At 37.9% G+C, this 56,442-nt stretch overlaps 2 protein-coding genes across 12 annotated transcripts; both read left to right on the forward strand.

Moving 5' to 3' along the window:
• The first annotated feature begins 1,744 nt into the window (after positions 1-1,744).
• Positions 1,745-33,217, forward strand: LOC113064116 (histone-lysine N-methyltransferase EHMT1-like). 11 transcript variants are annotated; one of them, XM_026234691.1, is made up of 27 exons: positions 1,745-1,802; positions 18,148-18,235; positions 18,702-19,195; positions 19,364-19,526; positions 20,205-20,368; positions 20,595-20,753; positions 20,959-21,027; positions 21,174-21,291; positions 21,397-21,534; positions 22,085-22,230; positions 22,720-22,863; positions 23,041-23,267; positions 23,390-23,581; positions 23,707-23,789; positions 23,869-23,975; positions 24,176-24,298; positions 24,424-24,525; positions 25,300-25,404; positions 25,569-25,723; positions 26,260-26,427; positions 26,542-26,686; positions 26,837-26,914; positions 27,414-27,529; positions 29,216-29,302; positions 29,480-29,558; positions 30,435-30,610; positions 30,764-33,217. In XM_026234691.1, exons 1-27 carry the CDS (start codon positions 1,782-1,784, stop codon positions 30,945-30,947), a joined length of 3,831 nt encoding a protein of 1,276 aa, XP_026090476.1. In that variant the 5' UTR covers positions 1,745-1,781; the 3' UTR covers positions 30,948-33,217. The 11 variants fall into 11 exon arrangements, with proteins under 11 accessions (XP_026090476.1, XP_026090478.1, XP_026090479.1 ...); XM_026234693.1 differs by having other exon boundaries at positions 20,232-20,368; XM_026234694.1 differs by having other exon boundaries at positions 20,235-20,368.
• A 2,713-nt stretch (positions 33,218-35,930) lies between these two features.
• Positions 35,931-46,090, forward strand: LOC113063646 (voltage-dependent P/Q-type calcium channel subunit alpha-1A-like). Its single transcript, XM_026233985.1, has 5 exons — positions 35,931-36,665; positions 39,957-40,062; positions 42,702-42,841; positions 45,199-45,314; positions 46,035-46,090. The coding sequence occupies exons 1-5, from the start codon at positions 36,403-36,405 to the stop codon at positions 46,088-46,090; spliced, it is 681 nt and encodes a 226-aa protein (XP_026089770.1). The 5' UTR covers positions 35,931-36,402.
• The last annotated feature ends 10,352 nt before the right edge of the window (positions 46,091-56,442 follow it).

Genomic DNA, 56,442 nt, shown 5'->3' on the forward strand with positions numbered 1-56,442 from the left:
GGCTTGAGGGTGAATTATCAGCAAATTTTCCTTTTTGGGTGAACTTTTCCTTTAGTATATGTTGATGAGTAATTAAAAAAAAAAAAAAAACTTGTCATTTTAAATGATAAACAATGACAAAAATCACAGTCCTATTTGATCTATTTTAATCCTAATTTGTTGCATCACATTATGTAGATGTAGTCCTAAATACATTGACCAAAATAAACCTAATTTAGAAAAGCAATTGATTGTCTGGTTTTGAATGATACTCACTCATACACCGTTTTCTGGATGGCAACACGAGGAAATTGGAGGTAAAAGATCAAGGTGTCAGCACTGCCTGCTGCTTCTTTCCAGTTGCCATAGAAACTGATCCCAATCCATCATTATCACAGTGCCACATGAGGACATGGACAATGGTGTGTAGTCAGCACGGATGGTAGACTCTGAAAGCCAGAGAATGATGACGAAACCAGAAATAAATGTGCATGGAGAATATTAAATGCGTGGTCAACTGCTAAGTAAATCTTGTGGGCTTGTTGGCTGCTGTCAGATTTTAAGAAGTTTTCAGCTCGGCCAGGTTGGGAGACATCTTACACTCGACTGGTTTTGAAAATGGTAGGCTGTTTAAAAATAAGACCCAGTACAATATATACATATACCTATTTCCTTCCTTATGAATAACAAGCAAAGGTTAGCACTGTCGGATTTAGGAACTCATTGATCGCTTGAATTGAATCTTTTCAATAAATCATTTCATCTATGTGGCAAAACTGGTGTGAACAATTCGTTTACGATTAGACTGAATCGGTCCAACTAACTGACCCTGAGGAACCTTCTGTTTCGGAAATGTCAGTTTCGCAATGAATCGAGAATATATGTGTGAAGTGATATTTGAAGTGAACAGAGGGCCTCTTTAAGCCTGTTCACTTAATGCGGTTTCTCTGATCGGTTAGTTATCTGGTTTGTTAAAACTGTCCATTTACACTTAGCCACATACATGTGTCACTCCAAAACGGATATAAATTCGATCTTAAATTCCCGCGCTTTTTGAAAATGTAACTAAGTTCACGTCAACGAAAGCAACAGATAGGCTATGCGCTACATTTGATTGCTAAGTTAAAGAACAGAGACAACAATAAGAGAGGGAGCGGCATTTAAATGATTGTGTGTTGAGCGTCTGCGACTTATTAATTTCAGTGGTCCCGTGGGGCCCCCCTCGGTTCCGCATTGCGTGGTGCCTAAACATGCTACTGTTCAGAATAACTGGCTTTGGCTATAACATAGCCTATAACACGCTCTAACACGTTTATTTATTTATTTATTTTTACATTTCGAGAGGAGTCAAATTTACAGCCTATTTCAACACAACCTGTCCAGTTTCGTCTGGTTTGGGTGACGTCCCACACCACCTGAAGTGGTTTGAGTGATCGTATTCGAAAGCTTTTCGGAGTGCATTCTGGTATTTTCACGACTGGATAGCTAGTTTACAAAAACATGTTAATGTTTAAAACTTAATATTATTTTTAGGTGATACTGGATTTCTGAATCTCTTAACTGAATTCTGACCAACGCAAATCGAATGAGGACCACTCCAAAATACCTAAAAGCTTGCTGCTGCACGTAGATGGCGTACAACAACAAAAAAAGACTATTAAGTATTTGAACCGGTTCCCTGAAATCGTTTGAAAGAACCGATTCTCAGAAATCAGTTGGACTTCACTACATAGTCCACACAGCTGAAAGAAAGTGGATCAGTGACGTAAGCATAATGGGGGCGGGGCCTCGGGTGAGGAGCCATGGCTTCAATGAAAACTGAGGTAAGAGCATAACAACGATTCTACGTTGTACCGATGTTTATCTGTGTAGTCGTGCGGGTTTGGTCAGTTTGACTCAACGACTGGTTGACAGACCGTTTAAGGTATACTGAGCGGCTGGTTGAAGGTTTGAGCGGCTATCCCGTACAGGTTTCCTGACGGGTCTTTCAAAGAGCCCGCCTGACGGTCTGTTACAATGTGAAAACACAGTGCTTTTCTGCGAGTAAATGCTGGTGAAGCTTTTTTGTCAAGGGAAATATTGGGGCGGCCTCCCCTTTTGCGGAGCGGCTGCTGTTGCCTGAAAACCTGAATACAGTTCGCCTTGTGTGCTTTGTACACGGCAAGGTGGTTGTTGTTATGCTGGTTCCAGGGCACTATCCGGCTTCAGATGCTCGGTGTTGATGTTTTAAATACAGCGGCAGTGCATATTGTTATATTATCGTACCTCATGCACAAACGCTTCCCTTCTTACCTTAGCCAGGCACCCAGCGGCCTTTCCCTTGTGTTTAAAAATATTTGAGTAAAATCATTAACTTAGTTTGTAGCGTGTTTCATGCAGGAAGCTGCAGCTAAGAGCTACTTGGTGCTAAAGCACTTGTCAGCAATAGTGTTGTGTGGTTAAAATGAATTTTACGCTTGTTTCGTGTAAAAGTGTTTTAGATACGTGTTTGCTGTTTGGAGAGTTATGTCCCTAGACAAAATTTTGAATTTCTATAATAATCTTAAAGATCCTGACCCAAAGGTTTTTTTTTTTCAATCATTGAAACTCCACAAACAATTCTGCAACGTTATACGTTCCTTTAGGATTTTGTGACGGGGCCACTGTTAAATCATATTCATAAGAAAAAGGTACCTAGGAATGTTTTAGTCTTGTTTGCATTACTCGGGTATTTAGTATATTGGATAAAACTGAATGCATTGCAGGTTTATTACTCACAGCAATTTCATTATTAACATATAAACATTTATAAAACAATAGCAATATAGATATATTACTGACAGCCATGTCTGTTCACTATATGGAGTTGTATCTATGGGGAAATCAAACACACTACCATGTTTATCCATTGGAGAGAACTTGCACTTGTTCCCCGACAGGTGGAGCCCTGTGATTGGGTCGTTTCAGCAGTTTCAAGTGTCTCTTGTATGAGAAACAAAAACAGCATGGTCTTTAATCCAAGCATTTGTTGGAGGAATGTTTCATAGGAGACATCATACATAAGGGACAATTGATGGTCTCTCCTTAGAGTGTTCTTGCATTTGATGTTTTTAATTAAGAGAACAAAAATCACTTTGAGGTTGTTGTAATGTTCTGTGATTGTTTTTTTTAATGTATTGTGTACAGACATATTGTGTACAGTCATAGACTTATGCCCAAAGAAATGGAGAGACAAACATTTTATTTTCAATAAGATTGAATATATAAATCATATTAACCTGAAAAATATGTGCTTTAAATGTCTTAACATAAAACTATTACAAAAAAACTTATTTTTTTCTTGCACGAATACAGTTCAGTTGAGTTTTCTTTTGCATCTTCTTGTGCTTGTACAGACACATAAACACACATTATTGTATGTCAAATACCCAAAACTAAAACTGAGAGTAGGTGGCAGTAAATGTCATTCATTCATTCACTGATTCATTCAGGAATGAATGGGCCATTGAATCATTGGTTCACCCCATTCATTTAAAATGTGAATCCATTCTGAAATTGTGTGTTGCTTGAAGACGCACAACAGTAATAATAGGTAATATTTGTGTTGGCAAAACTGATCAAAAACAGACAATATTATGTCTAAAATATAACACACTATTAAGTTATTATTTATTGATCTGTTGTGTAAAATATTACATGTGCAGTTGTGCTATTTGGGTCAAAAACTGCATTTATGTGACACTGCACTCATTGCTTGTGTGATATTGCTTAACTATATCATATGATATAAATGAGACAAAAATGCATAGTGGCACTTCATATAAGTTGATATTCTAAGTTGATAACCTGCTGTTTCAAACATTAAAGCTGCAGTAGGTAACTTTTGTAAAAATATATTTTTTACATATTTGTTAAACCTGTCATTATGTCCTGACAGTAGAATATGAGAATATGAAAAAATCAAGCTCCTCTGGCTCCTCCCAGTGGTCCTATTGTCATTTGCAGAAATTCATCCACTCCCGATAAGAAACAACCAATCAGAGCTGCGGTCCGTAACTTTGTTTGTGTTCAAAATGTAGAAAAATGTATATAATAAGTGAGTACACCATGAATCCATTTTCCAAACCGTGTTTTTAGCTTGTCCTGAATCACTAGGGTACACCTATAATAGTGTTTATATTCTGACTATTTTAGATTGCTTCGGGGATACAGTGGCGGAGTAACCCAGTACCTTTGTGATTCTTCATTGACATAAACAGAGAGAAGTAGTTCCGGCTACGATGTTCTTCCGGAAGACGCAAGCAGTTCTGTTTATTAACCGCTAGAGCGTCAAAAGTTACCTACCGCAGCTTTAAGTAAAAAAAATAATAATCCAGATTACAGATAGTCCTGTTTATGACTCCCTGTTAAACATTTATGATTGAATCTCCATTAGGGGCCGTTTACATATCGCGTCTTTTGCGTGCTCATGTTCGTTATTTCGAATGTAGGCATACATTGCATGATATTTGATATCCGTTCGAATTTGATTTTTCTCAAAAATTACAGCCCTATCATGCAGTGAGTAAATGCAGTTAGTTAGTTGTCCACATTACAGACATTACAGTGCTTCACTTGCATTGACTGTTATTCTGCATGAAAGAATGAAAAGACCGAGCTGAAGGTGGAGTCATTCGACCAATCAGATGAAAGCAGCATTTCAGCGCTGCCCACAAGTGCGAATTAAATATTGAAGCCATAAACCGAGATGATCAGAACGTACACAGGCCAACTGTCTTGTCCATGTCCTCTCACTTGAATCCTCTTCTTGAGATTTGAGTCTCTTGACCTTCTGCAAGCCCCGCCTTGTTCACGCAGTGATTGACTTGGGGGGAGGGGGCTGAGACGTGATCGGCTCAGAATGCATTTTCAATGTGCACATTGAATTTTGCTACATTCATTGCGGGACATTGAATGAAAATGCAATCGTAAGTGTCTTGACTGTGAGTGTTAATGCATTTAAGAAAAATAGCATTTAAATGATCATTTTGCCACAGTTTTTGCTTGAACATGTTAGACATATCTAATCATTTCTGTAATACATTTTCATTTCTTTTTTGCCAATTATAAAGCGTTAAAATTAGTATTCATTTTACATATTAAAACTGGTGTATTAAATGGAAAATGAGAATTATGTAATTTAATTTTCATTTTCATTTTGCACCAAATGTTGAAAAAAAATTGTGTTGGAAAATGTAAATGTAAATACAGAAATGCATTGTCATTTTACATATTGCATTGTCATTTTGCATATTACATCCCAAATTGAATATTGCTACCCATATGCTTCCATACAAATCAGCCATCCTTCCAAATTAGCAACCTGGAGGCATTTCGAAATCTTAATGGAAGGAACAGAATTATATTTACATTGTTGAATCTAAGTTTACAGAAATTGATCTTCCTTCTGCTGCAGCTGTCCGCACAGCATTCAAACAACAAGTCATGTTCAGTTATGACATGTTAAAGCTCTCTCGCGCAGTGTGACTTATGTTGCTTCAAGTTCACCATTCTGCACCCTGGTTGTGCACAAGTGTTTTGTGCCACTCTGTCTGAAGCGTTTCACATTATAAAAGTTTTACACACAGAAAGATTATTAGAAGCTTTTATTTTCTTTTGTTTTCTAACTTATTTTCATCATTTCATGTTTGAATTGTATAATTTTTTTAAGATTTTATTTTCAAGGTTTTGTTTTTGCTGCTTAATTATACAGTTACATAGTTAAATTTCATAGCTTATATATTTTTATTCAAATGTAGTTTTTCTCCGTAATGAGGAAGTTAGTATTTTGTAGACTGTTTAACAAAGGGTTTGAAAAAAAGTTCCGCAAACACATTATTGATATTTTGTATTAGTGTAGAGAAAAAAATAACACTGGTACTGGATCGGTATTGGTTGATTCTTAGAATTTGGAATACTCTATGTAATCTTACACTGCAAAATAATAACTCAAAAAAGATTAAAAGATAACGTCATAATTATTTATTGAATCCTTAAATTAGTCGCAATTATATAATGAAAGCTATAAAAAAATATCTGACAATCATGAAAATTGGCATAATCATCATAATTGCCAAAGCTGATGGAGTTCTTGCTTTTATTTTTGGCAGAAACTCGCAGGAAGACCTGCAAAAAGTGTTTATTTTTGTTGACAACAGTAGATTTATAAATGATTCTGATTACGAATTTGCCCGTATCACATTGTCTTGATTATCGTGCAGTTAAAGGATTCGTTCAGCCAAAAATAAAAATTATGTAATTAATGACTTAGCCACATGTTGTTCCAAACCTGTAAGACATCCGTTCATCTTCGAAACACAGTTTAAGATATTTTAGATTTAGTCCGGGAGCTCTCAGTCCCTCCATTGAAGCTGTGTGTACAGTCTACTGTCCATGTCCAGAAAGGTAATAAAAACATAATCAAATAAGTCCATGTGACATCAGAGGTTCAGTTAGAATTTGTTGAAGCATCCAAAATACATTTTAGTCCAAAAATAACAAAAACAACGTCTTTATTCAGCATTGTCTTCTCTTCCGGGTCTGTTGTGAGCGAGTTCACAGCACTGCAGTGTAGTGATATCTGGTTCGCGAACGAATCACTCAATTTAACCGTTTCTTCTTGAACCAGTTCACCAAATCAAATAGTTTGAAACGGTTCGTGTCTCCAATAAGCATTAATTCACAAATTACTTGAGCTGTTAACTTTTTTAATGTGGCTGACACTCCCTCTGAGTTAAAATAAACCAATATCCGGGAGTAATTAATTGACTCAAACAGTACACTGACTGAACTGCTGTGAAGAGAGAACTGAAGATGAACGCCGAGCCGAGCTAGATAACAAACATAAGATTGACTCGTTCTCGAGTCAAGAACCGGTTGCATCAGTTTTATAAAGTCGTTGTTTTTGTTATTTTTGGACCAAAATGTATTTTCGATGCTTCAACAAATTCTAACTGACCCTCTGATGTCACATGGGCTACTTTGATGATATTTTTCTTACCTTTCTGGACATGGACAGTATACCGTACATACATTTTCAATGGGGGGACAGAAAGCTCTCGGACTAAATCTAAAATATCTTAAACTTTGTTCCGAAGATGAACGGAGGTCTTACGGGTTTGGAATGACATGAGGGTGCGTCATTAATTACATAATTTTCTTTTTTTGGGTGAATTAACCCTTTAAGATTGTTGTGCCACAAGGTGGTGGAAAAGGGACTATCTTTGAGTGAGTCTTTAAACCGATCATTCAACTACACGTTCAAAAATGCTGATTTATTCAAAGAGAGACATAATGAAACAAGCTGTTGAAATCGTTTTGAACTTTGAGCTCCACTTTAGAAAGCTCAGCTGACCAGGTTTGTGTCGATGTTAAGACTTGGACATGACAACCTATTTTCACAAATATATGATTCGGCCTGGAGGACAGCGCAAGTAATCGCATGCGCTTGGTCGATCTCTCTCTGTTTAGGCTTAAGTGCAAATTTCAAGAGCCTCAGTACAAATCAGAATGGTACACATTGTTATCATTACTGACTTGATTAATATTCAGTCCACATGCATGAAGTGTAAAACAAGAAGGGCATAACCCTTACAAAACAAAAAACACACAAAAATCGTATCGTGGTTGCTACGGAAGTTCTAAGTGGCCATGCATTATAATTTTTTTCCTTATTGTTTTCTCATTATAACGACTTAATTTTCTCGTTATCTCGACATAACGAAAGTTGTTTTCTCGTTATAACGACTTAATTTTCTCTAAGATGTTAATTACAAAAACAAAACGTTTGGTGTACTGTCTCTGGAAAAATCAACAGCGATTGATCTGCCTTTATTTTTGTATTGTAGATGTTATTACCTATAGGCAAAGCAAAATTTGAGTCCTGTCAAATTTGAGTTCTAATGAGAAAACTACTTTTTTTATGTCGAGATAACGAGAAAACAAGAAGGAAAAAAATAATAATGCATGGCCGCTTAGAACTTCCGTAGGTTGCTGCAGTTCTTGCATTCCTCTTAGGTTTCCTCAACAATAGCACAATATTGCAGTTATCGTGACAGTCCTAAGTGTAAACGCAGCCGCTGATCAGGTAACATTCTGAACAGAAGTGCATTTACACTCGTCTTTTCAATGTGTATGTGAACATCTGGATAAAGGTTGTTTGGTACAATTTATTAGGTCTTTTCGGTTATTTGTCCGAACACCGAAATTCAGGCTGAATAATTTCGGTTGCCGAACATTCGGTGCATTCCAAGATCAAACAACGAAGTAAACATGCTACGTTCAATATAAAAAAATAAAAAATAAATGTCTGAAACCGTTATGTGGAGGAAACATTTGCGCTTATTATGGTTATTCTGTTTATTTTATTTTTCACATTGAATTGTGTCCTTTTTCTGTTCCTTAATGAAAAAAAGGGAGACCCAAAAACACAAATATCTGATCATCGTCCATATCGCTGTTTACAATACACATGCTTTACCAAGGCAATGACTGACGCATTCATACATTCCAAAGAACTCCATTGTTATCAGCACTACAGTAGAAAATTAAACCGTATATGTGTTGACTGACCCAGATCGTCACGGAATGGAATGGTTAAGCAAAGAAAAGCGTTCAACCGGATAGTGGAAAAGCGGCTTATGAGTGATGCATACCTCTGTAGCAGACTAAACTGCGCCGCTAATTCATGCAAAACAAGCAGATATTAAGATTTTATAGCTCTACTCAAGCTACATGCTTTGGGGAGATGTTCTCAACCTAATTTTCCCTGCTTGAAACCATATAGCTAGCTTAACTCACTGATTATTTTTTAGTAGTGGTTTTCATATACAAATGATCATAATTAATGATTTCCCGATACTGTGCATTTGAAAGATTTCTCATTCACTCATGTTGACATTCAAATTTCAAGGCAGCTGCATATTTTTTACACTTATTATTTTTTTTTTTAAATCATTGTTTCAGTTATAGCTAAAGGATGCGTTTTGCTTAAATCCAAACCAGATGGCTTGGAATTGCTCTTTTGTTTTTTATATTGTAGGAAACAGTTTGATGCTTAATAATTCATGTTTAACAGTGTTAAACACACCAAAGAGCTCATTGAATGTAGCTAGAGCCCATTCCATAAAATGGCTGCAGTGTTGTTTTTTTCTGCTCTTCCTTCTTCGTGAAGAACAGTAGAGCTCCATCTGAGCATGCTCAGTGTGGGCCATGTCAGAGCTTTTTACAGAGAGCTGGTCATGTGACCTGTGCTCAGGGACGGTGCATGTGTGGGAAGATAGCTAGTCATTTGGAGAGTGTGAATTTGTTTCCTCCTCCCACATGAATGAAGACCACTGCTTAAGGCAGGTACAGCTATGTTGCTGGAGGGTTTGACCTCTGATGAAGCAGGATTATTTCCAACTCCCTTTTTGCTTCTGTGGTCAAAGGAACAAGTATTTTTGCTCCCAAGTAGCTGCTCCAAACTGGTTTTTGCTGTACGTTTTTTGAAAGAAATGGACTTGGTACTCAAACAATCCACTGTTTTGCAGCATGGAAATGAGTTTTGCTACTGATTTTGGATATCATATGATTCATCTGTTCTCTTTCTGATGAACTGATTAAGTTCATGTTCCAGGATCTGAAGTGTGGGCCTGCTCAAAGTTGGACAGGATCTTGTAGCCATCTCGGATCTGCAAGAGTTGGTCCTGCGCTCATCCCAAATCTGACCTCTGAACACTTTCCTTGGAAAGATTTTTCAGGGGTAGCTCTACCCCCGAAGATATATTTAATTAACCTGCCGTGGTTCTTTATCAACTTTGATGAACCACAAATTTTCTAAATCTATTTAGAGGAAAAAGGTTAGAGTTATTTCAAAATTCATTCAAGTTGTCAACTTAGAAAGCCCATCAAAGCCTCTCAAAAAAAATCCAACACAAGTTCCTGTCGAGTCTTAGATGAGAAATTTATTGGCATTATTAGATGGATCACTACAGTGTTTTTGCATTTGTCTTCAGTGGCAGAAAAGGAGAACTTGCAAATGGGATAAACTTGAGTAGCCAAGCAAATCGAGCCAATTATGCGGGCAATCCTTGCTGACATCGGCCACCTATAATGAGCAGTGCAAAACAGACCGGCTGCTCCTCTTGCTGGCAATGAGCTTGGTTTCGTTGGCTGATCCTGTTGTAGATTCCTTTGAGGTGAATACTAGGATCCCTCTGCATTTGTAAGAAGCTTGTTTGCATGACTGGAGACATCTGGATTTATATTCTCGAAACACAACTCTGGGTGTTTGTGTTTATTTGCTATATTGCTATTTCTTTTGTGATTACAGGGTGGTAAAAAACAAGCTGTAGAATCAGGTGAAAGAACAGCCATCCAAATGGGTAGTGAATAGCCACACCGTCACTCTCTTTTTCTATTTGTTTGTAACTCTCCCTCCTTCCCTCTCATTGTTTTCCTTAACTATGCTGTAGAAAATCAGGAAACCATCTTAACCATTTCCCAGCTGGTGGATGTGAGAATACCGTATCAGTCTTTGAAAAAAGATCTTGAAGGCCATCACTATGATAATCATGGCTTCTGGGAAATCATTATCTCCGACTGTCTGTGTCAGTGGAATGAGGTGACTACAAAAGGGCGAATAAATGGTGAAACTCCTAGCTATGCAAGGTTCAGTTGTGAAACTTTGTTTAGTTGTGGTGTCAGTAGTGCAGTTTTTTTGGCAGAATGACAATCAAGAGACTGTTCTGCCTCTGCCAAGGTTGTAAGACTAGGCCTTGACATGTGGTGTGAAATGATTCTTGCGAAATCAAAAGGAACTTTGTGCTTAAGATCTATTTCATTGCTACAAGAGTGTAGCTATTCTGCAGGGCATTCGTAGTGATAATTTTAAATGTATTCATAACCCTATATTGCATCTGTGTAGAAGAAATGCGTTTGGACTGTGGAAGAATTTAGAGCAGTGGAACAGCTATGTATACCCAAAGTAATCTACAGGTTCCAGAGCAAAGTTATATGAACTGATTTGCTTCCAGCTTTGTATTGCTCTGATAAATTGATATAAAGGCAAGATTTGTCATGAAGATGAGGCTCCGAAGATCTGTTGTTTTTTACAGTTTGGAAGAGTAAAACACTACATGAATCCTGGCAATACTGAAGGACATTTACATACACTACCGTTCAGATAAAAAATTATAATAATAATGATGCAAGGATGCTTTAAATTGATAAAAAGTGACAGTACAGACATTTACATTGTTCCCAAAAAAAAGACTGTAAATTAAAAATAAATAAATTAACCAAAAAGGATGTAACATAGGTGTACAATCATTTTTTAAATTGGATATTTACTACATTTTCATTAGAAACAGCACAATGAAATAAATAATAATAATTAAAATTTTCTCTTGAGCTAGTCTAAATATTCAGTTAAAATATACCAGATTGTACTGTTGGAACTGTATCTGTGAAATATGCTTTTCCTCCAGTATCTTTTAATGGAGTCAATTTACGTTCATTGGCTCCAGTGCAGGTTCCTTGTTTAATGTAAATGATTTCAGTTTTGGAGACAGAGAAACTGAAACTGATCCGAGAAGACTATATCAAATCTTCATTGATTTTCATCAGCCTCTGCTAGCATTTACTCGACCACCAACCCATATAAAGCAGCATGTTGATTTCTGCATCCGATTTAAAATACAAATGTACCAAACAGCTTGTTTTCAGACTGCTTTGATTTGACTACTAACATTAAGAAATGTTTTTGCCACTGGTTTCTCTGGACATCTCTGCCCTACTAAGGGACTCAGAAGAGATAAAGACCTCTTGAGAGACGACAGCAGATAAAGAATAACACCGTCTTGCTCCTGATTCCTGTGCTAGCCAGCAGAGCTTCATGTTTCTATGGCTTCACTATACATTTCCTGCTCCTTTCTAGCAATGAAATGGCTGCCTGAATTCGTTGTTGCCCTGCTCTCAGGAGAGAGAAAAAAACGGAAATTTGAACTGACTGGGCATGCTCAGTGTGAGCTTTAGCTAGCTTAACCGACAGAGGGAGCCTCTGGGTCACATGATCAACAAGCCGGTTGAATGCTTGCATGCGGGAGGAGAAAGAAAAGAGAAGCAGTCAGCTCGAAGCTCTTTCTCCCTCAGTGGAGGCCATCGTTGTGAAAGCAGGTATGAAACCAATGGAGGAACCTTCAGTTACTCAGTGCTTGGGTTCTTCATCACGCCGGTTCTGAATGTGCATCATTTGAGACTCGTCATCTTGTTTCCTTGTGTTTTGTCATCACTTACTCATCTCATCTCATCTCATCTCATCACTTTCAGTCCATTGATGTTCAGAGGAGAGGAACGCTCTGAGAAATGACTGGAATATGGCATCCAGTCTTCCTCTTAAGCTTTCAGCCAGTGCTGTAGTCAACGGCCCTCTCAGCTGAAACAGTAGCATGCAGTGTCAAAATCCGTTTGAGCTTGAAACCATCAACAGTGGCTTTTCCCTCCTTCACAGAGGTCTGAGTCAATGTTTGAAGTCTTGAGGAAAAAATCCTGGGGATTAATAGCGTTTGTGGTCAGATGGTTGCTGCTTCTGTTGGCACAAAACTACAGAGAAATATAAAGCAAGGGAAGATGAGTGGTTTCTGAATTCTGGGCAGCAAGCAAGTGGTGGTTGACTTGCATCTCATTTTGGATCATCTCTTTTGACATCCTGGACCTTTTAGTTTGTATTTGCTCATTCTGCCTGTTTTGGTGTCTTCATTGATCTGGATCCAGAGAATTTTAGATGCCTTTAAACAGTGGAGACCTAGCAAGCATCCCAAAATGTTTTGCGCGCTGGCTTTTAGAATTCTTTAATAGTCACAATGAAATCTAAATATTTGGTTCTTAATCTCTCTTTTTTTTTATGGAATTTCGCAGTTATCATAAATGATTCTTCTGTGCATGTTATTTATTTTTTAAATTCCTGTTCCTTTGTAATCTTTAATCAAAAATAGTCTTCATAACGATATCTCTTCTTCAATTACGTATTGCACTGGTTCAATGTTATTAACATTCCAAACAATATTAGACAAAAACAATTCTCATTCGAGAAGCTGTTTCACTTGGATATACATCACAAAAAGACGATCACAGTTTCTGCTTCTTGTCGACTTTGATTAGCATTTGAAACTGTAGACATTGTACCACTATATACTTTTCAATTTTTATTATGTTACATTGTCAAACTTCACACACATTTTTTATGAAACTAGTGCAGTACTGTTTTGAAAATAAATATTTTATATTGCTTTTTTTTTTTTAGCAGTCAGATCAAATGGCTGATGTTTGATGTTCTCTGATGTTCTTTTGGTTGATTCGTCACACTGGAAAAGGCAGGTCGTCAATTGTAGAGGCAATGCATTGTGGGATACATTATTTTTCATTGTTTGCTCTGTTGTATTTGCACGTTGCCATAAATTGTTGGTAACTTTATGTCATGCATAATTTTCATGGTATGCATACCATATACTGTAGAAATGGTAAGTAGTGTTGTAGTATGCTCTTCCAAACATAGAAATATTATTCAGGAAGAAAAAAAAATGTGCAGGCCTGGGCCTGTTGTGAGAACCTAGGCTGCCAGTAGGAGGAGACTGCAGTAAATCTGAAAACTTTCTTTTTGTATGTTTCCTAAGAGAACTATTTGAAACCGTCCAGTTGCAGAGAGGCTTTAACAAGAAACAGGTTGTGTGACTAGACTGATGACACAGTTTAGTGGTTGGTCTTTGCTGTAGAACTAAAGAGTGAGGCCTGTTGTTGTTTCCCAACCTTCTCCAAATGTGAATTGACCAAACAGACATAATGTCATGTTGAGTTTCATTTTACATATTTTGTAATGTGTGATGAAATCCTTTTGTGGTTTTGTGGGGCAAACTCATTTGTTGCATTTGAATGCATTGGTGTCCTGTGTCTTGGCTTGTATTTTGGTATCTTCATTGATTGCCATTCATGCGTGAGTCACAGCCACCGCTGACACTGTACGGTCACTTTGGCTCTGGTATTTGGCTGCACGCATATTAAACTGAAATGAAGGTGTGATTCATTTTAAGCACTCTCATTATTTCATACGTCCTCATTAAGAAATTGTGCTCTCGGCTTTCGGTGTGTGTTGAAACTATTAGGAAGCAAGGGTCAACAAAATCCTCATGGGTTTGCTCTTTGATCTCTGTAACTGAATGGTATGATACAAACCCGGGTCACCATTCACCTCTGAATCCACAGCTCAGGTTAATGAAGTCAACTCTTAAAAAATCCCACCGGGTGGCTGTTTAAATCTTAGCAGAGAAGCTGATCGTATGCATGTGGAATGGAAGAACCTGTTTATTGGTGGAGAGCTGAAAAGTAATGCTGCAATTACAAAGATATTGCGATTCTCCATTGACAATTATATGAAATGGGTGATATCCAGATAATTACTGAGAATGTATTTTTACGAACCCCGGTGTAGTCTTATATGTGCATGTATACTTTTTTAGAAGCATAAAATGGAGTTATTTGATATAAAATCAGTTTTTACTCATATATTATATCTCGATTTTTGTATTTAAACTCTAAATGTGTTGCTCGCCACACATAGCTGTCAGTCTGATATCCCCAATCCACCCAAATCTCAGTCCAGCACCCCATATCCAGTGGAAAACATTCCCTGTCTGGCTCGTCGTATCAGTAAACACTGTGGCTACAAAATGGTGGAAAGGAGCAGAAGGCCCTTCCCTCCTCTTTCCTCTACTGAGCATGTTCCCTCTTTGGCCTGTAGGGGGAGGTCCAGGGAAACAACTGGATAATCGCAGTCAAATGCTTTTCTCTCAATGAGAGGAATGTTGGAGCTGATATCTGGGATCCATTTCAGCTGGTCTGCTTGGAACATGTTTTGGCGGCGAAAAGATCACTGGAGTTAATATTCAAGGTGATGGTTTACAGTATAATGATATCATAAAAGGGCTTGACATGATTTGGGGAGATTCTGTGAATGGAAAATGATGGGAAATGCAGCTCTTTTTGGTTGCTGATCATTTTTAATGCGGCTGTGCCAAGTTGTTCTTCCTGTGAAACTGTGAATGGTACTGAAAACCGCCACGCATGCTAGAAATGCCAAGAGTGTGGGATATACTAGCTGTGGTTAGGTCAGAGCATCTGTGACGTTTGGGCAACATGGTGATGGTGCAGATTCTCTTGAAATCAGCTGTAGATTTGCATTTGTTCATATCCTTGCATGTAGGCCTCTGAAATACCAGTTTAGACTGGTTTTAGTTTCGGTTGTTGAAGGGAACTTGGTGTGCTGATAAATTCCCTTTAACATCTGAAGCTAGTGCACACTCTTTGTGTTTGGGTCTGAATGCATTTCTCCCCGTTGTCCAACAAAATGAAGTGCAATGTCTCACAAAGGGAGATTGAGTGAGAGGTCGTATTAATCAATCTATTCAAAAGCAGTTTTCCATGAGTGAACTTTTACTCTCTAACAGCTAAGAATAACTGGCTAATTAAATTTAAAAGAAAATAAGAAAAAAACGAGATTATCTAGATAACGGTTAGTCTGCTGTTATTAGTTGACAATTGAGACCAACTAGACAACACTGTGTCAGTCTATATATTATGGATTCTTAAACTGTTAGATATTTGAAATATTTATATTTCCTGAGACTATTTTTCTCATGTGCCAAGAATGTCTCTTCAGCTTTTCTCTCTTTGCTTTAAGAATGTTTTTCTAAGATAAGTAAAATTATGTCCTGAACTAATTTAGGAAATTTAAACCAGTGATCCAAACCAGGCTTTAGTGGGCACCTGAAGGATTTAGATTTTGCTGTATTAAATTTATTCAACAAACATTATGACTTCAAACAGAAACATTTATGACTTTCAATTGATTTAAATAATATGATAAATCTTCTTTTTTGTTTGCGTCATTAATTAATGCATTGTTACTTATTAAAGCAACAGAATTAAGTAGGATGGTATTTCATAGACAGACCAGACAGAAGCAGATTTCTTTACTCATCTTCTCATTAATGTTTTTACTAATGACTGTGTTTCGCTTGTATAATTTGAGCTTTGATGCTAATTACATGCAAAGACTGCAAATGACTTGTTAATCTGGATTCCGTTCATGAATAAATTTGCTGTTACTGGGGATGGAGGGGTGCTTGAGCCTTACTGATGGGGCAGTTGAGGCACAGAAGACAAAAATGGTTGGGAAACACAGCTCGAGTTCAAGGATTTGTGTTAGAATTGTTGCTTAAAAGGGTGCTCTCCAAACAAGAGACGTTTTGTAATAACCAAGGTATGTCTTCATCAGAGATGCAGCTGAATGCTGGTAAGACACAAGGATGCCGACGTGGCAGACCTCGGAGTTTAACCACAATCTGTTGGGCTGGTTTGATAAGGTGTGATGGGGTCTTTGTATTGTCAGTGGAGCAGATCTTGCCTGGTTTTGGCAGGGAAAGCGGGGACTCTTATTATGAAGTGGCTCCCCTGGTGGCAAGAGAGAGGAACAGAAAGCCACACAACCTCCTTTGTTGCAAGAGCAGCTCCATAGAGCGGCAGACATTTTCTGGCTGTGCAACGGAAGGCAGCCGGCGTGTCTGCCAATCAGATGAGGTCTGGGGATCGAGGCTGGGGTGGGGGAGGGGACAAACGGTGGGAGAAAGCTCGGATTTGCTTGTAATTACTGCACCCTGTGACCTACCTCTTCCTTTTTGAGCCTGGCTGCAGAGATTCACTCCAGTAGTTGGAAGCTGGTATGTGAGTGAGACTGGATGCACTTCAGTTGCATGGCTCGAGGACATCTGTCTTTGCTTCCAGACAAAAAAAAATCAACAAGTCTATCTCATCACCTCTACCTTGCTGTTTGTTTCCTGTTCAGGGTTTATTGTAAACTTGCTTCTTCAGTGACAAGCGAATTGGGTGAAGCTGAAATCCTTGATGCAGGTGATCACCTGATGTTGTACCAGGTTTCTCCTGGCTGCTTGGGATGTGGTAGTAAGTTGAGTAGTAGCTCAAAGGATTACACGTGATCTCAGATGTCTTCCTAGGCCAAAGAAAGCTTGATCTGTTCTGTCCGACTGTATGGGAGTCTTGTACAGGGACATTGTCTTTAGGAACGAGACCTCTTTCTAGAGTTGTGTTTTCTTGTGATTTTGTTAGATCTCAAGGATGTGACACATCTGATGTTGGCAGTTTGGTCTCTCGATGCACCTTTAGAGAGGACTTTCCATGAAATCTCAGCACTTTCCCAAATTTGGCTTTGAATGTACTTACTGAAACAGGGATTTTTTTTTTTTTTTTTTGGTGGCTTGTTTTGTTTCACTTACCGTAGCAAGAGGGAGTGGAACATGGACATTATCAAGCTATGGATCAAGCGGTCACTTCCGGTGGACCCGGTAGCCAAGAACGAAAGGGACCAATTCAACCAGAACATGTAAAATGAGAGAGAGAGAGAGAGAGAGAGAGAGAATGGTGCAATTATGGAGCAAGAGCATACTGGGCCTCAGTGTCCACTCTCTTTCTGTTAATTATTTTATGTTGTTGTTATAAACGTCAAGATATTATTGGGACTGGTCACGACGTGACTTTTAAAAAAAAAAAAAATATTGTTTTTTTATTATTGGATATATTTTTTTAGGTATAATGAACCTAGGATTTGGTTGAAACCAGTCATGGCTTAATGCATTGGGAGATATTGAATCTCTTGAAAATATTAGCTTGACTCAGGAGTGATTGACAGCTCAAAGCCCTTGTTGTTCAGATGTTGTTTAGACTGAACCTTTGGGATAAGCCTCTCATATTCCCAAGGGAGGTCTCCATGTTTTTCTTTTTTTCTGTTTTGTTGGCAGTGGCCATGATGATTATATGCTATTTTTAGAAACAGGGGGTCATTTAATTTCGAACCAAATTCTAATTTGATCCGCTTTCATTCTCATTATCGCTCGAATTGTTTAAGACAGGTTATTCCTCCCATCAGCCTGGCTTGGACATTGTAAAGTTTCATCAGTTGGCTTCATGCATTCTCTCCCCTCTCTTTAGGAGGCAATTTATTAATTACTGCTTTGATACTCCTAGTTTGCACGTACACATTTTTAACCATGGTATTACATATATTATGGAAACCCAGTAATTCAACTGTGTGCTTGTTTTCAGCCCTCCAGTTTGGCCAATGGGAATTCAGGCAAGAGGGAAAGCATGAAGTCCGAGGGGACAAAAGAGTCTCACACTGAGCAAGAGGAGGGTAAATACTGAATTTTTTTTGATATATGAGCATTAATGATATATTGTTGAAAGCAACATTTTGACTCGTTTCAGTCTCAATAGCTATGTCTTAAAACATTTTGACTCTTTTTTAAATGTTTTATTTATATATATATATATATATATATATATATATATATATATATATATATATATATATATATATATATAAAAAGTTGTTTATTGGAAAACCATCACATTTATTTATTTATTTTTATTTAATACATTTTTTATTTAATTAATTAATTTATTTGTATTGTATTTTAACAAAATATTAGTTTCTGGTCTCTGGAATTGTTTACTTCCATTGTGAGTCTCTTACTTTTATTTTAAGCACAAATATTTGTGCTTTATTTTTAACAATATGATGTGCCAAATTGTTTTGAATCTGGAACAACCCCTTAACTCTTAAGACTTAATAATTTTTTCTGTTCTGTTTCTTATAGGAGGAGATGAAGATCACTTGAACGGGCAAGCCGACCCTCTCAGAGAGACCACTGAGCTGAATGGGACTTTTGAAAATATGGACACAAAGAGAACTGAACAGAACCAGTCTGCACAAGGGTCCCCAGCCCGATCCTCAACCATGGAGAATGGACTGTCAGAGACCAAGCCGCCCCACGGCTCTACAGTGGGCAGTAATGGATATATTCTAAGCAAACAGCAGGAAGACACAGTGTCAGCCCCACACAGGACTAACTGGTCTCCCATTGGGGGTTCCACATTGGGGCATGGGACTAAAAGCTCGCCAACTTCAGCTTCAACATTGCGATCCCCAGATCAGGGTTCTTCAAACAGTGCTGCAAGCCCAGGGCCGAGCCCATCAGAGAGACAACCGGAAACAGAGACTAAAAACGGCATAGTATTGAATACATCGCCACCAACAATACATCGCGCACGCAAAACTATGTCAAGGCCGGCCTCAAACCAGACACTAAAGGTAATGAAGATTTACCAGAATGAAAAATTCTACATCAGCCGCACTAGTCATGACTGCAGTGCATTCAGCACTGAACATCCCACAATGTTGTTTCGGTCTGTTTTTTCTTTTTTGTCTCATGATTCATGGTCATGCATACATATAATAGCATCTCTGTTCCTCCTTCAGCTTTTGAATAGGGAAAATAAGGAGCCAGTCATGGTGAAAGATGACAGTCTGGGTAAACCGGAGGCAGTGCAGCCTCCGCCATCTCCAATCCAGAATCAGCTACCTCAAAGCCAAACTGACACCTCATCTGTACTGAACACCACACCAGCAAAGCCACAAACAGGTTATACACCGTATTGCCTTTCTTTGTTTCCAACAAACCTTGTCACTCTAAAGCTTTTTGGATGTGGTATTGCATTTAAATTTTATGTACATGTATCTATGTAAAAAGTTCAGTATATCGGTATATTGATGGAACAATATAATTTTATGAAGTTTTTTTTTTTTTTTTTATACTGGCCATTGTTGGGTATTCCATTGTGCTAATTTCCCAGTTTTTTTTAGATCGCTTAATGTTATGTTTTAATACCAAATAATTGAGTAATATTTATAATATTATAATATATAATATTTAAAAATATATAATATTTTTTAAATATTTTAAAAAAATAATTGTATTAAAATTAAATAAAGTATTGCATTTTAAATGCATTTTATATGCATCAGATTACAAATTAAAATTGACAAAATATACAGCTTACCTCAGCTACTTAGTGAAAACAGAGGACAAATAGAAATTTAGTAGTTAGTTAAGAAGTTTTGATTGCACCAAATTGCCAGCAACATGTTCATCAATTATATTTGACTTAACATCGAACATGGTTCAAGTTCAAATTGAAATTCAGATAATCTAACCTACATTTTACAGTTCTTCATGGAAATGATCAGATTGCTTTTTACAAAGAAACAAGTGCTTAAAAACAAGCCTATATACCAGAATTCTCTCTTTATGCATTGACAGTTGAACCCAGACCTGTCTCTCCCTCAGTAGCAGCCGTGTCAAGGAAGAAGAAAAGAAAGATGGGAATGTATAGTCTTGTGCCCAAGAAGAAAAATAAAGTTTTGAAACAACGCACAGTTCTGGAGATGTTTCAGCGTATGTCCCAGTCTCCACCCAACCCCCAGGTCAGAGATCGGACCAACAGATTCAATCCTAAAGAGCGAAAAACTATCATCTATACTGTGTTGTTAAAAGTATTCTTTGAGTAGTTGCTTTGATTGTTAGACTGAGACTTGACCATTGGTATTCTTATCTTAATAATTGGTTGAAATTTTCTGTACTTCTTAAAGCCAAGACATGTGACCTCTGACATCTAATGCCTAGTCTTTTTATTCCTTGGCTTCGCTGCAGTCAAAGGAAACAGTGCATGTGAATGGCGAGAGAATAGAGAATGAGTCTGATGAAGAAGAGTCAGAGGAGGGAGAAGACACCGAGGAGGATGAGGAGCTGGTCAGAGTGGATGGAGCTAAATCCTCTCAGGAGGGACCGAAGATAGATTCAGTCTCTCAGGTGGGAATTTCAACAACAAAGCTCATGAGCCAATGGAAAAATGTTCTCGTCCATTCTTTTTTTTTTTTTTTTTCTCATCTTGTTGGTTGTTTCCTGGATTTTTTGTCCAAATGGCTTGTTCACAGATTCCGTGATCAAGTTGAGTAGCATCTAATCTTTACATTCCTCTGAAAGGATGTTTATTTGTTAATTTTTCATACAAAAGCCTCTTGAAGAAGAACAGGAGTCTGAGGAGTCACCAGAGGGTGAAGAGGAAGGGGATGAATCAGACTTGGTGAGATCGCAAACATTCTATCAGAAGACACAGCATAACCAAGAGTTATTTGCACACAATGCTTTGAGACCAGTTTCACAGGATCTGATTTGAGGTTTTCAGATCGTTTCAGTTTGCGGTATGTAAGTTCCTTCTGTCCTCCTCAGAGTTCAGAGTCCAGTCTGAAAAAGAAATGGAAAAAGAAAGTCAAGGGGGACCATGCCTGGCTCCGACCATCAAGGAAGCGCAAGAGGAAATTGAAAGCGAAAACAGAAGGACTATCAGGTACAGTAAATGTTAAAATGCCTGTTTTTCTGGAATATCTGCTGTAGGGCAACACCTCAGCTGTCGATGACTTTAATTTACAAATCTGTCCCATCATAACTCCAGGAATGGAGTCCCAGTCTCAATCTGAGAGCCAGAGCTCCCCATCAGCCCTTTCTGAGAACAGGAAAGAGTATAAAGAAGTCCCATTAGACTCCCTCAACCTAGCAGCACAGGAAGCCTTACTGACATCTCAGAGTACAGGTGAAATGAAATCCTGAATTATTAGTATTATTATAAACATTCTGGGGTATTTAACTTGGCATAGCAGTAATTGATCTTATAGATGAAAATGATGGTTTGCTTTGCAATGAGAAGTCTTTCTTGTTTAATACTATAGAAATATGTATTCTCTTCAAGTTGCAATCTGTTAAATTAACTTAAGGTTCAAAGTAGAAATTGACTGCTTCGTCTAGTTGCAAATACGTTTTTTATGTTTTAAGCTTTACCATCTGAGTGGTTTCGATCTCAGTGTCTTGAAAGGCACGTTTGTGTAAATTTGTGTTGTAAGGCCTTTGTGGTGGCCTCCATCTTGGAAAAAATGAGTCATCAAGACTCAACTGATACGGTGCCCCCTGGTGGTCATGTATCTATTGAAGTGTAATCCTAAGCTGTTTGAACTATCTATACAATATTTTCCATTGATATACATCTGATTATCAAGTAACATTCACTCCTTGCCCTCTGTGTTTGCAAAATGATGGTCTTTAAGCTCTTTCAGAATTGTTAGAGCCTTACAGTTGGTCTTTCTTAGCTGTTTCAGGGTCAGTGGAGAGCACCGACACCGACATGGTGCAGGAACTGCCCCTTTGCAGCTGTCGAATGGAGATGCCCAAGAGCCGAGAGATTCTCACACTTGCGGACAGGAAGTGTATGGCCACGGAGAGCATTGATGGCCAGGTGGGATGGTTACCCTTGTGAATATGTAGAACAATGCTGGTGACAGTGTTTGCATTTTCAGGAGTACATTATCTCACTATATATAATGGGTACTCAACTCTGGCCCTTGATGTCTTTGAGTTCTCGAGGTCCACAAGCTCTGGCTCTCACTTTTTGATCCAACTCACCTGCGTTTCTAATAATCCTGAAGATTTTTATTCGCTTGTTCAAGTGTGTTTGATGTGCTTTGAGCTAAACTCTGCAGAAAACTGGACCTTAAAGGCCAGAGTTAAGAACACCTGCTATGTACCATCTGAATATGGGTACCAGTTTTGGTGAATAATTCGGTTCAGTACAGAGGGTCCTAGGATTCATCTAACTGCTGAATACTTGGCATCTTCTTTTTCTGTATTGTCATGTTTCATGTTACAATACACGTTTTTCTTACTCTTTTTAAAAGACGAGGTTCTGAACTTTATTCTAACTGGTTCCCTGTTGTTCTGGGGGTAGCTGAGCCGTTGTCAGAGTGCAGTGCTGAAGCACGAGATGATGAGGCCTTCAAACTCTGTCCAACTGCTGGTATTGTGTGAGGACCATCGTACGGGGATGGTCAAACATCAGTGCTGCCCAGGCTGTGGCTTCTTTTGCAGAGCCGTGAGTCTTTGGCTTTACCCAAGAGAACGTTTTTAGGTCTTTGATTGGGTTTCAGCATGACAAGCCAATGGCCAAGAAATTCATGACTGAGTGCATGTGTCTGAAAAGCTCCAGAGATTTTACTTCAGCCACATTTGAGCAAAACACTCAAAGGTATTTCATGTGGCCATCGTGTAGGGCGTCTTCATGGAGTGTCAGCCAGAGGTGAACATCTCCCACCGGTTTCATCGAGCCTGTGCCTCGGTGCTCAACGGTCAGAGCTTTTGTCCACACTGTGGAGAGGAAGTCAGCAAGGCGAAAGAGGTCACCATTGCCAAGGCCGATACGACATCTACTGTGCCTCTCACCCACGGCTCCTGCAAACCCAGCACTTCAGAGGGCAAAGCAGACACCACCACTGGAGGGTATGTGCAAGCTGTTAAATATTATGTACCTAGCTAGGACTTTGTGGATCAGCATCCTTGTAGGATTTTTGGTGTTTGTTTCTCAAACTTTTGGGTTACAATTGATTTGTTGGTCAATAAAGGTCCACTCGGCACGCTATTCTTGGAGAGGGCAAGGCCGATAGCACCTTACACAAACCACCACAGACACAGGACACATCTGTGTCACCTTTGGGCTTCAGAACCGGACCTGTAGTTGGATCTGGAACCGGACCTCCACCAGGACTGCCTAAGGAAACTCTGGAAAGTGTCCTGCTGGCTCTAGATGCAGAGAAGTAAGAAAACCATCTATTATAGCTTTCGATTATGGCCACATTATCCATATTAACATGGGGTTCAGTCATTATAAAGTCTTGTACAACTTGCACTGACTCATTCCCATCATTTCTTCTACTCCAAGACCCAAGAAGCTTCGGTTTCACCCAAAACAGCTGTACATTTCTGCCAAACAAGGGGAGCTGCAGAAGGTCCTATTGATGTTGGGTAAGAGAGATGCATAAAGTTATATTTCTCATTCACGGTATGTCTGCTCCGTGCTGGAAACCTCCTTTGTCATTCTCAGTGGATGGGATAGACCCTAACTTTAAAATGGAGAGCCAAAACAAACGCACACCGCTCCATGTAGCAGCTGAAGCAGGTCATCAGGAAGTCTGCCATATGCTGGTGCAGGTGAGGGCAAATGCTACTGAGCTAGTATTAGCTGACTCCAAGATTAATCATTAATTCACACCCATAGACCCCACCTGTATGTCGCTTTCTTTTTTCCCCTGTAGTAGTTCTCAGATTTCAATTGCATATACAGTTATGACTTATCAAGAAATGGCGCACTAGGTTTGACCTCAATGACTTTGGCATTGTAACTTTTTCAGGCTGGTGCAAACCTTGACATGTGTGATGAGGACCAGCGGACTCCCCTGATGGAGGCCTGTGAGAACAATCATCTTGACACAGTGCGCTATCTTCTGAGGGCAGGAGCCATCGTCTCTCACAAGGTCAGCTGCCACGAGCAAGAGGGTTGATAAGCCAGTCAGTTTAGCATAACATTCAATCAAATGCTTTTTGAGAACCATTCACTCTGTTTGAAGCCTGATCACACCCTGTTTTCTTTTCTTTTCAGGATGTTGAAGGTTCAACATGTCTCCATCTTGCTGCTAAGACTGGACATTTTGGCATTGTACAACATTTGCTGTCTACAGGCCTTGTAGATATAAACTGCCAGGTTTTGGAACTTCTGTTACATTTAACATTTGTAAAAAATATTTTGAGAATGCGAGATGGTATTTTGGGGGATTTCCACCATTTGAGTCAATAGACTCTGCCAAACATATCTCAGGAATTTCACAACTGCACCAATAGTCCTCCATCCAACTGAAAACTACTCCTACTGATTCTTGTTGTGTGTTTCTCAAAGATTACAAGGCACCTTAATGATGCACTCTCAATTTCTGTTAATTAGTTTTTTAGTCATTTAAAAAAACAAAACAAAAAAAATCTGAAATTCATCTAAAAATTACAGAGTAGAAAATATTTTATTGCTTTGGACATTTTTTCTTTGGCTTTTAAGAACCATAACAAAAAAACTTTCCACTTATCCATTTAAAAATTTTAACTTAACTTTGAAGTATTATTTATTTATTTATTTATTTTTGTGATTTAAAGTATATATCAGTCGTTCTCAACTAGAGGGCCTCAAGATGACATAAAATGATATGTATTTAAATTTACTTTTTTTTTTAATTATTATTTAAAAGTGTGGTTTCTAGACCCATGTAAAATAATAAAACCTTAAAAAGCCATGGGCATTTTTGTAATGAATATACATTGTCCTTGTTATTTCAAACTTCAAAGTATTTCATTACATAATAATTGTGAGGAAAAACAATCTTGTAAAAATCCTGATATTCCTCACAATTAATGGTGCTTTCAGTATTGTTGTGGACAGTGGGAGCCATGGGGGTCAAAAATATAGATGTAGATGCATTTCTTGTTCCAGGATGATGGAGGTTGGACAGCCATGATTTGGGCCACGGAGTACAAACATGTAGACCAAGTAAAACTGTTGCTCTCCAAAGGGGCTGACATCAACATCCGAGACAAGGTCTGTGTGCTTTGTTTTGTATGTGGAAACTACAGTAAAATCTGCAGTTTCACAGTATTTTGTAGTTGACTGTCATATTTTCAATTATTGCATAGGTTCAGATGACAAAGACGGTTTAAACTGCACTGTATTTGATCTGTTGCAATTGCAAACTTTGATTCTAGGAGGAAAATATCTGTCTACACTGGGCGGCATTCTCTGGCTGTGTGGAGATAGCTGAGATCCTGCTGGATGCAAAGTGTGATCTGAACGCCGTCAACATCCACGGAGACTCGCCGATGCACATAGCGTCACGGGAGAGCCGGCTCGACTGTGTGAAGTGAGTAAACCTCAGTTAGGTTTTATCGATCCCAGGCTGATTGATTGGGAAACTTCCTTTCAGTCTTACAGGTCTGTAATGAGGTAGGCTTATTTACAACTTAGAGACGTCTGAGCCGTCCTCCTTGAAGATAACTGTACTGCAGGATTACACCCATATCCGATGTACTGCAGTCTAATCAGGTGCTTGTGTAGATCCCAATCAGCTTAAAGCTGCATTTTTTTTATTGGAGACTGGATCAATGTCATATAGATTTATTGAAGCTGGACACTAGCAATAAAGGCGTGCTCTCATCGTTTCCTGGACAAATTTGATTATTGATCAGTTGGCAGGCAGTTACAGTGATTGGTTGGAGTCCTGAATGTAATATTGCCACAGGAGAAGATGGATTACACATGTGATTTTTCATCCTTAGAATTGGTTTGTTTGAAACCCATGAATTAAAACACTAAGAATGAAAAATGTGAACATTTTTGGAAAATGGTATTTACTTTTAGTAAAAACTTTTAAAAATATCTCTTATGTGCCACCTGTAGCTTGTTTCTGTCACGAGGTGCTGACATAAGTCTTAAGAACAAAGAGGGAGAGACGCCCATGGAGTGCTCCAGCCAGAACTCGAAGGTTTGGACCACCCTTCAAGCCAGCAAAAAGCAGAAAGAAGCTAACAGCAACCAGACTGACCCTGTAGAGAAGCTTCTCAACAGGTAGATCTACTTATTTCATATCTCATTGTCCTTCAGCTCACAGTATTGCCATGTTTATCTAAACCAGAATTAAGACCTAAATTAGCTTTTAAATGACCGTGTAATTGTGTTTAGGGACATCGCCAGAGGCTACGAGAAAGTCCCCATCTCATGTGTGAATGCGGTGGATAGCGAACCCTGTCCTGACAACTACAAATACGTCCCTGATAGCTGTGTGACGTCACCAATGAACATTGACAAAAATATCACCCACTTGCAAGTAAACAAGCTAACTCCTGTTTTTATTGTGCTCAATGATTATAAGAAAAACAATTAATCAACTCAAATTTGAGTTGGCTGGTTAGCTAAGACAGAACATTGAGTGATAAATCTCAGGAAAAAGATGTATAATTGTTATTTCACTCTGCAGTACTGCGTCTGTAAAGACGATTGCTCCTCAGCTAGCTGCATGTGTGGACAACTCAGCCTGCGCTGCTGGTATGATAAAGTAAGTCCATTTCTAAGCTCTCTTCATGTTATATCTGTAAATTAGGAATATTTGGAAAATTTTGAAGCACAGTTACATGAATTACTAGGTCTACTAGCGCTTACTAGTCGTTACATGAATTACTAGCGCTTACTAGCAGTTACATGAATTACTAGCGCTTACTAGCAGTTACATGAATTACTAGCGCTTACTAGCTGTTAATGTAATTTGACTTGGAAAACATCTCCACCTAGAGGTGGAACTAGCTAAGTACAAGACGATGCAAAATGGTCTAGTCAAAAGTATCAGTGGTGCTAAATCAAATATCACTGATTCTAATGCCCATGCTTAAAAATGTTTGTTAATTGTACTTAAAGTATTAAACTAGCTTAGGTAATATTGATATCTTTATCATTCTATGTAATCTAGCATCATGGTGGTGAGTTTCGAATTGCCAAGCACCATGTTGTAATGTGCATTTTTGTACGAGAGTTCAAATGTTTTTTGTTTGTGGCGTCAGGAGAGCCGTCTACTGCCTGAGTTCTGCAATGAGGAGCCACCTCTTATATTTGAGTGCAACCATGCCTGCTCATGCTGGAGAACATGCAAAAACCGTGTGGTACAGAACGGACTGAGGTACCTCACATCCATGCTGATTTATGTCAGTAAAATAACTGTTGCTGATCTCATGATTTTCATTCTTGTGTAATTAATAGCAAGAAAAGATTGTCATCCCAAAACGTTTTGTGATATATATATATGTTTTTTTGTTTGTTTATAATTTTCTACTCCTATTTTTGTGTACAATTGCGGCCCGCTATACAAACCCGATTCATTTTGAAATGTCATGCCAAATATTGGCTCATTTTGGATTTCATGAGAGCTACACATTCCAAAAAAGTTGGGACAGTTAGTAGTAAGAGGCCGGAAAAGTTAAATGTACATATAAGGAACAGTTGGAGGACAATTTTCAACTTATTAGGTCAATTGGCAACATGATTGGGTATAAAAAGAGCCTCTCAGAGTGGCAGTGTCTCTCAGAAGTCAAGATGGGGAGAGGATCACCAATTCCCCCAGTGCTGCGGCGAAAAAATAGTGGAGCAATATCAGAAAGGAGTTTCTCAGAGAAAAACTTTTTCAGAGGAAAAACGTATCATCATCTACAGTACATAACATCATCCAAAGATTCAGAGAATCTGGAACAATCTCTGTGCATAAGGGTCAAGGCTGAAAACCATACTGGATGCCCGTGATCTTCGGGTCCATAGAAGGCACTGCATAACATACAGGAATGATACTGTAATGGAAATCACAACATTGGCTCAGGATTACTTCCAGAAAACATTGTCGGTGAACACAATCCACCGTGCCATTCGTCGTTGCCAGCTAAAACTCTATAGGTCAAAAAAGAAGCCATATCTAAACATGATCCAGAAGCGCAGGCGTTTTCTCTGGGCCAAGGCTCATTTAAAATTGACTGTGGCAAAATGGAAAACTGTTCTGTGGTCAGACAAATCAATGCTGAAAGGTATATCCAAATTCTAGAACAACATGTGCACCCATCCAGACGTCGTCTATTTCAGGGAAGACCTTGCATTTTCCAATATGACAATGCCAGACCACACACTGCATCAATTACAACATCATGGTGTAGGAGGAGGATCCGGGTACTGAAATGGCCAGCCTGCAGTCCAGATCTTTCACCCATCGAAAACATTTGGAGCATCATAAAGATAAAGATGCGACAAAGAAGACTTAAGACAGTTGAGCGACTAGAACCCTGTATTAGGCAAGAATGGGACAACATTCCTATTGCTAAACTTGAGCAACATGTCTCCTCGGTCCCCTGACGTTTGCAGGAATCTCCTCTTCTTTTATAAAAAGAAGAGAGGATGCCACACAGTGGTAAACATGGCCTTGTCTCAACTTTTTTTGAGATGTGTTGATGCAATGAAATTTCAAATCAACTTATTTTTCCCTTAAAAGTATACATTTTCTAGTTTTAAACATTTGATATGTCATCTGTGTTGTATTCTGAATAAAATATTACAATTTGAAACTTCCACATCATTGCATTCTGTTTTTATTCACAATTTGTACAGTGTCCCAACGTTTTTGGAATCGGGTTTATAAATCTATGAACTCTAGTTTGAAAACTTTTTATATAGAGAACAGGATGATTTATATATTGGCTATATCTGTTATATGTGTCATTCAGTATAATGCTGAAGTTTATTATTTATTTTACAAAAAAACTCACTTAGTTGATATATTGTAGTATATGATGTGGATTGAGTGGTTTTCTCTTAAATTGTTTCTTAGGATAAGACTGCAGTTGTTCAGGACGCAGATGATGGGATGGGGTGTCAAGACGTTACAGGATATCCCGCAAGGAACATTTGTTTGCGAGTGAGTTTCTTATTTAGAACCCTTTTGAGCTTTATGATGTTTCTAAAGTTGACTGAGGCCTGTGTCATATCTTCCTGACTGTGTGTGACTGTGCAGATGTTTGTTTAGGTGTGTCAGTGTGGATACGATTGTGTGCTAAGTGTGTTTGTACCCTAATGTTTCATTTCCTTCCAACAGATATGTTGGTGAGATCATCTCTGATGCCGAAGCAGATGTCAGAGAGAATGACTCCTATCTTTTCAGTCTGGACAGCAAGGTATTGCCACCCTAAGATGACTTCCCTTCAAAATCACATTACCTCTCCTGTCTGCTCCTGGCAATAGTGGATTATCTGCATGCCTGCAAGAACATTTTGCATATATCGTTAAGATTACCTCTGTCAGCACAGAAGAATAATTTATTCTTTATTTATTTGACTGTATCATGATATTTTAGTACTTGTATTTTAGGCCTTCAGTAGTCTTGCATAGACAGATGTTGGATTGATGGCATAAAATCTGGGCTGTACTACAGCTTATTCTGGCCGAGAACCATCAATTTAAAAGGAAGAGTCTAACCAGCATGCAAGCAAGCAACCACAATGGGGAAAAACTGAACTACTGAAATCAGTTATGATAAGAAATTAATCAAATATATACTTTTAAAAAGTATTCTAAAATTAATAAATGAAAGGTGATTAATACTTTAAATAAATAATTAATTAAAGCCCATTATAAAGGACGCATTAAATTGATCAGAAGGAACAGTGAATGTTTATACATTGTCAAAATCAATTTTAGTAATGGCTCTTGAAAATTCAGCTTTACTATTGCAGGAATAAATTGCATTTTAAAATACAGTATATTGAAACAGAAAACAGTTACATTTGAGATTGTAATATTTCACAACATTATGTTTGTTTTTTTCCATTCAAAAAAAATCATACATATTCTACTGGTGTGTGTGTGAGTGAATATATATATATATATCTGTGTGTGTGTGTGCGTGTGCGTGCGTGTGCGTGCGTGCGTGCGTGTGTGTGTGTGTGATTATGTGTAAAATACTTAAAAAGAACAAGGAATAATGAAAGCTCATCCTTATTGCTCTTTTCAGTCTGACCTTCTCAATGTATTTTCTTTCACTGCTGTTGCAGGTGGGTGATATGTACTGCGTTGATGCGCGTTTCTATGGCAACATCAGCCGCTTCATAAACCATCACTGTGAGCCGAATCTGTTTCCCTGTCGAGTGTTCACCTCTCACCAGGACCTCAGATTTCCTCACATCGCGTTCTTCGCCTGCAAGAACATCAGTGCCGGAGACGAACTTGGGTCTGATTTGCATCATTGTCCGTTTACTTGCTAATACTCAATTTAGGTTGACTCATCATGTTAGTTTCCTCATCGTGCAATTCATGAATGCATTTGTCGGCGCTCATTTATTTTTACCGGAATATAAAATTGGAATTTCTCTCCCCGTCTCAGGTTTGATTACGGTGATCACTTCTGGGATGTAAAAGGGAAGCTGTTCAGATGCCAGTGTGGCTCGTCCAAATGCAAGCACTCAGCCACTGCCGTCGCCCAGAGACAGGCAGACAGTACGCCGGGAGACCAGCAGCCCAGCGCCCTGCCCGATACCAGCTCGTCCACCCCATCCAGCCCCAGCTAAGCCCTCTGACAACCATCTTTCCCACATAAGACATCCGGTTCTCCTACTTTTACGGTCACCTCCCATCACCAGCACGGGCACTTCTGCTATCTCTAATCAGCTCCGGTTACCAACCCGGGCCACTTGATGCCACACCCACAGTGCCACATTTATCTCCGGTGGTCTGAAAGCCTTGATTGGTTAAAACGGTTTAGGGGTTTGAAGTCTTGAAGGTGCACAGTTAGAGTTTTTTTCAGGGTGTTCACTACGCACATTTTGTAGAGGTTTTTTATCGTCACCCTGCCCCTTTGGGCCGTGATACATCATGAAAAGAGCTCAAAGTGGATTCCTGTTTTTTTTTTCTCTTGAGAATGATCCTGTCTGAGCCAGTTTTTGGACTTTGCAACCGGTTTCCGTTGAGTACTACCTTATTCTTGTCGCACAGTGTTCTCCTGCCCGACTCGAACTCCTGCGTCATTCGCATACACGCATCTTGTCCTCTTTTATGAACTTATTCTTCAAGGTTTTACTTCAGCTGTCAAGGTCAGCGAAAACTGAACTATCGATTCCCAAATGAGTTTCAAATAATGTTCGTTTAACACTTCATGCATCTGTTTGGTTTACTTTTCTTCAGAATTTAGTTTTTGTACATTCACAGAATATGCAGATTATTATGTAAAGGTATTCAAAGACCAACCTTTTTTTCCCAGTATCCTTTTCTGAGTCCTTCAGTGGGCTGTATTAACTTGAGATGAACTATTGGCTAGCGATCATTGGACTTAAGCGCCCATCTGTGATTGGTTCACAGACGCAGGACGTCATGTCAGTGCTACCAAAGTCATGAAAAGGCCTCTGAATTTCCTCCCGGTAAAAAGTCCAGGTCTTGAGTATAAATGCGTTTTAATGGCGAATCGCCACTGGAAATGCAAATTAATCCTGGACGAGTCTAAAAACGAGCCCTATGGGTTATTTCCTGCATGTTACAGGCCTGGTTAGACACGGCTGTTGTAATAAATACTACTTGCACCTCCCATCAATGCAAATGCAAACTGTAAAATATTTCTGTGCATACTTTCGGTCACAATGATGGAACCTATTAGCATGCTTTTGAGACACGTGCTTTAGGAATAGGACTGGAACGTTTCCCTCTGGTGGAATGAAATGCGGTCGGGTGTAGGAAAACGCAAATGGTGCTGAAAAAAGGTTTTTGTTATTTTTTTTTTTATTACTAAGTGAATACAAGTTGTAAAATATGGTTTTCTTTTTCATTTGTATTTTTTAATTGGCATCACTTTGTTTTTTTCTAACTGTAATTTGACATAGTTAGCCTGTATCAATTTTGTTCCATAAGTTCACGTTGATGGTGAAACTATGACAGTCTTTTTAAATGTTGATAGTGTAGTCATGTCCTTCGTGCAAATCAAGACATACAGTAGAGTTTCAAAACACTGCAAAATGAGGAGGAACAAAGAAAACTGTAACACATTTCTGGACCGTGAACCATGATGCACAACCGTTCTGGTTGTGTTTTTCTTTTTCAATAAATTTACTACTCATAAAAGAGAAACATCTCTGTCACTGTCATGCAAGGGTAACATCAAGTATGATGAGAACTAGTTTTTAATATCTGCTGTTCATCTCATAACTCTCTTTGAAGAAGCAGATAATTCATGTTTTTGTCTTTGGAGTAACACTTTTTAAACCCATGTGGCCACAAATGTGATGCAAAACAGGAAGCCTTTTGATTATTTATTTATAAATTCTTTGATTATTCTCTTCCTGATTACTTGAGATTTGAGTTGTAATTGATTCAAAGAAATGTGAGCTGATAATTACGCCGCTTTGACTTTTGATAAAGGCTTTTTACTAATGAGACAGGAAACCTCCTTTCCGCATTCCACAGTTGCAGACTTTTAAGACCTGTTCACTATTACAGCGGTCAGTACAATTATGAAGATCACGCTTCGTGGATAGACTGTTACGGCTGAGAAGCTGGATTGTGAAAATTCATAGAGCTGCACAAGGTTAACAATTAAGCAGAGCCATGAAGAGGTCAACACCGCATTACTCTGACTGGAAGGAGAGAAAATCAGCTGTCATCTATGGTAGGATGTTCACTGGGTTTGTCTTTCGAGGTTGCCGTGTCATTAAGTGGGTTGTGGATTGTTACTCATCTGTATCATAGTGAACTCTTTAGTTTATTTTAATAATAGATAATGATGTAAATGACTTGCTTTAGTGACATTTAGTGGCATTTAGGTTTAGTGACATTAAATGATGAGCTGAGACTGAATGTCTTTTTCTGGGTGAATTTCACAAAAACATGTCCAGGTTATGTACAAGGGAAGCTTGTTTCTGCCACGTGTTTAAAAAAAAAAAATTAATAAGGTAATTGCGGCCGTTTTATCTCACAATTCAGTGTTTGCATCCAACAAATCTGAGTTTACACCTTAAAATTTCAAATTTATAGTCTGAATTTTAAGATATAAATTCTTAAATTATGAGGGAAAAGTCTGAATTGTAAAAAGTCTTAATTGAATAATTCACAGTTGTACTAGTTTTTGTCCTGTGGCGAAACAGGCTTCCATAAATTTTGCATTGTGATATTTACTTATGACAATAATAAGGAATTCGGTTTTTTTAATCATTACCTTTTTTCATTCCAAATATTATCAGTGTTAATAATAATAATATTTTTTTCAATGTCTAAAGAATTACTGTAATACAATAAAGTTTGTATTTAAATCAATATAAGTACAAACTACATTAATATATCTCAGTTTATACTTTTTCTTGATATTTATTTTCATTACGGGAATAAAAACTTTTTTTTTTGGCTTTGTAGTAATAAGAATTGAAGGGAATTTAATTATTTTGTAGTAGTTTTATTATATTTATTTGTTTGTTTAATTTTAATTCTGAAAAAAATACTTATACAGTTGGCTCTAAATATAGATTTTGTAATACTTATTACTTTATATAGGATAAAGATTACAGCAAGTCCTTTATAGTTGGCCCTATACCAAGCATGCCTTTGTCTCATTACCTGTAATGTGTGTGATTTCTTTGAGTAAGTCTGTTTATCATCTCTCATCTTATTAAAAAAATAAAGCTGCCCGATTGGCCACGCTTAGAACATGGCGGATGTTGACTCTGGGCACAGAGTTCAGTTCCTGGGCTCATTCTTCTGAGCCACCTGACAATCAGAGGAACAAAAAAGAAGCTTTTACAGAACTATCCAGCAAAGGCAGTCTGTATGAGGAGAGCCAAAATGCCAGAGATGACCGGAACAATGCAGAATGTAGCAAATATGCCACTGTGGTAGAGCTGGAGAGGCCCAGAGACCTGAGGAACATGGATATCATCAGCGCCCATGAAATGTGTCAAGAGCAGGTAGCAGCACGGGAGGAGAGGTGAGCAGCAGGGGATCATTTGAAATGGACCACAAAACCAGTCTTAAGTGTCAATTTTTCGAAATTGAGATTTATACATCATCTGAAAGCTGAATAAATAAGCTTTACGTTGTTGTATGGTTTATTAGGATTGGACAACATTTGGCAGAGATCTGAAAATCTGGAATCTGTGCAAAATACTTACAAAATAAATAAATAAATAAATTGCCTTTAAATTTGTCCAAATGAATTCTTAGCCATGCATACAACTAATCAAAAATTAAGTTTTGATATATTTATGGTATGAAAATGTATAAAATATCTTCATGGATCATGATCTTTACTTAATATACTTATAATTTTTGGCATCAAAGAAAAATCTGTAATTTTGACCCATACAATGTTTTTATTTATTTATTTATTTGTTTGTTTTGGCTATTTCTACAAATATACCCCAGTGACTTAAGAGTGGTTTTGTGTCCCAGGGTCACATATATGAACTGTACAGTGGCCTCAAAAAGTATTTGCACTTATTCATGCAGTATATGGAATGTATGAACTGAATTGTGCAAATAAAATTTCAAACCTTATCTAATCAGAACTGTAAAAATATATATAATTTAGTGCTTTATATAATCTAATATATTTTATTGATGCTCAATAATTAAGTTATTATTATCAATGTTTAAAAAAAATGTTTTTTTTTTGTGGGAACAGTGATATATATTTTTTTTTTCAATGAATAGTAATCATCTCAACAGGAAAATATTCTTGGGAGAAAATGCAGAAAATGCAAAATACAGAGATCCAAGAACTGTCCTAAGATTGAAAGCTTATTTCCCTTGTATCTTCCATCTGGGTGTGTGTGTGTGTGTGTGTGTCTTGAATCCTTTCCACTGCAATCCCCTAGGGTGTTGTAGGATGGGGCTCTGGTATGCCACACATCCAGAGATTAGCTCAACAGCCTGGAGTCTCATGAGATTTTGTGCCTCTGGGTCTGGACTGGCTGCATGCAGACAGACAGTTCTTCACACTTACCAATTCTAATGCCTTGAGCTTCACATCTGGACATGCTGAATACTTTTCTTTCTTTCAGTTGTCAGTGTGGAGTCAAACCACAAGCCACTACATTTAGATAACTAAATTTGTTTGTTCAATCATCAAATTTGTGCAAATATATTATGAAAATGTGTATGGCCGAGAACAGTATGCATTAAAAAAACCAAACAAAGGCACACAATGCAGCTTGATAATTTACTGACAAAAGCAGGGAACCAACAATTCGCTTTTGCTTTTGTGTAAAGGTGCCACTGATTTTGGCCATCAATTTCCTAACCTATAATGAACAATTAAAAAATATTTTAAGATTCAAATTTTGTAATTTATTGACAACGAAAAGAGCTTTTGCTTGGCCCTTTTACTTCATTTTCAGCAAATGGACACTAAGCAAACAATAAGGCAAACCGTTATTAATATCATTAATTGATGATCAATTAAGACATCCTCCCACTCACGCGCTCTCCAGCAGGTGGTCCTGCCTATAGGGCCGTTTGCGTCACGTGTGAGAGCCTCGCGCAGCGTCCACTCATTTGGCACCATTCGTACCGTGCGCGTCTCCAAGTACAACTGTTGTGTGGAAGCGGAAAGCAAATCATTGCTGAAGAGAAAAAAACGTTTGTGCGTGCTTATGGAATACATGAATTCGCGCTTTTGATTTCACCAGCTCGTTTTTTCCGTCTTCGTGAAGCGTAAGGGATGGTGCACATTTTGGTTCCGTGACCTGTCAGCTGGATCAGGTTGTGTTGGATGGATGTGGCACGAATTGGAAGGTTACACATTTTCCATTGTCTGAAATGCACTCAACGGGAATGACATTTCTATGACAAATTTCTCTTTTGTGCGTTTTTCTGAGCAATGGAGTGAGGCGAGGGCGCACGGAGAGCTGGTTAAAAGGGACTTTATATTTTTAATTCACTTCACATAGACTGATGGAAACTCTACGTGGTAACATATGTCTGTACTGTAATGTGCACTCTTCATCTAATATTTAATGCCAGTTTGGATTTTACCTGTTGGATATCTGCATGTCTAGGATGGCTCGCTTTGGAGACGATCTGTCCACCCGCTATGGAGGTCCAGCGTGCGCCGGGAGAGGGGGAGCCCGGGCAGGAGGTCCCTCGGGCGGTCAAAGAATGTACAAACAGTCGATGGCTCAAAGAGCCAGGACAATGGCTTTATATAATCCTAAACAAACCAAACAGAACTGCTTCTCTGTCAACCGCTCTTTGTTCATCTTCAGTGAGGACAATATCATCAGGAAATACGCCAAAAGAATAACCGAGTGGCCATATCCTTAATATTCCAAAAAAAAAAAAAAAAAAATCTTCATGGCATCTCCACTTCTACATTTTATATCGTTCTTGTTTAGAAAGCATGTAAATACACGCTTTTGATCTGGCAATGTCAAACGGACTGTTGCGTGCTGAAATGGTGATTGACACTGACATGTCTTTTGTTTTCACGTGTTCACGCACTTTTTTTTTCATTTGACAGCTGGTGGCCGTGTCAGGGTGTTGGCTGAGCAGCCTTTTTATTTTCTGGTTCAAACGTAGGAAAGTCAAGCGCTCAAAAAACCCTGGGCTAAGGTTTTTTTCTTCTTCTTAAACCCCGGTTACAGACTATACCATCGAGTATTTAGCGTTTCAAAAGGGATTTGGCCCCACCAAATACATAGTGTGAAATAAGCGGCATAAGAACGTTACAGTTAATTGATTGGCAACAGACAACCAATCATAAACTGGCATAGCGCTTCCTCATTGAATAGTCATTTATTCAGCTTAGTCACAGAAACTTTCACGCGCTGTTTATTTCTAAGATGTTAAAACGTCGAACAGTGAAGATTCAAAACGGTTTCTGCGGTTGCAGCTTTACACAGACACGCAGTTGCATGTCGCGTATTGTATTTTTCCAGTGATATTGGCCTTATAAATGTGAAAATCATAACGGCTGCGGGGTTTAACGTGCAGTGTGAAATGTATAACTCAGGATAAAGTATGAAAAGGGTGAAACATTGGACAAAAAAGCTCAGGATTACATTTACCAAGTGAGAAAACAGTCTCATGACTATGGTGTTAAACCTAGATTTAGTTGTAAACTAAGTAAAGCTAATGTGTGGCAATAATGGCAATGTTAAATAGTTGCCTACTACTACTACTACTACTACTACTGTTGATACTAATAATTCAATAAAATAATATAGTTCATTAGCATAAGTAAGTTGTTAACAAGGTTGCTAGTAGTTAATACACAATAAATATGGGTAACCTATGTATATCATTGTTTACCATCAAAGTTTAAAATCATTTACATTTTATAATTCAAAATGTTTCTTCCAGAAGAAATGTATAAACCCAGAGAGTTTTTAATTCATAATTTAATTTTATTATTATTGTTATTATTTTGCATATTGTTTGTGAAAAGCTGTAGAGCTCTCCAGGGTCCTGAAATCTCACCGTTGATGTTCCAGTCTCCAACATTTACTAGAATTTTAAAGCACTGTGCAATCAGATACCCTGCCTTTATTTCTGATAAATACGTCCAATTTGTCGTACAGTCCATTTAAAATGCATCTTTATGGAATTCAGGCATTCATAGCATTAGGTTTCTATAGCGTGTAGAGATCCCTCAAGGGGTGACAAGAATGTAATTGAAGAGGCCATTGGACATTTCCTTTTTAATTCTTTGCCTTAATGAATAGCGATTCCCGTTAAGACCTATAGCCGCAGGGAACGGGCATGGAATATAAATTGGAAAAATGGATCCTGTCCAAAGAATGGAATATTATGGCCGACCACCCATAAAGATGTTAGCAGCCCTTTAGTGTTTCCTTTAAAAAGGATGAAAAAGATTTTTATAATGACAAGTTTGTTGGGCTTACACAAACATCTCACAAACACAATAAGGTTGCACAAATGGCTGTGCTGAGGGAGAAACCGTCATTCCAACTTAATGGGAAATCGTGATCTCTGCACTGAAATGTTCCAAAGCATTTCTCACTTTTATGCCCAGACCTCTGCATGTCATTTCCAGCATGGAAGGAGGTTATGTATTCATTCAGGATTACTGCTAGTGGGTTTGACAAAGGTCGTCTGGGAATGCCAAGGACACAAAGTTGGATGTCAGTAGCTTGATTAAGCTTGGAGGTATGTGAGTTGAACTCTGTTGGGGTTGTTCTGTCCTCATCTTCTTCTGATTTAGTGATTGAGTGTTTACGTGACACAATCCTTTTGTCATTGGTGGGCAGTGTGGGGGAAATTCACAAGTAGTTATTCCCGAGGAATGCTTTAAGTGTGATAGTTCACCGTTATGTCATTCTAAATCTGTATAATTTAAGGTTGGAATATACAACTTCAGCACAGATTTTGCCCTGATTTGAAGTCTGGATGTGTCGAGACTAGTTGCCGAAAGACAGAGCTAGTCTGTAGATTTTGTTTAGACGGCAGAGTTGTAAGATTTTGCAGAAAATCAGGTAGTTTATGATGGACACAAACCACAATTTTATAGCTTCAGAATTTGATTTTATGCTGAGGATATTTTGAGCTGATTTTAGAGTAAATAAGCTGTGTCCGAAATTGCATACTGTCTAGTACGACTGTATTTAATTTTAAACTTACTTGGTATCTGTTAAAAAAGTATTAAAAAAGTATAGTATTATGGTCACAGGACCTACCAGCACCAGTTGTGTCACTTTACAAATTCTCTCCCATCGCCTCAAGTGTCCTTTGAATGTGCACTATACAGTATTATTAATCTGGGTACTTTTTCACCAACTATAAATTCTGTGAGTTTGGAATTTCTACTGTTTACGTGTACTGTTTTTCACCTGCTATATAATATGAAAGCAGACATGTTTGGACACATTGATTATTGTTTTGAATTGTTGCTCATCTCCTAGCACTGTTTGTAAATGAGTTTTTCAGACAATTTGAAAGTCTGGTAGTGTGCAATCCTCATTTAGTTTATGATGCCCAGTCTTTCTCTGTAACCTTTTATAAAGTTGGCAAATATATTATGCATAGTGTTTTAAAATCCGCTCAGATTCTAAAAGTCATGTATGGTATTTCTCCCTTTAATTTCTTCTGTGGAACACAAAAGAAGATATTTGGAAAGTCAATGAACAATATAAAACCCCATAGAGTGCTGCACCCGTGAGGTCAAACCAGAAATACAAATTTGCCATGGGTTGTTTTTGAAATTTTTGAAAGTTTTATTTTTATAATGGGGTTTTTCAGTTTATGAGCAAAAAGGTCTGATATATAAATTCAAAATAATTAGATTTTACTCACAAATACTCATAAATTGAAAAAAATGCTTTACAGAAACCTATATGAAGTTATTCTGCATTTTGACATTGACAAACAAAGGCAAATCTTTTTCTTTTTTTTTCTTTTTTTTTGGTTCTCTATGCCCTTTAAGCCAGTATTTTAAAGCATGTGTATCAGCACATTTCCTGTTGAATTTACATCACGCTATAGATACAGTTTCTTGTTCACTTTATTTTGCATAGTCTTACTCTTTGGAATGTTTTTGAATTTGTTATGTTTGTTGTTATTCTGGAATTCTTCCTTGACTCATCCACTCCATTTGAGTACCTTATCCTCACTACCATCATTGCCAACTGCATCGTACTGGCCCTCGAACAGCATCTCCCTGCCATGGACAAGACCCCCATGTCTGAACGCCTGGTGAGCATGCAAATTTTCTGTTTTTCAGTCATTCACTCTTAATTATTAAGGTTTCACATGTCTGTCACATATCAGACTATAATTTTTTTACTCAGTATGACTGCATCCATATCTCTTAAGAGAGAGAAACAGCAATGACAATGCATTCTGCGAAAAGCAGAGCTAGTGAGAGATAACTGTGTATTTGGCTTGCTTTTCTTTCCACCCACACACCCGACATCTCCTCTGGAGTATATTGATTGATCATTTTAGCGGTCTTGCACTGGTTGGCGTGGGTGATCAGTGAGCCTGTGGTAGCGGAGGCTGTTATCCCACTCTCAGAGCTCCCATCCAGGGCCGCTAAGAACCACCCAAGCACTCCACACAGGAGCCATGTCTCGGTCTCATTAAAACCCTGCCTGCTGGGAACCATTGATGAATGTGTGCATAACGCATGATCCAACCTTAACCCATGCAGAGCAAGCTTTGATCAACTGCCTTGCTCTATTTCCCCCGCTCACAACGGCAGTTGTGCCTGTTGAGTCAGAAGGATATAAGGAAGCATCTTCAAAGTATGCTGTTGCACAATTAGAACTGGACATGATGGCGGATTAAGGCAGTAACAGTCTGTGAAGCTGAATATGCAGGCAATGATGTTAGATTCCACTCTCCCTGGAGGAGTGCTGGAAACACCGAAAGGAAAACAGCATGAGACTAGAAGGTCAATTGGGTCCTCTTGAAAACAACTTCCTGATGCTAAAAATACAACTTTTTATTCTTATCGTGTAGGTTTATGGGTTTCGGTTGCATTTGGTCAAAACCAAATGGTTAACCTTCTTTAGTCAACATAAAAAGTATGTTTTAGCTGCTCCTTATCATGATAAACACATTTTTGGTTTTGTTTTGTTTTGCTGAAAATGTCCCCCTTCCCCTTTTGTGTGTGTGTGTGTGTATGCTGTCAATGTTAAAAATGGTTTGGCTGCTTAAAGTGCCCCAATTATGCTATTTGAAAGGATCATAATTTGGTTTTGGGAGTCCCCAACAACAGGTTTACATGCATGCAAGGTCAGAAAACACTTTAATATTCTTATAGTATGCATTTAAATGTACCTTATTTCTTAACAACTCTCAAACAATTAGTTAGAAGATTTCATCTTTCCAAACCCCCACTTTGCGTGAGGCTACTCTACACAACGCAACATATTTTGAACACTCGACAGAACATTACAGCAACAATTATCAATCATATTTACAGGCTGTAATCTGAAGGAGCAAGCTGGTCTAAACAAACTGGGCACTGAATCGTGTTTCAAGAACTACCATTTTATGAATCCTGCGTTGAATTGCGTTGACAGGAAGCAGTCGTCAGTGAGATGACAGGAAGACATTAAAAGTTTGGCAGTCCTTAACTGAAGAGTTATTGCAGTTTTCATTGCTCCCTATAGCAAGGGTTCCACCTCAACCTGTCAAATTTATCAACGGCTTGTTTGGTTAACACTGTGACACAACCAATTCCCTACCTGTTGCAGAGCTAAACTGGCCCCCCGATACCCAAACACTACAGACAGGATCTTCATTATTAATAAACTCTTTGGATCTATACATAATAAACTGAAATATGCTGTGTGCCGCCACACTCACTCATTTCTCCGCTCCCATAAATCATCCGTTACGCACAGCCTCACATCTGCTCCCGCGAGCACATTTTTGCCAAGTGATTTCATAGAGACAACACGACAGGCGCTGTCTAGCACCACAGCGATAATTAGACTATTATTGAGAAAATATACACCAATAGAGTGTGATTTCACTTTGGGCACCTTAAGGGAGTGTTCGACACATTTAGTTTTTGTTTAATTATATTTGTGTTTGATAATGAAATATTATGTAATGCATTACTCAAGACTTTTTTACGGGCAATAGAGAGATTTAACACTGTAGTGATTTCCTTTCTGTACCAAGTTATAATCATAAAATGGCATCATGTTGTTGTTATTGGAGATTGTTGTAAGATATGATATTGCTAGGGCAAGTTTTCCATCAAAAAGAGTGCCATGAGAAGACTTATTTATAAGTGGGGTTGATAACTGCACTCATAAAGTGGGAGGGATTTCTGAGAACAGAGCACTGAGAGGTTAGTCCGGTGTAAGTGCCTGTAGAGCCGTAGGGCTCTGGTGACATTAATGGAAATGAGTTCAGAAGCAATGTGACTTGCTGCAGCCAGGACTGAAGCTCTTTAAGTACACTCATCTAACAGATTCCATACCATATACTTGGTATATTTTTCCAGTTTAACTTGGTTTCAGAGTTTTGAGACTTTGTTGTCATTGTTGTTGCTGTAGCATCTGAAACACACACACACACACGCTCACATATATATATTATTATTATTATTTTTACGTTTCTCAGTATATGTAAAGTACTGCTCTTATAATTGTAGTCTGTTCCATTAAAACAAATTTTTCAATCACAATGGAGCATGATTTTACATTGTCACATCTCCCTCCCCATTGCAGCACGAACCCATGCATCTTGACCTTTTCTATGAGTGTTGTGCAGAAAGCTTCAACTTATATTATCTTCTATTCTTTCTATTTTCTTCTATGCTTTCAAATGCACAAAAAACAAGTTACACTTCTTTTTGCTTTCTCCTCCTGCAGGACGACACAGAGCCCTACTTTATCGGAATATTCTGTTTCGAAGCCGGCATTAAGATCATCGCCTTGGGCTTTGTGTTTCACAAAGGCTCTTACCTACGCAACGGCTGGAACGTAATGGACTTTGTGGTTGTTCTGACAGGGTAAGTCCACAGCTGGGGAGGCAGAAACAGTTTCAAATGGATGTATATGTGTGCGTTCTCTGTCCTCGGGAAAGTAAGGGATCGGCTTTGTTTCTTTGTGCCTGTTACAAAGTGTTCTAGTCTGGTCCCCTTCTGTATCTGTGTGAACATTGCCCTCTGGCCGATCTTGTAGTCCTAAAAAAAGTTGAGAGTTTTCAGATATTGGACCTCTTTAGCATTTGTACAGTGTTCCTTTTCCAAATTATGTTTGAGTTACAGTGATGGGAAGAGAATGCATCAGTTTTCATATGCTGATTGCAATTGCCTATCGTTTTTAGGTCGAAATAGGAGTGTCGGTTTGGATGTGGATATTATGGAAGGTCATCCTGAATCCCGCTGAAGTAAACATTAAATATGTATGTGAGACAATTAAGGGAAGGAATTTATTATCTTTACATCAGATGAGTGGCCAGCAGTGTTTGCACTGTTATTTTTCCTAGAATGTTAGCAAAGAGGTCTAAATATATAATGAAGGTGCACCAGGCAGCACAAGAAGAAAATGTAGCTTTAGTTACGGTATTTGACAAAGGTCAGAATAAATGAGGGGAGACACTGTGAAAAATCTGCTGCACTCACAGACATTCCTATCTGGACAGGATTAGATTTCTCAAAGGGACCCTCGGCTGAAAACAGGTCATTTGGTTTGTATTTTTACAGAGGTTGTGTGACAGGATTACAATGAAGTTTTTCTGTTCGGGCAGCACAACCGCAATCAACATAGATAATAGTCACAAAGGTTTCTTGAGCAGTAAATCAGCATATTAGAATGATTTCCGAAGGATCATGTGACACTGAAGACTAGAGTAATGGCTGCTATGAACTCACAATTATTACAGATTATAATATTGAAAGTAATACTGCATTCAATAATGGTTTAAATGAAGGTTTGGTTTTTAGCTGATTTCTGTTTGGGTAAGAGCTCAATGCTAATAGCATTAGGCTCATAGTACTGAGTTTCGTGAATGAGGATCAAGCTATAATGAGCCCAAATTGATATGCAGTATTTGTGCTAGTTCAGCACATTTAATGTCTAAGCTGGTATGCAGTTGATTAGTGAATAAAATGCAGGGGATTTTTTTCCTGAGATGCTTGTTTTGCTCAGACAGACTGTGATCATTTTAAAACAAAGAAGAAAGAGAGAGAGAGAGAGAGACAGAATCGAATGGATATAGATGGGTTTTAGGGATTAGGATTCTAGTTGGAGATCTGAAACTTTGTGGAATGCATTGTAATCCTTATCAGACTGGCTCATGAATGATAATTAGGTGATTATCTAGTAGTCATAACTGATTTGCTGAAAGCCAGGTTAACTGGACCCTAGACAAATTAGGATTACCACTAAGGCTGGTTTCATACCGCAAGCGCGAGCAGCGTATATTTTATACAAAAGAGTGCATTCACACGGAGAGCAGGAGCAGCATCTTGTGAATAAACGCTCAAAATAACTCACACTCACACTAAAATAAAGTGATAACACACTTTTGATGGGCAAAATAAATATGATTTCACAAAAAAAGTGTACAAAAATTCACAGAATAAGCATGTCTAGCGTGTTTTAACAAGAATTGGAGTATGTGAGAAAAGGGTATGAAGAATCAAAAATATATTGAAGATATACACATTTAAACTTTGGGGTGAAAGTACAGTGTAATATAAAAATAAATCATTACAAATAGCACTTATATATTGAAGTATGACTGAAACGACATGATAGCTGTTTTTGTTGTTTACCAAAAAAATATGTAAGGGATCATGCACAGACATTCTTTCTCACAAAGTTGTTTACTTCTGTGAATCAAGCCAGTGGCTTAATGACCCCATGTAATGCTCATTTAATATGCAAAGATGTTAGCCAATCATAGCAGTGTGAGTTTTGCATTGAAATCTCAAAGCAGACATCCAATAGATTCCAATAGAGTGTTCAAAGCCTAACTTCAGGGTAGAAGTTAGCCTTTGAAGCATCTCATTAGAAGTATGGGAAGAAAGCTGATGTATGTTGCATTTCCGAAAGCACATCAAGGCGGTTCAGACTAAGAGCAGATGCAGAGATGGCGTTTGTGTGGAGCAGAATTTACTTCACATACAGCTAGAAAATGTTAAAGAACACAGTGTGCCATGCTTAACTCTAAAACACACACCACACATTTTTATTTTATTAAATTGCAGCCTTTGCTAATTTGGTTTTATTACGATTAAGCGTACACTCATATCAGTTGTTTGTAATATGCAGGTATTATAAACAGTTGGCAGAGGTTTTTGTTAGGTCTTGCAGTCATTTCTTTTATTCAGATTAGCAAAACAATATTATTTTTTCACAGTATATTCATTGTGAATGGCATCGCCATTTCCATACCCAGACATTGTGCTGTTATTACCATTGCCCACTGTTACCTCGACAACAGCAGTCTGGCCTCTGCTGTCCTCAGGAAACCTGGTTAGGCCTTGAGACAATAGCATGCTCTGTTCTTTTATATTTTTTTCACTGTAATCGTCCACGTCTGCAGCTCACTCCTCCTCTGATCCGATTCCTGCAAGACACTAGAGATTTCTCTCCTTGTTTTACATGCATGCATCATAACGGCTCCAAGACCATTAGCTGTAAAGCTACGTTCACATAGAAAGTGATTTTTGCTGAAAGCCACTGTATTGTTTGTTGTTAGTAGGCGATTGTGCCGCAAAATGGTCTAATGTTATTGATCTGTCTATAATTTATAAACAAATGAGATCGGTCACTTGTTCACAGTGTAGTATTTCCTGTACAGTGAATGCTCGTAATGCACAATGTAGATAATAGGGAACGATTCAGAAAGTGTAAATATGCTTTCGATTGGCGCAAATGAGGTCTGGTTTCATGTTGTTTCACATGAACCGCAGCAGCAAATACAGTAGAGTGTGGCTGTCAAATGCAGCTTTGCCGAGCTCAATGGCTCTGGCCCGAGCAGATATAAACAAAACGCTATTGGCTATTTTAAAAAGGGGGCGAGGGTGCTAGATATGTCCCGCCCTCTCTTTCTGTTTCAGTTGAAATTACGACACCACATAGAATAATGCTGCTGGTTTCAAGGCACTTCAGGGGACTTTTAATGATCTAAAGAGCCTTTTTCCACTATAACAATTCTTTTATTCTTTCATCTTTTCATCTTTCCTCTATCAGGCTATCGTCATGTCATTGTCTTTGCAGATGAAGGGAAGGAAGTTCTGGTCACTTGAACCTTATCTGCTCATTAATCGAAAGATGTCTTGGCTTTTTAGCTCCTAGTGGAAACACAGTCGTCATCATTAGGATGATATTTTTAATGGACAAATAGAGCCATGAGATGCTACTTTGGCAGATTTTATGGAAAGGACATCACAGTAATGGACTATTAGAAGTTTTTAAAAGAAGAGACCTTTTCTGAGCTTGGTTAAAAATGAAAATTTGGAAGAATGCAGACACTAGGTTGTAGATAAAAATGGACGGAAAGAGATATTGAAAGGCCACGTCTGTCAGTTTCCATACAACTGACATACAATAGTGAATATACTTAGATTTTTAATTACATTTATTTATCTGGAATTTGAACTTTGGATCTTTTAAATGTATCTGTTGGACTTTTTAAATGTTTTGTTTTCCATTTTGTTTTGTGTTTTGTAAAAGGGCTTGTCCATCATTCCAGAGAGCATTTGACTTGACAAAAATCAGTGTAGTGTAAAATAAGTCAACAATATTTCTCCAATTTCTTTTAGTAAATCATCCTGATGTTGAATCTGGTCAAAATATTGTTTGTGAAATGATAAAGAAAATAATGAGAGCTCTTTTCATTTTGTGGACCAAATCCTGCGAACTTCGAAATGTGCACACATGTGTTTTCAGTGCAGTTAACCGTGGGTCACTTCATGTCATCTAAACCACTCATTAAACTATGACAGGTGAGTTACTGCAAAAATACTACTATAAACTAGGTTGGTGGATAATTCAGCAGCAAAAATTACTCTAGGAAAAATCACGAGTGCACAAAAATTTAATAAATTCTAAACATTTAGTGAAAAAAAAGCATTATTTATAGGGAACAAATAAAAGTGAATGATGCGCTTGAAGCAACACGGAGTAACAGTGTGCAGTGCTCTGCACAGAAGGGTTCAAAGCACAAAGGGAAGAGGATTTTGATGCATAATGTATTATATCTCTGCAATAATTTCATGAGCCTTTTATTTTAACAGTATTAAATTCCAGTTACTGTGTACATGAAAAACAATTCACAGTGCAGTATTGTGATCGAACAGACATCTGGGAGAAAGTAACATGATTCAGAAACAGCACTAAACTTCAGCAAGATTAAGTCCTTTTATGCAAAACCTCTGATCTTGTTCTACAGATCAAGTATAATAATAGAAACAGTGAATCATCTTGGAGAGAGTTTCATCATCTTGACTGTCATAACTGAATGCGACACACAGTTTGAATGCTGAGGATGACAGACAGCCGCAGAGGAGAGAAGAGTTTACAAGAACTTGAATTTAACAACTTAAATATTCATCTGTATCTTACATTAAACTATGAAACAGCTTTTGAACACTTGAAAATATAGTGGACTTAAAATAAATGGTGCTTTATAATCTTTTTGTGCCTTTTGTGGGGCTTAACACTCACACAGAAAACTATACACACAATATCAGATTTGGATCGGTCTTGTCTGACCGATATCCGATCCTGCAGAAAATGGCAGTATCGGAGCCGATACCGATACTTAGTATTGCATCGACACACGCCTAATATTATCAGCTCGAAAAATACGTTAATTTGACTAGAAACACCAGAGACCAGAAATTTAAAGCATGGTTCCAGTCGGACGAGTCTTTTGCGTTCAAGAAAAAGGTGGATATATGTGCATGGATGTGTGCAGTGGTTTTCATCAGAAGAATAAAGGATGTGATTTGTGCCCATGCCTTTTCTCTCCTCTCTGCTCTATTTCTCAGTAAGTGTCAGCTCGAGCTGCCAAACCGTGACTTAACTCAATATTCAGTTGTTTAATGAATAGGCTGGTGTAACGGTGTTGCTCTGGGCAGCAGCAGACCTTTAATCTACAGCCATCACACAGCAAAAGCCTCTAATAGGAGAATAAATCTCCTCCCCTCCCCACTCGAGGTTCAGATCAATAGTACAATGTCCAACAGGAAGAAAGTGAGCAAGGCAGGAGGAAGAAGAAGTTATAGTAGTTTTCTGATGGAAATAAACTGCAGAGAATTTGTAGTTGTGATTTAGATCTATGTTTTATTGCTGTTTTTGTTTTCTCTCTTTTTTTTGTCGTTTTCCATATTTTTTGTTTTTGTTTTGTTTATTGATTTTTGTTGCTCTGTTATTTTAAACTATTTTGAAGGTCGGTCCCCTTATGACAACTGATTCACAGGATCCATATATAGTTTCCTGTCCTCTCTCTACTTATTTTCCTATTTTAAATTATTGCTTTGTATTACAAATTATTTTGATACAGTTTATTTATTGTCATTGTACATCAACTTGATACAATGTATTATCATCACAATAATGTAATTGGATTGCGATTCAAACTGACAAAAAAGACGGATACCCAGCGATATCAAAGTTCTGTCACTTTTTGCGCTCATTTAGACAAATTGTTTCTTTAGTACTTAAACCTTATGAAAAGATGTGAATGCAAAAGAAAAAAAAGAGAGAAAGAAATTGATCAATGCAATATCAGAAGTAAAAGATTGGGGGAAAAAAATAGCAATACATCTGCTTTCTATTGATTTGTGTGTTAGCACTTTGATGTATCTTGATGTAAATGGGAAGAACATTACACTTAATGGATTGTTACACCTAAGGCAAAAATCCTCACTGGTCAACACAAGCTCATTTGAGCTAATCCAAAACAGGTTCTTGTCTAGTTCAGTTCAAAAACCTATAACTCCAGTATCTACTGAGGATGCATTGCCTTATCTTATTACCATGGCTACAAGCCCCCCCCCTTCTGTGGTCATAGGCGGTTGAATGTTCAGCTAGTAAGTAACAACCAAAGCCACAGCTGACCTCATCTGACCTTTAACACCACTGTGATGTCTCTGTGGAAATCATTTAAAAAAGCCCATGAATCATCCTGCCAGCACCCATGGCTCAAGCTGCGTGCTAGTAGCTACCTTTGCCTTAACGATTATTGTTTGGCTTCTTTAATTAGCTTGTTTTACAGCTCCAGGGCCTGGTAGAGAGGATGTTTCCATGTTATCTCTGGCTGTCTCACATCTGTCCGTGTTGACGTCAGCTCTTTCCCTCAGGTTGAGGCTGAGTGGGTTGAGTTGATGGCATTGGCAGTGCTTGTTCTTGGTTCTCTGTTCCACTCAGAATATTCAGGACTCCGATTAGGGCTGAGGCCGCTTATCCAGGAGCACAAAGAGCTGGCTTCAAAGAGTCGTGTTCAGTTCTGCTGTCTTTCATGTGTTTTGGATGCAGCGAGACAATGAGTGGCTTCAAAGTGGTAGGGACCTGGCCTTGCTTGCTTTGTGCCGGAGTCAAAGAGATTCATAATGGAGTACCATTTGAACGTGTGCAAATGTCTCCTGTTGCACTGACAGACAACAGCAGGTTCCGCTCACACTTTGGAAGTTATTAAAATGCTTGCGTATGTGTTTTAAAGACGTTTCACTCAGAGCCAAATCAGTGTTTTTGTACAAGTCCTTTAAGAGAATGAATTGTCCTGTAGATCTATCAATCTGAAAAAAGGTTTTGTCTAGCCAGCATATGCCTTGACAAACTTCGCTTTTGGCCATGCTTCGTCCCTGTGTGTTGATCAGTGATGAAAAAGTGTGGATTTTCAGACTGTTGCAGGAAGGTAGCAGCTTGTCCCAGCCGTTCCTCTATCGCGTTGAGCCCTCGGGATATTTCTTTTAATCTATGTATTTTTCTGCTTTCTTTGACTGTACTTCTCACCTATTGTATTCTTTTATCATCGCTTCGCTTCATATCTCTTTTACCTGATGCCGGCCATATGTTTCCAACTGCGAATCCATATAGTATGACTATTATGACACTCAGTAGAAAGTGCACAGTAAAGTTAATCATAGTAAAAAGAGTAGTATGGCAAAATTTTATATATAAAAAAAATAAAATAAAAAAAACTACAGTATTTTATGCTGTAATTTCTAATTTTTTCCTCTCGGTTTTCAGATAATAGGTTTGTCCATATGTGCAGGTTTATACAAGTGATGTGGTAAAAATTAGCATTTTTTACTTACTGCTCTAGCTTTTGTAATACTCTTGCATATGAAACTTAACATTGTGAGACATTATTATTTTAAGATACTTTTTAGGAATATTTTGCATTGCTTTTTATTTTTCTATTTTAACTTTGATTTTTTTTTATATATGTGCATAGTTTTTATTCATTTTTATATTAGTTTTAGTTATTTTATTACATCAATTGAAACTAAATGAAAATGAGAAATGTTGCATTTGAAACTAAAAACATGAGTTTAAGTTTTTATGTTATTTTATTTATTTATTTTCATTTATTATGATATGTAAAAATTTATAGCCTGAATGCACTGTAAGTCGCTTTGGATAAAAGCGTCTGCTAAATGAATACATTTTAATTTAATTTTATTTTTAATTTTATTTCAAGTAACTAAAATGTTTTTATGGTTTTAGTTTGGGGATATAATGACCCTGTTGTGAGTATTATTGTCTTGTATAAATTGCTTGTGTTACTGCTTGTTTATATCTTTGGATAAAAGCACCTGGTTATCCGGATATTTTAGCTATTATTAAATAATAATAATTATTATTTACATGCTGTGTTACAGAACTCTTGATCATATTTTGGCCAGTTCTGCCATGTGTAGTGATTGCAGGAGGCATATTGTATTAAAATAAAGCAATAAACTTCAAGAGACCAAGTTTTACAGTGATTTTCCAATCATTCAAAAGGAATTGTTAAAGGGGGGGTGAAATGCTCGTTTTCACTCAATCTCCTGTTAATCTTGAGTACCTACAGAGTAGTACTGCATCCTTCATAACTTCAAAACGTCTTTAGTTTTATTATATTCATAAGAGAAAGATAGTCTGTACCGATTTTTCCCGGAAAAACACGAGCGCCTGGAGGCGTGACGTGTGGGCGGAGCTAAAGAATCACTAGTGCGAGTAGCTTTTGCATTGAGAGCGTTTGGAAGCTGTGACATTACCGTGAGGAAAAAAACATCAGCCAAAACAAACCATGGCTAACAGTCAGATTCAGCATATATTTATGATCCAGAATCAGATCCAGAGGCTGAAATTTAACAAGAGCAGCATCAGCAACCACGTCTCTATGTGGTATGTACTGAAACTGTATATATTTGCTTAGCGGTTTTGGAAAATGACTAAGTTCCACTTTCTGTCGTCTTTTTTTTTTTTTTTTTTTTAGCTGTGCATGTGGAAAGTGCAGTTTGATGACAACATCGCATGTTGTTTACTTGATGTGCTTATGTGCCGATAGCTAAGTTAACAACACAGAGATATTTTATTCACCGCCTGCGGTTCCAACACACGATCGTGACCCTTTTTCGTTGGGACTGCATTATCCTTAAAAGGGGGGTTGAAATGCTATTTCATGCATACTGAGTTTTTTACACTGTTAAAGAGTTGGATTCCCATGCTAAACATGGACAAAGTTTCAAAAATTAAGTTGTCCGGTTTGTCACAAGTTTCGGAAAGTTTTTTTCGAGTATGGCTCTGTGTGACGTTAGATGGAGCGGAATTTCCTTATATGGGTCCTAAGGGTGCGTCTGCCGGAAGAGCCCGCGCTCCCGTATAGCACAGCACTGAGAGGCAGAGCACAGACATTCACTGATCAGAGCGAGAGCGTCGCGAAAAGTCACAAAAGAAGTGTATTTTTGGTTGCCAGGGCAAGACAACCCTGCACAGATTACCAAAGAAAAAACAGCATTAAGTTACCAGTGGATGGAGTTTATTTTTACAGAGCATCAACGGAGTTGTGCAAGTGTTTGTGTTTGTTCCCTGCATTTCGAAGATGCTTGTTTTACAAACAAGGCCCAGTTTGACAAACCGGAAGGAGTATTTTTGGAACAAAAATACTCCTTCAAACGTACAACTTAATTTTTGAAACTTTGTCCATGTTTAGCATGGGAATCCAACTCTTTAACAGTGTAAAAAAATCAGTATGCATGAAATAGCATTTCACCCCCCTTTTAAGCATGATGCAACGCAATGCAACCTCAAGCCCTCGAGTGGTTTATTGCTTTTATGATAGCATAAGCATTAGCAATATGATGAAATACACCAATGTTACAAAATAATAACCTTTATTAATAGTAATAATCTTAATACCCATTTTTCTGCCAACTGATCTAGTTCAGCTCAAGGCTGTTTACAGTTATCAAGCTACTTGACTCATTAAAATGGACCTCGTGTGGAATTCTGTTGTTCTCTTTCTCAATAGGACAGACTTAAATTTAAATACTCAGCAGGTCAACACCTGTGCAGATTTTTCTCGATTAAATCTCAGTGAAGATTAATTATGTAAACTGACAGGGTCAACAGTTATTTGCAAAGTGTAGTATAACAAGTGATAAAGCATCAGCTGGAACAAATACAGAGGACTATGTCTTTCCTCTCTTCTAGGATTATCACAGAACTAGATGTCATGTTGTGACCATGAAAGGAATAATGACCACAGCACTGACATGGCGAAAAAGGTTCGTCTTCTGTTGTCGTCATGTTTGCAGTCTTGGAGCTGAGGCTCCTGATGTGTATCATTGCATTCGTGTGTATTAGAGAAAGAAAGAGGCCAGTACTTTGTAAAAGAGATGGTGACATTTGCGTCAGCTTCTTAACAGAGCCCTGCTGCGTATCTCTCCCTCTTGGTGGGGGGGGGGGGGGGTCGCCTTTCAGCTTCATTGTGAGCTTGACATGACCGTGCCCCCGTTTGTCTCTATGTATGTAAAAGAAACCTTTTAAAGTACACTTGAAGGAAGAGTTCACGCAGGGAGAACCTGTAAGACAGATGACACAACATACATCAAAGGTCGGTTCGTCTAGCGATCGCAGTGTTTCCTAATAGAATATTTCTATGACAAAATTCAGCACATCATCGTCTTGCATATATAGTGGTTTGTATGGTAATTTGCTATCTAGTCAAATCTAGTGAGATTTAAAATTGACAAAACCATCAGATATAGAGACCAATGCAGCGTTAGTGCCATATCAGGTTGTATGAACCTGTAGATTTTATGATGTTGAATAATTAAAACCATTAGTTTTATAAAAAGTGCTCCCAGGCTGTCTTATGGGCTATGAAATGTGATTTCATAAAAGTCTGTTTGAAACTTCCATACTATACTTTTGCAGTATGCATACTGTGCACAGTATGCAACCACAGTGTTGTCGACCTGACCTTCCTTTCCCAGTGTGATGATGCATGAACTGTAAGTAATATTGGCTTATTGACTCATCGTTCATCAGACTGCCTAGAATTAAGATGTTTTATCCCAAACTGGGTTAAAACAAATGCTAAATTACAGTTTTTATTGTTTGTCATGCTAAATGGTAGCTGTGCAATGAAATGAGGTCATGTGACAACGTCATGTAACAGACATTTTTGTATTTTTTGTACAGTATACTATTATTGTATTTATTCATATTTGGAATGAGCTTTTATAATTATAGATTTTATTTAAATTTTAGTTATTTTGATGTGTGGTTTTTGTTTTGTATTTCTGTATAGCTTTAAAGGGGTCATGAATTGAGAACTCAAATTTTACTTGAGCTTCTGATGTATAAGAGGACATCATACTAAAAGAATATCCTGTAAGTTTCAAAACTGAAAACGTCCTTGTTACTGAAATAAAAGCTTTTATTGACACCAGGCCCAGCCAGATTCTGGAATGTGCCTAGCTATAATATAATAGACTTGTTAAAAACCGTCTCCACAGAAGAATATCAAGGCCTAACTCTGTAGCCCCGCCCACTGATTTGCATATGACATAGTAGGGAAATAAGATAAGTGGCACTAAACCTGATCAAGCAACCAAGCAAACATCATAAGTGGACATCAGATAACAGTATAAAATAATAAAAAAGTCAATTCATGATCCCATTGATTCATTTTATTGTAATTTCAAATTTTTAAATTGAAAACCTCAATTTAAACCCCAAAGAAGCATTTATAATTTCTCATCCGATATTTATATTTTCTTTCAGCTTTATTTCAGTTAACAAAAATATTATAAATAGTCTGTGTTTTAATGACAATGCTGGTTTGAAATGTATGTCATTGCATAATGTGCCTCGTTTCACATACTATTTAAGAAAATAGTAGTCAGTATTCAGTGCTACTCAGAACATAGCCTGAGTTTCTCAAGAGCCTTGTAGTGACTTATACGAAAGACAGGATTCTGTGAAGATTCAGCAGCACTCCATGTTATTGTGAAGTTATTCTGGTCAACTAGATGTGTTTGTCTGTTGCTTAAGAGAGGGATACAGGAGAGGGGAGGAGGAAAAGCTTTAGACAGCCTTATATATTCTCTCTCTGAACTCTGTTTGTGTGAGACTTCAAACAAAGCACTCTCTGCTTATCAGTCTCTCAGTCAACACACAACCAGGAAAACAATCTGCCTCCGTCTGCCTGCAAAGCGCGCCTGGCTTCTCTTCTGCCTGCTGTAGTGGCTTTCAGCTTGCTGTTCCTCGTCTTTTATAATTAGATAAACCTACTAAAGTTTGGAGATTGACAGAGAAGGCTAAATGTCAAACCAGGCAGTGCTTCTCCCCTTTTTGTATCAGGCACGCTGCTTCTTTCCTAACAGACAAAATGGTTTTGTATAAAATAAATGAATTTTATTTCATGAGTGAATTTCTAACACAGAGAGTAATAACAGGTTGAAGACACATGCTGGGTGTATATCACTGTAATTATATGTTCCCATGTTCTGTTTTTTTTTTTTTTTTTATAGGATTTTGGGGCACTTACACTTCTTTTCTATACTTAATCTTCAGTGTGCCTTCAGCAAGATGTGTCATGGTATCTTTAGGATGTGTCATGTTGCAGCCACTTTTTAATATTTGATGTTGAATGAAGCATTACAGCTCATTTCTGAGCCCTTGCGTAAGATTTAATTCAATAGCATTTTATCTTCTGTGTACCTAAGACAATGCAGATTGTTGCAAAGTGCTTTAATGTAATTTTGAGGCTGGGTGCAGGCCCTGGAGGCAGTCAGAGAGGAAATAAAATTTAGTTTGTGGCCCTGGATCTTTATTAGTCCCTCAGTGTCATTAAGGTTTAGACATATTTGTTTAGTTGTTTGTGTGTTTGTCAGTGAGATAAAGGCATACTATGGAAGATACACATGCACAAGCGCTGCTAGCTACATATGAAACTCTTGGCTGACCTCCAGCCGTGGCATTTATACGGTTCTGCTCTCGTTGTTTCCTGTCACGGCCAGTCAGCATTTTGGACATTCATGGCACTCAGAGAATCAGTAGCAGCCTTTTTGTCCTTCACAACTGACATCATTTTTAGAAGCAACATTATTAAAAGCTAAACTTTTGGACAAATGCATTTTTATTTTTAGAGACAGTTTAAGTAAACCAATATGTTGCACTTTCCAAACATCGCTGTGCTTGTTTTAGCATCCAGAAGGTCTGTTTGGCAGACGGAGTGGGTGGAGGATGGTATTTTTTACCAGACTTTATTATCTTTATTCATTCAAATGTCAAAGTCTATTCATGAATACTTATTACACTGTGTCGTCGTTGTCCTAGCATGCTAATAGTTAGGCTAATAGGCTAATTAGTTGTTGTAGGTCATGGTTCATTAATCGCCCACATGACATTAGTCTCACTGTTAGCATGCTCTTCCTGTTCTCTCATGTAATAATAGTAATTTATGCTTGGTCTGTGCCTCATTTAGTTCCTTAGTTCCCTGTGTTGTGAGTCAGTATATTGTAAACAGATGTTTTATGAGGTATCGCATTAAAACATAATTGATATTTATTAGCAGCATTGCTGAATAACATTCCATAATGCATTTTAATTGTGGGATGTTAAAAAGTCATAAGGAGAGCTTGCGGTTGTCCAGCATGTTTTATTAAGCAGAACAAATCGATACATTTGTATGAATTCGTTTTCTAACTGTGAATTCTGGACATTTTTAGGGTGCAAACGTTTCAGTACAGTAGAATGATTTGAGATAGACATAAATATGTCCCTATCTAGTGCACTTCGTAGTGAATTAGAGAGCGGATTGAAACTCTTCCTTGGTTTACACTGTGGAGAGTCTCAGGTGAACAGTCTTCTGATGACCGTCCTGAAGGGCGGTCCCATGAGATCTAGAGGTGAGAATGGAAGTGGTTCACTTTCATTCAGGCGGAAACTTGTTGTTGTCTTTTTCCCTTAAATAACTCAAGCCTCGAGCAGCTTGATTCTGAACTTTAGTGACCTGAGTATCTGGATTGGTAACTTTTAACTGCTTAATATAATTATATAAAATACATTAGTATCTAAATGCACTATAATATGTACTTGTCATATATTTCAATGTATTGTATTCTGGTACTTCCAATATAACAATAAATGACAA

This window comes from Carassius auratus, chromosome 46 (assembly GCF_003368295.1).
Source record: "Carassius auratus strain Wakin chromosome 46, ASM336829v1, whole genome shotgun sequence".
NCBI classification, from domain to species: domain Eukaryota; kingdom Metazoa; phylum Chordata; class Actinopteri; order Cypriniformes; family Cyprinidae; genus Carassius; species Carassius auratus.

Bases quoted from the DNA above. Each gene is read 5' to 3' on its own strand.
- LOC113063646 (XM_026233985.1), top strand. From the start codon at position 36,403: ATGTCTAGGATGGCTCGCTTTGGAGACGATCTGTCCACCCGCTATGGA. The intron at 42,842-45,198 runs GTAAGTCCACAG...ATTTTTTCACAG, and splicing joins TTTGTGGTTGTTCTGACAGG to TATATTCATTGTGAATGGCA. The intron at 45,315-46,034 runs GTTAGGCCTTGA...TTCCTCTATCAG, and splicing joins TGCTGTCCTCAGGAAACCTG to GCTATCGTCATGTCATTGTC.
- LOC113064116 (XM_026234691.1), top strand. From the start codon at position 1,782: ATGGCTTCAATGAAAACTGAG. The intron at 18,236-18,701 runs GTAAATACTGAA...TGTTTCTTATAG, and splicing joins TCACACTGAGCAAGAGGAGG to GAGGAGATGAAGATCACTTG. The intron at 26,915-27,413 runs GTAAGTCCATTT...TTGTGGCGTCAG, and splicing joins TGCGCTGCTGGTATGATAAA to GAGAGCCGTCTACTGCCTGA.